The sequence below is a fragment of the Panthera onca genome, chromosome A1 (genome assembly GCF_046562875.1).
Source record: "Panthera onca isolate mPanOnc1 chromosome A1, mPanOnc1 haplotype 2, whole genome shotgun sequence".
NCBI lineage: Eukaryota > Metazoa > Chordata > Mammalia > Carnivora > Felidae > Panthera > Panthera onca.
This window is the reverse complement of record NC_138339.1, coordinates 154845167-154914971: the sequence shown is the minus strand read 5'-3', so window position 1 is coordinate 154914971 and position 69805 is coordinate 154845167. Positions and strand designations below refer to the sequence as shown.

The 69805-nt window shown below is 36.2% G+C and overlaps 2 pseudogenes; one reads left to right on the top strand and one right to left on the bottom strand.

The window, feature by feature from the left end:
• Positions 1-20883: 20883 nt before the first annotated feature.
• Positions 20884-22311, top strand: LOC132680517 (vomeronasal type-1 receptor 90-like; annotated as a pseudogene).
• Positions 22312-38367: 16056 nt separating this feature from the next.
• Positions 38368-39296, bottom strand: LOC132680516 (vomeronasal type-1 receptor 90-like; annotated as a pseudogene).
• Positions 39297-69805: the final 30509 nt, after the last annotated feature.

The window sequence follows — 69805 nt, the reverse complement described above, 5'->3', positions numbered from 1 at the left end:
TATGTCAAACAACAGTGGTGAGAGTGGACATCCCTGTTGTGTTCCTGATCTCAGGGGGAGAGCTCTCAGTTTTTCCTCATTGAGGATGATGTTAGCTGTGGGTTTTTTGTAAATGGCTTTTATAATGTTTAAGTATGTTCCTTCTATCCCGACTTTCTTGAGGATTTTTATTAAGAAATGCTGAATTTTGTCAAATGTTTTTCTGCATCGATTGACAGGACCGTAAGGTTCTTATCTTTTCTTTTATTAATGTGATATATCACATTGATTGATTTGCAAATATTGAAGTAGACCTGAAGCCCATGAATGAATCCCACTTGATCGTGGTGAATAATTCTTTTTATATGCTGTTGAATTTGATATGCTAGTATCTTGTTGAGAATTTTTGCATCCATATTCATCAGGGATATTGGCCTATAGTTCTCTTTTTTTGCTGGGTCTCTGTTTTGGAATCAAAGTAATGCTGATTTCATGGAATGAATCCAGAAGTTTTCCTTCCATTTCTATTTTTTGGCACAACTTGAGGATAGGTATTATCTCTGCTTTAAATGTCTGTAAGAATTCCTAGGGAATCCCTCTGGTCCTGGACTCTTATTTGTTGGGAGATTTTTGATAGCTGATTCAATATATTCAGTATATTCACTAGTTATGGGTCTGTTAAAAATTTCTATTTCTTCCCATTTGAGTTTTGGTAGGGTGTGGATGTTTAGGAATTTGTCCATTTCTTCCAGGTTGTCCAATTTGTTGGCATATAATTTTTCATAGTATTCCCTGATAATTGCTTGTATTTCTGAGGGATTGGTTGTAATAATTCAATTTTAATTTGTGATTTTGTCTGTTTGGGTCCTGTCTCTTTTCTTTTTTAGAAGCCTGGCTGGAGGTTTAACAATTTTGCTTATTTTTTCAAAAAAAAAAAAAAAAGAAAGAAAGAAAGAAAACAACTCTTGGGTTCATTGATATGTTCAACTGTTTTTTGTGTTTTTTTAATTCTTTATTGTTTATGCTCTGATATTTATTATTTACTTTTTTCTGCTGGGTTTTGAGTGTCTTTGCTGTTGTGCTTCTAGTTTCTTAGGTGTGCTGTTAGATTTTGTATTTGGGATTTTTCTTGTTTCTTGTGATAGTCCTCGATTGAAGACCTCTTAGGACTGCCTTTGCTGCATCCCAAAGGTTTTGGATTGTTTTATTTTAATTTTCATTTGTTTCCATATATTTTTTTAAATTTCTTCTCTAATTGCCTGGTTTACCCACTCTTTCTTTAGTATGATGTTCTTTAACCTCCATGCTTTTGGAGGTTTTCCAGATTTTTTCCTGTGGTTGATTTCAAGTTTCATAGCATTGTCATCTGAAAGTGTGCATGTTACCATACACAATTCTTTTATATTTAAATATCAATTCTTTTATATTTATTGAAGGCTGTTTTGTGACCCAGTATGTGATCTATCTTGGAAAATGTTCCATGTTCACTTGAGAATAAAGTACATTCTGCTGCTTTGGGATGTAGAATTCTAAATATATCTGTCAAGTCCATCTAGGACCAATGTTTCATTCAGGGCATTGTTTCTTTATTGATTCTCTGTCTAGATGATCTGTCCATTGTTGTAAGTGGAGTATTAAAGTCCCCTGCAATTACCACATTCTTTTCAATAAGATTTCTTATGTTTATGATTACTTGTTTTTTGTTATTTGGGGCCTCCCAAAATTGGTCAATAGACATTTTGTTAATGTCTAAAGCTAACATAATTGTTAGCTTTTCCTGATGGGTAGACCCTGTAATTATTATATAATGCCCTTGTTCATCTCTTGTTACAGCCTTTAATTTAAAGTCTAGTTTTCCTGAAAGAAGTATGGCTCCTCCAGCTTTTTGTTTTTTTGAACTTCCAGTAGCATGATAGATAATTCTCCATACCCTCACTTTCAATCTGAAGGTGTTCTCAGTTCTAAATGAGTCTCTTGTAGACAACAAATAGATGCGTCTTGGTTTTTTTTTTTTTTTTTTTTTTAATCTATTCTGATACCCTGTGTCTTTTGACTGGAACATTTAGTCCATATACATTCAGTGTTATTATTGAAAAATATGGGTTTAGAGCAGGAGCCAAGATGGAGGAACAGTGTGGAAGTTTTTTTGTGTCTCGCATCCATGACGTACAACCAGATCAACACTAAACCATCCTGCATACCTAGAAAACTGATATGAGGATTAACACAACAATCTGTACAAGCTGAACCACAGAACTCAGCAGGTACACAGCGTGGAAAGGTGAACTGGGGGAGAGAGAAGCCACAGAGGGCAGGTAGCTCTTTTTGCATGCAGAGAGAGGACAGAGATGGGGGTGGGAGGAATAAGGGAAAAGCACCCCTCCCAAAAGCAGCTGGAAAGTGGAAAAGTGGAAACAACCACAGGGACTGATAAAAAGGGAGGAAGGAGAGGGATGAAATTCCATTAAGACTTCATAAACAGGAGAAGTGCAGAGTCTGAAATGCTGGAGCTCGATACCTGGTGGCTCTGGTGAGAAGGGTGAATTCCCAGGAGCACAGTGAAGTCCAGGGGTCTTCAGGTCACATGGGGAGAGATGGCTCCCATGCTAGGTGGACACCTGGTAGAGGCTGTGTGGTTCCCCCAAAGGCAAAGGCCCCAGGTTTACCCAGGAGAACAACCACATTCACTTGTGCTGGAACATGGTCGTTAAGGATGAAGCTTGGTGCCAGATGTGTCTTGTGATTTTCCACAATCCCTGAAACCTACTGCTACATGATCGTGCAAACTTTTTATGGTGCAGGCTGGCACCCAGTCACAGTCTCTGAGCATTGGCCACAGAATGGTCCTGCAAACATTCCTTGATGTGGCTGGCACCTGGCCATTGCTTGGTGAGATCCTCCCATAGAGTGTCAGGGCCACAGTCCATCAGAAGTAAGGGGTTGAGAAAACAGCCGCATCTGAGACAAAACTTAGGAGGGAGGTGCTTCCTGGGGTTTGGTCACAGACACTGTAAAAGTGGGGAGTGTATGGAAGACACTTTGAATACAAAGGAGTTGTGTTCAATTGCTGATCAGGGAGACCAGAGTTCGGATACTAGAGATTGGGTTGCTGGGTAACGTCATTTCACCACTTTTGCACATGTGCATATGCACCTACAAGCGCCAAAACAATCACCCCAGGAAGCTAAGCAGCGCCATCTATTAGAGAATGGAGCCATTACACTAAGTCCCTCCCAACTGGACTAACCTTGCTCTTCAGGAGCACAAGTCTTTCTGCCTGCTTAGTTTATGGACTATAAAGTGCTTCACAGTTTGACTTCTAGGGAAAAAAGAAGTAATTTCAATCACATTTCAGTCTGTTCTCTGGTCTATGTATTAAATTTTCTGTTTTTTTCTTTTTTCTCCTTTTCATTTCTTTTATTTTTCTTGAATACAGAAAAAAAACTATTTTTGTTTTCAATTTTCAGTAAAATATTTTTCTTTAACTCTTTTTCTACTATTTTTTACTTTTGTGTAGGTTTTTCAAATTCTAGTTTAATTCCATCATTTCATTTTATTCTACTACAGGGTATTCATTTTTTTCAAATATTTTTATTCAAATGATTTTATTTTTTTCCTTTATTTCCCTTTTTATCTCTAATCTATGAAGCCCCTTTCAATACCCAGACCAAAACACACCTATGATCTAACATCACTGATTTGATTTGTGTGTGTGTGTTGTGTTTAATTTTTTAACTTAAATTTTTTTTAAATAAAAAAATTTAATATTAATATCTTTACCTCATCAATTCCTTTTCTTCTTTCAAAATGATGAAATGAAGGGATTCACCCCAAAAGAAAGAGCAGGAATAAATGACATCCAGGGACTTAACCAACACAGACAGAAGCAAGATGTCTGAACCAGAATTTAGAATCATGATAATAAGAATACTAGTTGGCATTGAAAATAGATTAGAATACTTTATGCAGAGATAAAAGAAGTAAACGCTAGTCAGGATGAAATAAAAAATGTTGTAACTGAGCTGTAATCTCAAACGGATGCCACGGCAGCATGGATGGATGAGGCAGAGCAGAGAATCAGCAATATAGAAAAGAAACTTATGGAGAATAATGTACAAAAAAAGGGGTAGACTAAGGCAAAAGAGCACGATTTAAGAATTAGAGAAATCAGTGACTCATTAACAAGGAACATCAGAATCATAGGGGTCCCAGGAGAAGAAGGGAGAGAAATAGGGGTAGAAGGGTTATGTGAGAAAATCATAGCAGAAAACAGACAACAAAATCCAGAAAGCACAGAGGACCCCCATTAGATTCAACAAAAACTGACTATCAACAAGGCATATCATAGTCAAATTCACAAAATACTCAGGCAAGGAAAGAATCATGAAAGCAGCAAGGGAGAAAAAGAGTCCTTAACCTACAAGGGAAGACAGATCATGTTTGTAGCAGATCTATCCACAGAAACTTGGCAGGCAAAAAAGAAGTTGCAGTATATATTCAATGTGGTGAATCAGAAAAATATGCAGCCAAGAATTCTTTATCCAGCAAAGCTGTCATTCAAAATAGAAGGAGAGATAAAAAGTTTCCCAGACAAACGAAAATTAAAGGAGTTTGTGAGCACTAAACCAGCCCTGAAAGAAATTTTAAGGGGGATTCTCTGAGGGGAGAAAAGATGAAATAATAAACAAACAAACAAACAAACAAGACAACAGAGACTAGAAAGGACCAGAGAACGCCACCAGAAACTCCAACTCTGCAACCAACATAATGGCAATAAGTTCATATCTTTCAGTTATCACTCTAAACATCAATGGACTCAATGCTCCAATCAAAAGACATAGGATAACAGAATGTATAAAAAAACAAGATCCATATATATTCTGTTTACAAGAGACCTACTTTAGACTTAAAGACACCTTCAGATTGAAAGTAAGGGGATGGAGAACAGTCTACCATGCTAATGGTCCACAAAAGAAAGCCAGAGTAGCCATATTTATATCAGACAATCTAGACTTTAAAATAAAGACTGTATCAAGAGATGCATAAGGGCATTATATCATAATTAAGGGGTCTACCCACCAAGAAGACCTAACCATTGTAAACATTTATGCTCCTAATGTGAAAGCACCCAAATATATAAATCAATTAATTACAAACATAAAGAAACTCATTGATAGTAATACCATATTAGTAGAAGATTCAACACCCCAGTCACAGCAATGAACAGATCATCTAATAAAAAAATCAACAAGAAAACAATGGCTTTGAATGACACACTGGAACAGATGGACTTAACAGATATATTCAGAACATTTCATCCTAAAACAGCAGAATATACATTCTTCTCCAGTGCACATGGAACATTCTCCAGAATAGACCATACAGTGGGAAACAAATCAACCCTAAGTATAAAAAGATTGAGATCGTACCGTGCATATTTTCAGACCACAACACTATGAAACTCAAAATCAACCATAAGAAAAAATTTGGAAAGGTAACAAATACTTGGAGACTGAAGAACGTCCTACTAAAGAATGAATGGGCTAACCAAGAAGTTAAAGAGGAAATTAAAAAGTTCATGGAAGCCAATGAAAATGATAACATCAGAACCCAAAAACCTCTGGGACTCAGCAAAGGCCGTCATAAAAGGAAAGTATATAGCAATCCAGGCTTTCCTAAAGAAGGAAGAAAGGTCTCAGATACAAAACCTAACTTTACGCCTTAAAGAGCTGGAAAAACAACAGCAAGTAAACCCAAAACCAGCAGAAAACAGGAAATAATAGAGATTAGAGCAGAAATCAATGCCATTGAAACCAAAATAACAGTAGAACAAATCAATGAAGCCAGAATCTGGGTCCTTGAAAGAATTAACAAAATTGATAAACCACTAGTCAGTTTGATCAAAAAGAAAAAGGTAAGGACTCAAATAAATAATATCAAGAATGAAAAAGGAGAGATCACAACCAACACAACAGATATAAAACCAATAATAAGGGAATATTATGAGCAACTATATGCCAATTAAATGGGCAATCTGGAAGAAATGGACAAATTCCTAGAAACATATACACGACCAAAACTGAAACAGGAAGAAATAGAAAATTTGAACAGACTTATAACCAGTAAATAAATCGAATTAGTAATAAAAAAAAAATCTCCCCCAAAACAAGAATCCAGGGCCAGGTGGCTTTCCAGGGAAATTCTACCAAACAATAAAGGAATAGCTAACACATATTCTCTTGAAGCTGTTCCAAAAAATAGAAATGGAAAGAAAACTTCCAAACTCTTTCTATGAAGCCAGCATGACCTTGATTCCAAAACCAGAAAAAGACCCCACTAAAAAGGAGAACTATAGACCAATTTCCCTGATGAATATGGATGAAAAATCCTCAACAAGATATTAGCCAACTGGATCCAAGAATACATTGAAAATATTATTCCCCACGACCAGTGGGATTTATACCTGAGATTCAGGGCTAGTTCAATATCCACAAAACAATCAATGTGATTCACCACATCAATAAAAGAAAGGATAACCATATGATCCTCTCAATAGATGCAGAGAAAGCATTTGACAAATACAGCATCCGTTCTTGATAAAAACTGTCAAGAAAATAGGGACAGAAGGAGCATACCTCGAGATCATAAAAGCCATATATGAACGACCCAATGCTAACATCATCCTCAATGGGGAAAAACCGAGAGCTTTCCCCCTAAGGTCAGGAACAAGACAGGGATGTCCACTCTTGCCACTGTTATTCAACATAGTATTGGAAGTCTTAGCCTCTGCAATCAGACAACACAAAGAAATAAAAGGCATCCAAATCAGCCAGGAGGAGGTCAAACTTTCACTCTTAGCAGATGACATGATACGGTATATGGAAAACCCAAAATGTGCCACCAAAAAACTGCTAGGGCTGACTCATGAATTCAGCAAAGTTGCAGGATATAAAATCAATGCATAGAACTCAGTTGCTTTCCTACCACCAAAAATGAAGCAACAGAAAGAGAAATCAAGGAATTGGTCTCATTGACAATTGTACCAAAAAACCATCAAATACCTAGGAATAAATCTAACCAAAGAGGTGAAAAATCTATACACTGAAAACTATAGAAAGCTTATGAAAGGAATTGAAGAATACACAAAAAATAATGTAAAAATATTCCATGCTCTTGGATAGGAAGTACAAATATTGTTAAAATGTTGATACTACTCAAATCAATTTACATATTCAATGAAGTAACTATCAAAATAACACCAGCATTCTTCAGAGCCAGAGTAAATGATTCTAAAATTTGTATGGAAAAATAAAAGATGCCAAATAGCAAAAATGTTGAAAAAGAAAACCAAGCAGGACGCATCCAATTCCAGACTTGAAGATGTATTACAAAGCTGTAATCATCAAGACAGTGGGCTACTGGTACAAAACAGACACTCAAATCAGTGGAACAGAATAGAGAACCCAGAAATGGACCCACAAATGTATGGCCAACTAACTGTTGAAATACCAGGAAAGAATATCCAATGAAATAAAGACAGTCTCTTCAGCAAGAGCAAGTGATGCTGGGAAAACTGGACAGCGACATGCAGAAGAATGAACCTGGACCACTTTCTTAGACCATACACAAAAATAAACTCAAAATGGATGAAAGACCTCAATGTAAGACAGGAAGCCATCAAAATCCTCGAGGAGAAAGCAGCAAAAGCCTCTTTGATCTTGGCCGCAGCAACTTCTTACTCAACATGTCTCCAGAGGCAAGGGAACCAAAAACAAAAATGAACTACTGGGACCTCATCCAAATAAAAAGCTTCTGCACAGAAAAAAAAAAAAACCAAAAAAACAAAAAAAAACAAAAAAAACGATCAGCAAAGCAAAAGGCAACCGACAGAATGGGAGAAGATACTTGCAAACGACATATCAGATAAAGGTTTAGTATCCAAAATCTATAACAATCTTTCCAATCTCAGCACCAAAACAAATAATCCATTGAAGAAATGTGCAAGAGACCTGAATAGACACTTCCCCAAAGAAGACATCCAGATGGCCAACTGACAGATGAAAAAATGCTCAACTTCACTCATCAAGGAAATAGAAAGCAAAACCACAATAAGATACCACCTCACCCCGTCAGAATGGCTAACATTAACAACTCAGCCAACAGATGTTGGTGAGGATGTGGAGAAAGAGGATATCTTTTGTACTGCTGTTGGGAATGCAAAGAGGTGCAGCCATTTTGGAAAACAGTATGGAGATTCCTCAAAAAATGTAAAATACAACTACCCTATGACCCAGAAATTGCGCTACTAGGTATTTATCCAAGGGATACAGGTATGCTGTTTTGAAGAGACACATGCACCCCAATGTTTATAGCAGCACTATCAACAATAGCCAAAGAATGGAAAGAGCCCAAGTGTCCACACACGGATGAGTGGATAAAGAATATGTGGTATATATATATATATATACAATGGAGTATTACTCGGCAATCAAAAGGAATGAAATCTTGCCATTTGCAACTATGTGGATGGAACTAGAGTGTATTATGCTAAGCGAAATTAGTCAGAGAAAGGCAAATATCATATCACTTCACTCATATGAGGACCTTAAGACACAGAACAGATGAACACAAGGGAAGGGAAGCAAAAATTATATAATAACAGGGAGGGGAACAAAACATAAAGAGACTCTTAAATATGGAGAACAAACAGAGGTTACTGGAGGAGTTGTGGGAGGGGCATGGGCTAAGTGGGTAAGGGGCATTAAGGAATCTATTCCTGAAATAATTGTTGCAGTATATGCTAACTAATTTGGATGTAAATTAAAAAAAAAAAATAAAATAAAAAGAACACAAATAAGTAGACAAAAAAATAAATAAATATTTATGCCCCCATTTTGAGAGAACCCAAATATGTAAATCAATTAATCGCAAACATAAAGAAACTCATTGATAATAATACCATAATAGATTGGGACTTTAACACCCCACTTACAACAATGGACTCACCATCTAAGCAGAAAATCAATAAGGAAACAATGTTTTTGAATTACACACTCGACTGGATGATCTGAACAGCTATATTCAGAACATTCCATCTTAAAGCAGCAGAATACACATTCTTTTAAAGTGCACATGGAACATTCTCCACTATAGATCACAATCTGGTCACAATTCTGCCCTCAACATGTACAAAAAGGATTGAGATCATAGAATATATATTTCATATCACAACACTCTGAGACTTGAAGTCAACCATAAGAAAGAAAAATTGGAAAGCCTCAAAAACTTGGAGGTTAGAGAACATCCTACTGAAGAATTATTGTGTTAACCAGGAAATGAAAGAATTTAAAATCTACATGGAAGCAATGAAAATGAAAATATGACAGTCCAAAGCCTTTGGGATGCAGCATAGGAAGTCCTAAGAGGGAAGTGTTTTACAACTCAGGCCTATTTCAAGAATAAAGAGAGATCCACAACACAACCTAACCTTATACCAAAATGAGCAATGGACAGATAACCAAAGCAGAAAATCAACAAGGAACAATGGTTCTGAGTGACACACTGGCAATATAGATTTAACAAATACATTCAGGACATTTCATCCTAAAGCAGCAGAACACACATTCTTTTCCAGTGCACATGTAACATTCTCCAGAAAAGATCACATACTGGGTCACAAATCAGTCTTCAGCACATACAAAAAGATTAACATTATACCATGCATATTTTTAGACAGAAACGTTATGAAACTTAAATTAACCACAAGAATAAAATTTGGAAAGGCCACAAATACTTGGAGATTAAAGAACACCTTACTAAAGAATGAGTGGGTTAACCAAGTAATTAAATAGGGAATTAGAAGGTACATGGAGGCCAATGAAATGAAAACACTACAGTCCAAAATCTCTGAGATGCAGCAAAGGTGGCCATAAGAGGGAAGTATAAAGCAATCCAGGCCTTCCTAAAGGAGGAAGAGATGGCTCAAGTACACCAACTAACCTTACACCTAATGGAAATGAAAAAAGAAAAAGAAATAAAGCCTCAAATCAGGAGACAAAGGGAAATAATAAAGATTTGAGCAGAAATCAATGATGTCAAAAAAAAAAAAAAAAAACACAGTAGAACAGGTCAACAAAACCAGGAGCTGGTTCTTTGAAAGAATTAACAAAATTGATAAACCCCTCTCCAGACTTATCAAAAAGAAAAAGTAAAGGACCCAAATACATACAATCATGAATGAAAGAGGAGAGATCACAACCAACACTGCAGAAATACAAACAATAATAAGAGAATATTATAAGCAATTATATGCCAGCAAATTGGGCAATCTGGAAAAAATGGACAAATTCCTAGAGACATATAAACTACCAAAACTGAAACAGGAAAAAATAGAAAATTTGAACAAACCCATAACAAATAGTAAATAAATTGAATCAGTAATCAAATATCGCTCAAAAAATAAGAGTTCAGGACTGGATGGATTCCCAGGGGAATTCTACCAAACATTTTAAAGAATATATACCTATTCTTTTGAAGCTGTTCCAAAAATAGAAATGGAAGAAAAACTTCCAAACTCATTCTATGAGGTCAGCATTACCTTGTTTCCAAAACCAGGCAAAGGCCCCAATAAAAGGAACATTACAGACCAGTTTTCCTGATGAACATGCATGCAAAAATTCTTAACAAGAGACTAGCAAACAAAATCCAACAGTCATTAAAGTTATTTATCATGATTAAGTGGGATTTATTCCTGAGCTGCAGTGGTGGTTTAATATCCACAAATCAATCAACATGATACATCACATTAATAAAAGAAAGGATGAGAACCACATGATCTTCTCAATATGTGTAAAAAAGCATGACAAATACACCATCCTTTCTTGAAAAAAGCACTATGGAAAGTAATGATAGAAGGAACATGCCTCAACATCATAAAGGCCATATGTGAAAGACCCACAGGTACTATCAACATCAATGGGGAAAACTGAGAGCTTTTCCCCTAGGGTCCGGAACACGACAAAGATGTCCATTCTCACCCCTGTTGTTCAACATAGTGTTGGAAGTCCTAACCTCAGCAGACAACAAAACAGAAGTAAAAGGCATCCAAATTGAGAAGCAAGAAGTCTTCACTCTTTGGAGATGACATGATATTCTTTGTGGAAAACCTGAAAGACCCCACCAAAACACTGCTAGAACTGATACATGAATTCAGCAAAGTCGCAGGATATAAAATTATTGTAAATAAATCAATTACATTTCTATACACCAATAATGAAGCAGCAGAAAGGGAAATCAAGGAATCAATACCATTTACAATTGCACCCATAAAATACCTATGAATAAACCTAACCAAAGAGGTAAAGGATCTGTACTCTGAAAACTGTAGGAAGATTTAAGAAAGAAATTGAAGAAGACACAAAGAAATTGAAAAATATTCCATGTTCATGAATTGGAAAAACAAATAATGTTAAAATGTTGATACTACCCATAGCAATCTATACATTCGATGCAATCCTATAAAAATAACACCAGCATTCTTTATAGAGCTAGAACAAACAATTCAATATTTGTATGGAACCAGAAAAGGCCTCATGGCGAGGATCCAGAAAAAGGGGAGGACTTTTGTACTGTTCAAACTGGTGCAGCCACTTTGGAAAACAGTATAGTGTTACATCAAAAAGTTAGAAATAGAGCTGCCCTACAAAAAGTAATTGCACTTCTTGGTATTTATCCAAAAGATACAAAAATGCTGATTCAAAGGTGCACATGCACCTCAATGTTTATAGTAGTACTATCAACATTAGACAAATTATGAAAAGAATACAAATGTCCATTGATTGATGACTGGATAAAGATGTTATACACACACACACACACACACACACACAATGGAATATTACTTGGTGATGAAAAAAAATTAAAATCTTTCCATTTGGAATAACGTGGATGGAACTAGAATGCATTAAGCTAAGTGAAATAAGTAGTCAGTGACACATAAATATCATATGATTTCTCTCATATGTGGAATTTAAGAAACAAAACAGATGAACATAGGGGAAGGAAAGGAAAATAAGATAAAAACAGAGAGTGAGGCAAACCATAGGAGACTATTAAATATGGAGAACAAACAGAATTGTTGGAGGGGTGTTGGGTGGGGGAATGGACTAAATGAGTGATGGGAATTATGGAGGGCACTTGTTGGGTTGAGCACTGGGTGTTATATGTAAGTGATGAATCACTAAATTCTACTCCTGAAACCATTATTACACTATATATTAACTAACTTGGATTTAAATAAAAATATAAAATTAAGTTAAATTAAATTAAATGAAAAAAATAACGAATATTATGAAACTGTCTATACCACCCAAAGAAATCTATGAATTCAATGCAAGCTTTATCAAAATAACACCTGCATTTTTCACAGAGCTAGAGAAAATAATTCTAAAATTTGCATGGAGTCAGAAAAGACCCCAAATAGCCAAAATAATGTTGAAAAAGAAAACCTAAGTTGAAAAAGAAAACAGAATTCCCAACTTTAATCTGTATTACAATGTTGTAATAATCAAGACAGTAAAATATTGGCACAGAAATAGTCACAATAGATCAATGGAGGAGAATAGAAAGCCCAGAGGTGGACCCACAACTATATGCTCAACTAATCTTTGACAAAGCAGGAAAGAATATGCAGTGGAAAAAAGACAGTCTTTTCAACAAATGGTGTTGGGAAAACTGGACAGCAACATGCCAAAGAATGAAACTGAACCACTTTTTTATATCATGAACAAAAATAAATTCAATATGGATGAAAGACCTAAATGTGAGGCAGGAAACCATCAAAATCCTGCAGGAGACACAGGCAGCAACCTCTCTGACCTTGGCCATACCAACTTCTTACTAGACACGTCTCTGGAGGTAAGGAAAACAAAAGCAAACATGAAGTATTGGGACTTCATCAGGATATAAAGCTTCTGCACTTAAAAGGAAACAAGGAAACTAAAATGCAGGCCCATAGAATGGGAGGAGATTTTCGCAAATGATATATCATATAAGGGCTAGTCTCCAAAATCTATAAAAATACTTATCACACTCAACACACAAAAAAATAAATAATCAAGTTAAGAAATGGGCAGACGACATGAATACACACTTCTCTAAAGAAGACATACAAATGACTAATAGATACATGAAATACACTCAACAGCACTCATCATCCATTTGCAACAGCGACGTGCATGGAACTGGAATGTATTGTGCTAAGTGAAATAAGTTAGTCAGAGAAAGACAGATACAATATGATTTCACTCATATGTGGAACTTTAGAAAGTAAACAGATGAACATAGGGGAAGGGAAGAAAAATAAGATAAAAACAAATTGAGCATGGCTGGAGGGGAGGTGGGTAGGGGGTGGTTTAAATGGGTATGAGGCATTAAGGAGGGCACTTTGGGGGATGATCACTGTATGTCATATGTAAGAGATGAATCACTTGGTTTTACTCCTGAAGCTAAGACTACACTGAATGTTTACTAACTTAGATTTAAGTTGAAACAAGACAGCAAACTCCAGGGATATATAGATTCAGGGGCGAATTCTACCAAGTAGTTAAAGAATAATTGATACCTATCATTGTCACTTCCCCCCAAAATGGCAGAGGAAATAAAACTTATAAATTAATTCTATGAGGCCAAGAGTACACAGGTACCAAAGCCAGACCAAAACACTGCAAAGAGAAAGAAAGAAAGAAAGAAAGAAAGAAAGAAAGAAAGAAAGAAAGAAAGAAGAAAGAAAGAAAGAGAGAGAGAGGGAGGGAGGGAGGAAGGAAAAAGAGAAGGAAATACAAGGGAAGGGAAAGGAAAGAAAAGCCAAAATTTCTGATGAACATAGATGCAAAACATCCTGACAAAAATAGTAGCAAACAAAATTCATCATTGCATTAAAACTGTAATTTACCACTATAAAGTAAGATTTAATTTAGAGACACAAGGGTAGTTAAATATTCAGAAATCAGTCTTATATATCACATTTATAAGAGGAAAGATAAAAATTATATGTTCATCTCAATAGACACAGATAAAGCATTATATAATGTATAATCTTTGTTTATTCCAAAAACTCTCAGAAAAGTGGGTTTAGAAGACGTATACCTCAATCTATAAAGGCCATAATGACAAACCCATGCTATCACTGTATTGACCATACATCTTCATCACTTATTTTGCAACTGACAGTTTGTATCTCTTGATCCACTTCATCTATTTAGCCCCTATTCCCACACCTTCCCATCTGGCAAGTACCAGTCTGTTCTCTGTAATTGTGAGTCTGTTTGGCTTGTCTCTGTCTGTTCATTCGTTTTGTTATTACTTATTTAGATTCCACATATAACTAAAATTATGTAGTATCTGTCTGTCTCTGACTGATTTCACTTAGTATAATAACCTCTAGGTCCCATGTTGATGCAAATGGTAGGATATAATTCTTTTTTATGACTCAGTAATATTCTGTTCTCTATATTAACACAAGTTTTCATCCATCCATCCATTGATAGACGTTAAGTTGCTTCCATATTTTAGTTATTGTAAATGACACAATAAACATAGGGATGCATATATATTTGAAATTGGGGATTTTGTTTTCTTTGTGTAAACCCTCAGAGTTGAATTATTATATAATATTATTTCTCTATTTTTAATTTTTGAGGTATCTCCATGCTGTTTTCTTCAGTGGTTGCACCAGTTTACATTTCCACCAACAGTGTGTGATAGTTTACCTTTTCTCCACATCTGTGCCATCACTTGATGTTTTTGATACCCACTATTCTGATTGGTGGGAAGTGATACTTCTTGGTGTATTTGATTTGTATTTTCTTGGTGATTCATGATGTTAAGCACTTTTTCATATGTCTGTTAATCATTTGCATATGTTCTCTTTAAAAAAAAGATCTATTCAGTTTCTCTATCCATATTTTAATCAATTTGCTTTTTTTGTGTCTTGCATACACTCTTTAAATATTTTGTATATTAACCCCTTATTGGAAATATCATTTGCAAATGTATTCTCACGTTTGTTAGTTTGGTAGGTGGCCTTTTTTTCCTGATTTTTTTTTTCAGAGCATACATGCTTTTGCATGTAACTGTCCAGTTTTCCCAACAAAATTCAATGAAAATGATATTTTTCCATTATCTCTTACTGCCTGCTTTGCTATAAATTAATTGATAATATAGGTGTCATTTTATTGCAGGTCTCTATCCTGTTCCATCGGTATGTCTATTTTTATCAGTACTATACTGTTTGAGATTCTATAGCTTTGTAAAGTATTTTTAAATCTGGAATTGTGATACCTCCAGCTTTTTTCTTCTTTTTCAAGATTGCTTTGGGTATTGGAGGTCTTTTGTGGTTCCATACAAATCTTAGATTTTTTTTTTTTAGTTAGTTGAAAAATGCTATCTGTGCTTTGATAAGGATTGCATTGAATCTGTAGGTTGCTTTGGGTAGTGTGTACATTTTAACTATATTTGTTCTCTCAATTAATAAGCATAGAATATATTTTTATTTGTGTCATCATCAATTTCTTTCATTAATGTCTCATAGTTTCCAGAGTATAGGTCATTTGTGTTCTTGGTTAAATGTATTCCTAAAATCTCTTTCTGCTACTTCATTATTTGTGTAGAGAAATACGATGGATTTATGTATATTAATTTTAAATTATACAACTTTATTGAATTTTTTCAATTCTAATATTTTTAGTGGATTCTTTAGGATTTTCTATATATAATATTGTGCCTTCTGCAAGCAATAATGGTTTTACTTATTCCTTACCAATTTGAATGGTAATTTTGTCTAATTGTTGTGTGTAGGACTTCCAGGGCTATTTTGAATAAATGTGATGAGAGTGGACAACCTTGTTTGGTTCCTAATTTAAACAAGATTTCACCTTTTCACCATTGAGTGTGATGTTATTGTAGATAATGCTGCTATAAACATAAGGGTGCACGTAGCCCTTACAATTGTATTCGTATTTTTGTATTCTTTGGGTAAATACCTAATAGTGCAATTGTTGGATCATAGGATAGTTCTGTGTGTAATTTTTTGAGGAACGTGCATACCATTTTCCAGAGTGGCTGCACCAGTTTGCATTTCCACCAACAGTGCAGGATGTTCCTCTTTCTCTCCTTTCTCCCTAACACCTGTTGTTTCTTGTGTTGTTTATTTTTGCCAATAAATAGTTACTTTAAATGTAAATAGATAAAGGGACCTTGGGAAGATGGAGGAGTGTGAGGACCCAGAGCCACATTTTCACCTAGGTATCAACCACATATATATCAATAAAGCAGAGCCATCCAAAGACTGGCAGAACAATCTTCACAACCATATATAGAAAAGAATCTGCTTCTGAAAGTTAGGAAAAATAATAAAGGCAGAGACAGGCTGCCTTCAGGATGGAGGGGGCTGCACACACAGAGAGGGTAAGGAAAGGAGACCTCACACCAGGGAGTTTATGTAGGGAACATTCTCATACTGTTTGGCTTTGAGAACTAGAGGGCCTGAATTCTGTGAGTTTATAAAACTGTTGGCACTTGGAACCTGGAGCTTTGAAGGTCAGAGGACTCAACACTGAGTGAGCTAGGAGGTCAAGTGATAAAGTCAATGCCCTTAAACAGACAGCATTCTGTGCAGAGGCAACATGAAAATGACAGTTTACACAACACAGAGGGCAACAAGAGACTGATCTCATCATATTGATTTTGGAGCATGTTGAAGGGCTTCTCTGAAAATGAGGAAACTGGCAGGTGTTATTTTCCATCCCCACCCCCATCATAAACACGGAGCCACCTGAGGGAGCCAGAGCTCCACAGATACTTGCTACCTAAGCTGCTAGTACTGAGCCACACCCACAAATTCCCCTGGGGACTTGCCCACACCAAACCTGCAAGCCTCAGCCTTTGGCTTAGGGCAAATTTTATTAAGGTCATGCATGCACCCTGACCAGGCACCATGTGGAATTTAATTAATTAATTAACTGGAATTAAAATAAAATGTTAAAAAGGGTAAGTGGTGATTGATTAGATGATTTTAGCTGCAGTGGACAATTTGTGCAGAAAGCACAGAGTGCTGTTGAGATAACTTCTGATCAATAACATTGAAGTGTGTAACAGAATTCACTTGGCACTTTACAGTAGAAAATGTTCCTCAGTATATGCTTTCAAAAAGTTACGAGTTTTAAAAACGTACATATTGTGGTGCCTGGGTGGCTCAGTCAGTTAAGCATCTGACTTTGGCTCAGGTCATGATCTCATGGGTCATGGGTTTGAGCCCCACATCGGGCTCTGTGATGACAGTTCAGAGCCTGGAGTCTGCTTCAGATTCTGTGTCTCCTTCTCTCTCTGCCCGTCTCCGCTCACGCTCTGTTTCCCTCTCAAAAGTAAATAAACATTATTTTTTTAAAATAAATAAAATAGAAACATACGTATCAATAACCAATCATATTATTAATCAATTAATAAAGCTATATAATTTTATTTGGAAAAATAACATATATAGAGATGAAAATATCACAGAGACACATATATGACATAGAAACAAAATAGAAAAACCCTAACCATAAAAAAGCTAAGAAATTTAGCAAATTATAAAATGGAGTGTTCCTTGAATAAAACCAATCACTAATGTAGCTTGGGTTTTATAAGATTTCATGCCCACCCACAATAGACAGACACATTATAGAACTGTCATGATTCTGTTTAGTTTTGGTGATCTTCAAAAGGGTTTCTGTGTCTTTCATGCCACCAGTGGTTCTTTATGTATCTGGTCAACATCAGCTTTGCTACTTAGAGTTTGTCAGATTCAACTGAATTATAAATATAAAATGCCTAGTACGCACTAGTCTTCCAAAGCCCATTGGTCTCAATGGTCCATTGGCAACGTTAAGAGACTCACCAATGTGACTATTCCATTTCAATCTACAGTCATTCAAATAGAAGGGATTTATTACCACTTCCAAAATTTTGTTACAAGAGTTCCAATTCCTGTATTGCCATATAATTCCCAAGTATCAATTAAAAGAGATATCAGCTTTTTTGTATATAATCCTATGTTGTTGTCAACACTAAGCACCTATAGATTGACATTTAAATAATCCACAATGAGGCTCTCCACCTAAGTCACCAGTTTTATTGGTACATCTTTTCCCTTATTTAACCTAGCCCAGGAAAATCGTGTTTGCTGTTTTTGCTTGTTTGTTTTCATAAATATATTCAATGAACGCATTATAATATTTCTGTTTCTAAAAAAGACTATAAGACAAAAACACTGAACCCCAAATCTTAAAGAACTCAACAAGGTGTAGACCCACACTTTTCCTCTGGAGCACTGAACCTTAGGCCTTTTTGTCCCAGAAAAGCAGTTTCATGCCTGCGCAGGTGCCTGGAGTTTATGTGATAGTTCCTCCTGATTCCCCAGTCAATGGTTTGTGGGGAGTGTTTTTGTGTTAACCCAATACATTGCTCTCTTCCTCCCTCTCTCTTTCTCCTCTCCACAAAAAGGGCTCCCTCCCCTCTGTGGCACCATGATTTTCCTCTCCCCTACTTCATGTATCCGCACTGTGTACCTGCCAGTTCTCTCCCTCACATTATGCAGATTGTTCTCTTAATCCTCAGTTCAATTTCCTAGGTATTCAAAATGATGTGATGTTGATCTGTGTACTGTGGAAAAGGGAGAAGACATGCCCAGGGTTTCCCTTCAACTCAAGCATCTTAACTCCTCTTGATATTACTCTATTTTGAGTTTATATTTCTATGTGTGGCAAAAGAAAGTGGTCCATTTTCATTATTTGCATCTAGCTGTCCAGGTTTTTTTTAACACAATGTATCAAAAATATTGCCTTTTCTCTACTCTTTAAGTGCTGCCTTCTTCATTATACATTAATTGACAATATAAGTGGGTTTATTTATGAGATCTGTCTCCTATTCCGTTGATATATGTGTCTAGTTTCTTTTCCACAACCATAATCTTTGGTATTCTGTAGCTCAGTAGCCAAACTTAAAGTCTGGTATAATGATAGTCAACCATTTTTCTTCATCTTCAGTATTGCTTTGGCTATCCATGGTCTTTTCTTTTTTACATACAAATTTTATAATTATTTGTTCTTATTCTGTGAAAAATATTATGGGTATTTTGATAGGAATTGCATTGAATCTGTAGATTGCTTTGTGTACTATGGACATTTTAACAATATAATTCTTCTAATGCATGAGCATGGAATACCTTTCTATTTGCTTGTATTTTCTTTTATTTCCCTCATCAATATCCTTGGTTTTGAGAGTATGTCTTTATTCCTAGGCATTTCAATATTTTGGTGCAATTGTAAGTGAATTATTCCTTGGTTTCTCTTTCTGCTACATCATTATTTGAGTATGGAAATTCAACAGGTTCCTAGTATTAATTTTGTATCCTACAACTTTCCTGAGTTATTTTGCAGTACTAATAGGGCTTTTTTTTTGGTGGATTCATTAGGGTTTTGTATATACATATAGTGTTTTCCCATCTGTAAATAGTAAGTGTTAGTTCTTCCTTTCCAATTTGGTTGATTTTATTTATTTTTCTTATTGCTGTGACTACCACTTTCAACACTATGTGTAATAAAAGTGGTGAAAGTGTAATTCCTGTCTCCCTCCTGATTGTAGAGAAAAATATTTCTCTTTTACCAATGAGTATGATGTTAACATGCTTTGTCCCACACATGGCCTTTTTCATGTAGAGATGTGTTCTTTCTAAACTCACTTTGTTGACAGTTATTATAATGAATAGATATTATATTTTGTCAAAAGCTTTTTAAGCATCATTATAGATGATTGTATGCTTTATATCCTTCATCTTGTTAATGCGATTTATCAAATTGGTTGATTTGTAAAGTAAATTAAAATCACACAATCATCACTAAAATAAATCACATTTGAGAAAAATCTGGTTAATTATTTTTAAATTTTAATATTGAATATGGTTTGGGAAATTTTTGAGGAGTTTTTCCATCTATATTCATCAAAGATATTTGCCTGTAGGTTTTTGTTATTGATTTGTTTTTACTTTATTCATGTAATTGTGGTGTCTGTGCAATATTGGACTTGTAAGATATACTTCAAAGTTTGCCTTTTCTTCTTCTTGTTCTTATTCTTGGTGGATTATTGTTTATATTTCATAACCAGAAAATGCTTGAACGGTTGTGCATGGTCTGGTGAATGCTCAGGTGTCAGGATTTCTGATGGAGAGATTCTTCTTCATGTGGTTATGTAATATAGTTTACATTTTTAATGTCTTATATTTGAAAAGTACTTTTATTCACAGAAAAACTGAGTGTAAAGTACAGAGAATTTCAGTACACTCTCTACTTCCACACATGCATAGCATTCTCCAGAGTCAACATACCCTATCAGAGTGGTACATTATGTACAATTAATAAACCTACACTGATGCATTATAATAAACCAAAGTCCAGTGTTTACATTATTGTTCATTCTTATTGTTGTACATCTTTTTGTGTATTTGGAGAAAAGTTTATTGGGTTGTAGCCATCTTAATAGAATTAAACAGAGAATTCTGAGTGTCCTAAAATTCCCCTATAGTCCAAATGTTCCTCCTTCTCTCTGTGTGCAACCACTGATATTTTTACTTTCTTTGTAGTTTCCCTTTATCTAGAATGTCTTATACTTGAAATCATATACATGCAGGCTTATTGTTAATTCACAAAAAAAAAGTCACTTCTCAATTGATGTTGTTTGATAAAGGAGTGCACTTGTGATTTGCACTGGGTGTTTTATGGAAGTGTTGAATAACTCAGTGTACACCTAAAACTAATATTGCACTGTATATTAACAAACTGGAATTTAAATAAAAACTATAAAAACTGGACCATGAACACAACAATCATGATAAAGATTAAAGTAAATCTTAATTGTAAAAAGATGTTCTTGACAGGTATCACAAAAGCAAACAATTTGTAAGTTTCTAGAGCTGTTTCCCTATTGCTGCATGTGTGAACTAAAAGAGCCCTATGAGAAGAAACAACTAAGGACTGACAGTTCTGGGTGATGGAATACACCACCACAGGAGCCTATAAGTCTAATCAAATAAGATGCCTTGAGAAGGGAGGGAGTGTATCTCAATCCCAAGTCCTGCTTAAATGGAGATGCACATTTAACGTTTACTAAGTGCACCTGACAGGTGAAGGATTAGATGCTGGAAAGCAGGATACAATTTTCTGACCATGCAGGTGCCCTGGCAGTGATGAGTCCCCTATAAAGAAGAATATTTCCCTTAAGTTATCTGGAGGAGACATTTTAATCATTCCCAAAAATGTGCTGTATCTCTAGTTATGCACCTGAAACCAACTTTGAACACGTGTGAAGTCTGCTGAAAGCTCTTAAACCATCAGGGGTACATTGGGAAATCTGACATGGTGTTCTATTAATCTGAGATTAGTGTTATTGAAAGACTTTTTATTTGTTGTTCTCTTCCACATCTTCACGCTCCTTCTGGATTACAGGCGTAAGCCCACTGATCTAGTCACCTGTCACTCGGCCTTTGTCCACATAATGAAGCTCTTCACTCTACTGTTTTTGTTATTTACAGACCTGTTAGAAACACTTAACTTTCTGAATGATTTCAAATGTAAGGCTTTATTCTGTATTAAGAGAGTAATACAGAAGGGCCTCTCCATGAGCATGTTCCGGGCCATCATCATCAGACCCAGGACCTCCTGGATGGCCAGGTTTAAACATCAATGCACAAGGAATATTTTTCAATTTTTTTTATCATCTTACATTTTCTCAGTTCGTCTATCAGTAGTAACTGCATCATCTGTGCTATTACTTCTTCTAATGAGATCCAGAGTGATCTACTGGATGTCAGTAAATAATACTCAATTTCCCCCATAAACTCCATCATCAGGAGACTGCTTTTCACTTTGACATTATATAGGGATATTTTCTTATAGGAGTCATGCTGCTCTCAAGTGCATATACGATGATTCTCTTGTCCAGACATCAGAGGTGTTGTCAACACCTTCACAGCACCAGCCTGTCCTCAAGAGTCTCCCCAGAGAGAAAGGCCACCCAGACTGTCCTTTTGTTTGTGAGTTCCTTTGTGTCATGTGCTGGGTGACTGTCATCATCTCCTACACAATTCTGTTATGGATATATGACCTAGTCATTCTGGATTTCCAGATGCTTGTTACCAATTTCTATGCCACTGTCAGTGTGTTGATGGTAATTTGTTCCGATAAAATGATAAAAATGTGTTTCAAGAGTGTGTCACCACACTTTGTTAAGGTTTTTATTTAAATTCCAGTTAGTTACCATACAATATATTATTAGTTTCAGGTGCCATTAAACACTTCCATATATCACCTGATATGAATCAGAACAGGTGCACTTATTAATCTCTATAGGTCACTTAACCAATTTCTCCACCTGTATTCCCTCTGGTAGCCATCAGCATGTTGTCAATAGTTAAGAATCTGTTTCTCTCTCTCCTTTTTCCTCTCTGCTTGTTTAGTTTAGTGAATTCCACATAAGAGTGAGATCATATGGCATTTATCTTTCTCTGCTGACTTACTTTGCTTAGCATAATACACTCTAGCCTCACCCACATCATTGCAAATGACAAGATTTCATTCTCTCTGATGGCTGAGTAATGTTCCATTGTATATATATACCACATCTATCTATCTATCTATCTATCTATCTATCTATCTAACCATTTCATCAGTTGATGGACATTTGGGCATTTTCCAGAATTTGGCTAGTGTAGATAATGCTGTTATAAACATCAGAGTACATGTATCCCTTTCAATTAGTATTTTTGTATTCTTTGGATATTTCCTTTTATTTTGTGTTACACAGCTTAACAAACACTTCTGGTTAGTATTTTTATTTATCTATTTTGGTTGCAATGCATTTCTGATGTGTAACATCCTTGTCTAGTTTTGAAATTAGAAACTTATGATTTCTTTTATTATTATTATTGTTATTATTATCATCATATACTCTAGTACAACAATTAAGTGTTTTTTTTCTTCTTATCCCAATCTTTGTATATCTGTAGTGACTACTGCATTTTCCATGAATGTCCAGTCTTTAATGTCTTTGGTTTCGATATTTCTGCTCAATATTCTATTTTATTTTTCCTTCCATCACCTCAGAATCATTCAATGTTTAGCTGAAATATTATATACCATATTATTTTATTTTATTTTTATTTTTATTATTATTTTATACCATTTTATACCATTTTATTATTATTTTATACCATTTTATTTTTCAATGGTTATTGAAAATTAATCTATCTAATAGTATTAGGCTCCTTTCCCAATATTCTTCACAAGGGTATAGATTCTCTTTCTGCTTCTTTTGATTTCCTTTTTGTACCATTGTCTTTACTTAAATATTTTGAACATATTACATAGATCTGTATTATGTGACATGTAATTTCTTTGGACTCCTTATTCATTAGCTTATGTATTTGTGTGTATCACTGTTTCTAATATGGTTGTAAAATTTGGGACATATCATGTTTTGGATGTCTCCAGTCTCTTTCTTTCTTTATTCCACTCACACTGGGGGCAAGTTGGACATTCCACACAGGTTCAATCTCCTTGTGGTCAGCTAGGATCTGGATAGAAAAATGGCTACTTACTCTTACTGCTTACTCTTCTAGAGCCTTCTCTTGACTTTCTTCAGACCCTGGAACGTTTTTATATTTACTTATTAACTTTGTTAGCTAACTTTAAGGATTAAGGATTTTAAGGATTATTTTAACTTTTGAGTACTTTTAGTTAGCTGCACTAATGGAATTTTGGAAATACCAAAATCACAACCCTCCAGATTGTAAACATAGAGAAAATATTTCATATAGATATTTTTGTGGCAAGCAGCAGTATCTTATAAAAAATTCTCCTTGAAGTATTTCAACCATGGCTTCCATCGTTTAAGTTAGCATATCACAATATAATTTTTAGAACGTATTTTAATAACATCTGAAAGTATTTTCACGTTTTGCACAAATTTGTGATGCGCTAATCATTCACTATTAATGTAGTGTGTCTTTGTGTCACAATGCATTACTGTTTTTCTGTATCATTAAGTTACTCTTGGTAGAGCTTGTTTTGTGTAATCAAGTTGTTTTGCTGCACTTAGTATGGTTTCTTAGTACATCTTTGTAGATGTAATTTCACTTTGGATTTTATATCTAGTAGTTATGCAGAAATATCTTATTTGAAATATGCATTTAGGGAGATGCTACTTTGTCACAGACAATGAGTCTGGAGTTCTTTCTTGTATAGTAAGAGAGTGGATGCAGAATTGAATACAAGAGAGGCTAATGTCTAGGAGGAGACAAGAGCCCCAAACATGAGTTTAGTCTATGTGTTTATTAAGCTCACAAGATATTACACACATGATGAACATGAAGAAAACAATCAGTAATCATTAACTTGTGTGAGTAAGGAACAAAGGGTCTGGGGGCAAGTGGTGTTTGTGATCAAGGTACATTAGCACCATGAAAAGTAGTTTCCTGTAGGTGATATAGCAAGTTACTTGTGATCTGATTACAATATCTTGCCCCTAGTCTCAGGCACTTTTGCCCCATGGTGGCAGCTTTCCATCCTAAGCTTTATTCTAACCCATTTATGTAAGTAGAACCTATTTCCCCACACTACTTGTTGATTTTACTTATAGTTTCTGTTGTCATTTCACAGAGCCCAAAGAATATGACATGTAAGATTTCTGCTTTCATATATTTTATGAATTTTAAGCCTTAATGTGTGCCATTTAAATTAATATTCTCTGGCTTGTGTTTCCCTGGCAACCTCTCTTTACTCATCAACAATGATTTCAATTTCTCTGTCTCCTGGGATACTCAAATTGTCTGATGATGGTATCTAACACTTGTAAAGAGTGTATTTGTTTGCTATAATTACTAAACACTTTATTACAATGATGGTTTTATTGTCATCAGCTATAATTGTAAGTGTCTTAGTGTCTGTCTTACATGATTTTATTTTATATATTAAACTCACTTGAATTATATCTATATGTGTATAAGGTTTGGATATTGCCTAACTTATGTGTGTAATTGTTAACCAATTGTTTCATTAACTTTTCACATCTCAATGACATTCTTCATTCATGTCATTTTATATGTCTTTATTCAAATTATCTTTGTCCTCTAATTATTGCTGCAAAAGAGAAGGTTGGGTTAGACTCTAGTGTTGATAACTCCAAAATCAAATGACACATTTCCTTATTTGTTTGGATTGTTTGGATTTGTCTCACACAATAAATATTAGTAGTAAATACAGCAGTGGTAGTGATACTTATTTTCTTAAATCAGAAGAACATGTGAGAGTGCTCTTCATAGTTTCCCTGAAATCTCATTCTTTTACATTATTATTCCTTATTTTTCCACCTCAATTGGTAAATACATAAAAAAAATAAATACTACAAACTCAGTTTAAATTCCTAAATATGTAAGTACATGTCATTTGACTAAACTCGAGAGGGCATATACTATATGAATACACCTCTAATAAGTAAAGAGATGAAAGAAATATTTCCACACACAAAAAATACCCAGATTCATATGCATTTCTTCTTAAATTTATGAAACATTTAATTAGAAGTTTAAAAAATACCAGTTCTTTACAAGCCCTTCCAAAATATAGAAGGAACTGGGAATTGACCATATCATTTACTAATTCATTTTATGAGACCTGTTATTACCCAGAAAAGAGAGCCAGATAAAACCACCATAAGTAAACTAAAGACCATGATCTATCATATACATAGACACAAATTATTAAAAAATGTGCAAATTGAATCCAAAAACTTAAAATTAATTACATACAGTAAGTAATGAATCACGGATTTCTACTCCTGTAACCAATATTGCATTGAATGTTAACTAAGTAAAATTTAAACAAAAGGATAATTACATACAATAAACAATTAGGATTATCTTTTAAACACAAATTTTCTTTAACAGTCCCATGTCAATCAATGTAATGCACCATATTGATAAATTATAAAATTAAGTTATTTCCATAAATATGAAAAACACTTGAAACAAAAACGCAATCATTATAAAGCCCTCAGAGGGAACTAAGATGGTGCATAGTAGGAGGACCCTAGGTTAGTCTTGTCCCTCAAATACAACTAGATAACCATCAAATAATTCTGAATACCCATACAATTTACCTGAGGATTGACATAAGAAAGAGCCCAACTGGAGGGACAGAAGATACCACATCAGGAAGTGCAGAGTTATGGCTTGGGGGAGAAACAGATCACAGGTGCTGCAGAAGAAAGGGAACCCTGGCATCAGAGAAAGGAGAAAGAGAGAGCGATGCAAAAAATTGCATGTTTCTCTGGGGACACAGGAACTAGCTGGCACAATTTTCCTCCTCTTCAGCATAAACACAGAGCCACTGACAGGAGTCAATTCAGCACACTCACTGGCTGCCTAATGTGCATACTCCAAGTTGCAAAACACAGCATTCTGGAGGTACTGCCCATCTCAACCAAGCTTGCCACAGTCCCATCATGGTGGGGCCCTCCCAGAAGCTGAAACCTCTACCCACACAACGTCTCCCAGAGAGTTCTGCAGGGATTCTAGTGGATATTCTGCAGCTCTACTGGAGGTAGTATCAGATCTTATTAAACAAGAAGACAAGAGCATAGCTTGTTAAAACTTCAAGTAAAAACTTGAAGTCAACCACAAACATATATGGAAATAACACAAATACACGGAAGTTAAACACCATGCTAATAAACAATGGCATGGTCTACCAGGAAATCAAATAAATAAGTAAATAAGTACAGGGAAACAAATGAAAATGAAAATTCAATGATCCAAAATCTTTGATATGCAGCAAAAGAAGTCCTATGAGGGAAGTAAATAGCAAAACAGTAGTACCTTAAGAAATAAGAAAACTCTCAAATAACCTAACTTTATACCTAAAAGAGTTAGGAAAAGAACAATACATGAGGGGCACCTGGGTGGCTCAGTCTGTTGTGTGTCTGACTTCAGCTCAGGTCATAATCTTGCGGTCCATGGGTTCGAGCCCCACATGGGACTCTGTGTTGACAGCTTGGAACCTGGAACCTGCTTCAGATTCTGTGTCTTCCTCTCTCTCCACCCCTCCCCTGCTCACACACACACACTCTCTCTCTCAAAAATAAAAATTAAGAACAAATGAAACCTAAAGAAAGCAGAAGGCAGGAAATAATGATGCTTAGACCAAAAATAAATGATACAGAAATTTTAAAAAATAGAACACATTAATGAAACCAAAAATGTGCTCTTTGAAAAAAATTGCTAAATTGATAAGCACCTATCCAGAATTATAAAAAATAAGAGACAAGACCCAAATAAGTAAAATAAAAAAATGAGAGAGGAGAAATAACAACAAACACCATCAAAATAGAAACAGAATATTACAAAAAATTATATTCCAGCAAATTGGATATTCTCAAAGAAATGGATCAATTCCTGGAAGTATGTAAACTACTGAAGCTGAAACAGGAGGAAATAGATAACTTGAAAAGACTAATAACCAGAAATGTAAGTGAATGAATAATTAAAAAAAAAAAAAAAACTACAGAAAACAAAACTACAGGGCCAAATGTTTTCAAAGAGGAATTCTACTAAACATTGAAAGAAGAGTTACTCCCTATTCTTCTAAAATTCTTCCAAAAACTAGAAAAGGGAGGAAAACTTCTAAATTAATTCTGAGTCCAGAATTACCCATGATACTAAAACCTGATAATGACTGCACTCAAAAAGAAAACTACAGGCCAACATCCTTGATGAACACGGATACAAAAATTCTCAACCAAATCCTAGCAATACTAATCCAACAGCACATTAAAAAAAGTCATTCACCATGATCAAGTAGGATTTTTTTCCCCCTGGGCTGTGAATGTGATTCAATATTCAGAAATCAATCAACGTGATGACACACCATATTCTAAAAGAAAGGATAAGAACCATTTGATCCTCTAAATAGATGTAGAAAAAGCATTTAACAAAGTAGAATATGCATTCATGATAAAAACCCTCCACAAAGTAAGGTTAGAGGGAATATACTTCAACATCATGAAGGTCATATATGATAAGCTCACAACTATTTTCATCCTCAATAGGGTAAAACTGAGAGCTTTTCCTCTATGGTCAAAAACAAGATAAGGATGTCCACTTTTAATACTGCAATTTCCTGAAATTCCTAGCTACAGCAATCAGAAAACACATAGAAGTAAGTGGCATCCAAATCGACAAAGAAGTCACACTTTCCCTATTTGAAAATCACATGGTACTCTACATAGAAAACCCAAAAGACTCTACCAAACAATTGCTAAAATGGATACACGAATTCAGCAAACTTGCAAGTTACAAAATCATTGTTTAGAACTCTGTTGCATTTCTATACACCAATAATGAAGCAGCAGAAAGAGACATCAAGGAATTGATCCTATTTACAAATGCACCAAAAACCATAAGATACCTAGGAAGAAACCTAACCAAAGAAGTAAAAGATCTGTACCCTGAAAAGTATAATACATTGTTGAAAAAAATTGATGGACACAAAGAAATGGACAAACATTCCATGCTCATGGATTGGAAGAACAAACATTTTTAAAATGTCAATATTACCCAAAGCAATCTACACTTTAATACAACCCTTACCAAAATACCAAAAATATCTTTCACAGAGCTAGAACAAACAATTCTAAAATTTGCATGGAACTGCAAGACCACAAATAGCAAACACAATCTTGAAAAAACAAAGCAAAGCCAAAGGCATCACAATTCTGGACTTACAGTTACAGTACAAAGGTGTAGTAGGGAGGAGTTAAGATGGCGTGGGAGTAGGGGGTCCCTGGGCTTTCTTTGTCACTCATACTCAGATATATTGAGGTCAGATCACTTGAAACACCCAGGAAATTGATCTGTGGAGTGGCAGAAGGATCTCCACAGTTGGAGAGAGGGTGAGGTAGAGTAGTGTAGAGACTTCCAAGGATCCCTGGAAGATAACATGCCACTTCCTAAAGTACTTTTGGAAGAGGGTTCATTGCGTCTCAAAGGACAAAAGACCCTTCAGGTGCTAGCCAAAGACCTTTCATCAGCAAGGGGACAAATGTGCACCCAGAGAGAATATAACCTTTTTTTGATTTTTATAGTGTTACACCATAGATTCTATGCTCTGTGCAGTCCTGGAACTATTTTTCTGGGACAGGGGGATTCAGACACGGCATGGAAAGAGGCTCGACTACACAGGAAAGGATCAGATCTATGTAGTGCTGGGTCCTTTAAGGCCTCATGTTATGAATAGCTGGCATGTGTTGAAGAAAAAACACAGTACAGTTGTGGCACAGAGTGAGCCGACTGCCCTTGGTATCCTGTGAGGGCTTCCTGAACAATACAGGGTGGAAGATCACGGGTCTCTCAATATATATAGGAGAGGAGCCATTTTTGTCCCAACACCAACAAGATGGAATTTCAGAGAGCAACACAGCAGCTCCCAGGGGAGGCAAGACTAGCTTACACCAAACCCTGACACCCTATGCCTATCAAGTGCTTATTCACTGGGTCAATACTGACTCTGAGCCAGTGCAGCAAACCTGTCCTGCAGACCAGCACAGCCAGTACCTCCCATTTACCATGTGCACTGAAAATAGGGTGCTTCCAAATAACACCTGCAGTTTTCTCTTTCTTTTTTCTTTTGGAATCAGGTATATAGTTTCAATTTTGTTTGTTTGCTTGTTTTACTTCCATTTCTCTCTCCTCCTTTCTCTCTTTATTTTTTTATTTTTGTAATAAGGCTTTTTTTATTTTCCCCTTTACTTTCTCTAAGAATCAGCCATATTTTTTTAGATATTCTGTATGTGTGTGTGTGTTTCTTTGTTGTTGTTCCCTTTCCTTTTCTCTCCCTCCCCCTCTTTTGGATCAAGCATTTTAAAGTTTATTTATTTTGAGAGAAAAAGAGAAAGAGTGAGGGAGGGTGAGGATCCCAAACAGGATTTTCACTGTCGGTACAGAGCCTGACATGAGGTTTGATCTCACAAACCTTGAGATCATGACCTGAGGCAAAATCAAAAGTCACATGCTTAACTGACTGAGTCACACCAGCACCTTCGGATCAGAAAATTCCCCCCTTTTTCCTGGCCTACTTCACAAAAAAATAAAAGCACACCTAGTTAAAAGTCAAAAAGCCTCACTGCACCAAGGAGGATCAGCAGAGAAGTGACCAGTGGGAAAGTAAAGCCAAAATAAAACAGCCAGTTGCACAAAGCATACACCAGAAACACTTTCTGAAATGCCAGGTCCTAGACAGTTTACAACCCCTTTTTAATATAGTATTTCTCTCAGGTGTAAGAAACATAATAGGTTTCAAAACATGCAAAATACAGAAATTTAGCCAAAATTACAAGACAGAGGAAGTCTCCACAACAGAAAGGCCAAGAAGAAATCACAGCCAGAAACTTGCTTAATACAGATATAAGCCATATATTTGACCATGAATTTAGAATACCAGTCATAAGATGACTAGCTGAGTTTGAAAAAAAAGCACAGAAGAAACCAGAGAAATCCTTGCTGCAGGGATCAAAGACCTGAAAACTAAGAGTGAAATAAAAAATTCTGTAACTCAGATTCAAAACTAACTGTATACAGTCCCAACAAGGTTTGAAGAAGCTGAGGAGAGAATAGGTGATATAGAAGATAAAATTATGGAAAATAATGAAGCTGAAAAAAAGAGGGAGAGAAAACTTTTAGATCACTAAAGGAGACTTAGAGATCTTAGTGTTTCCATAAAACAAAACAGAATCTGTACCATAAGAATCACCAGTGAATGGAGGGAAGCCAGAAGATTTCTTTGAGCAAATTATAGCTGAGAATTTCCTTATATGGTGAAGGAAACAGGCACTCAAGTCCAAGAGGCACAGATAACTCCCCCTCAAATCAATAAAAACAGGGCAACACCATGTCACACCATCATAAAACTTATAAAATATAAAGGTACACAGAGAAATCTGAAAGCAGCCAGGGACAAAGTATCCTTAACCTACTACGATAGACACATAAGGTTAACAGCATGCCTGTCCACTGAAACTTAGAAGTCCAGAAGGGAGTGGCAGGAGGAATTGGCAAGAAATATTCAATATGCTGTATAGGAGATACATAATCAAGAATTCTTTATCCAGCAAAGTTGTCATTCAGAATAGGAGAGATAAAGATTTTCCCAGACAAAAGACAATAACAAAAAAGAAATAAAGAAAGAAAGAAAGAGAAAGAAAAAAGGAAGAGGAAAGGAAAGAAAAGGAAAAGAAAAGAAAAGAAAAGAAAAGGAGAAAAGAACAGAAAAGAAAAGAAAAGAAAAGAAAAAGAAAAAAAGAAAACCTAAGAGTTTGTGATCACTAAACCAGCCCTGCAAGAAATTTAAAGGAGGTCTCTTGGACTGGAGAAAGAAACAAGATCAACAATGAAATTTAGAAAGGACCAGAGAACATCATCAGATACACCAACTCCACAGGTAACAAAAAGGCACTAAATTTAAATAAACACTCTGAATATAAATGGGTTAAGTGCACCAATGAAAATACATAGGGTTTCAATGGTATTAAAAACAAACAAACAAAAACAAGAGCCCTTTATATGCGGCCTACAACAGATTCATTTTAGAGATAAATGCACCTCGAATTTGAAAGAGGGGGGATGGAAAACCACCTATCATGATAATCAACATCAAAAGAAAGTCAAAGTATCAATACTTAGACAAACCAGATTTTAAAACAAAGTCTGTAGAGGTGCCTGGGTGGCTCTTTGTTAAGAGTCCGATTTTGGCTCAGGTCATGATCTCACCATTTGTGAATTCAGGCCCCATGTCAGGCTCTGTGCAGACACCTCAGAGTCTTGAGCTTACTTCAGATTTTGTGCTTCCCTCTATCTCTGCCACTCTCCCATTCAGTCTCTGTGTCTCTCTCAAAAATAAATAAATATTTTTAAAAAAGTAAAACAAAGACTGTAACAAGAGATAAAGAATGGCATTGTATCATAAGTAAGGGGCCTCTCTATTAAGAAGATCTACCAAATGTAAATATATATGCCCCCAACTTATAGGAATGCAAATATATGAATCAATTAACAACAAACATAAAGAAACTCACTGAAAATGATACCAAAATAGTAGGATAATTTAATGCACCACTTATAGCAATGGACAGATCATCTAAGCAGAAAGCCAACAAGCAAAAATGCCTTCGAAAGACACACTGGAACAGATGGACTTAACAGATACATTCATAACATTTCATTCTAAAATAGCAGAATACATTTTTCTTTAATGCACCTGGAACATACTCCAGAATACATCCCATGTTGGTTCACAAATCAGCCCTCAATAGGCACAAAAAGGTGAGATCATATCATGGATATTTTAGGATCACAGCACTATGAAACTTGAAATCAATCACACACAAAAATTTGGAAAGCCCTCAAACTCATGGAGGTTAAAAAATATACTACCAGACCATAAATAGTTTAATGTGGAAATTAAAGAAGAAATTAAAGAAAAAAACTTCATGGAAACAAATGAAAATGCAAACACGATATTACAAACCCTCTGGGATGTAGTAAACACAGTCCTAAGGTAAAAGAAATTGCATTCAGGCCTATCTAAAGAAACAAGAAATTTCCCAATTACACAAACTTACCTTACACCTATTGGATCAAGAAAAGGAAAGGTAAATAAAGCCTAAAGCCAGTAGAGTTATGGAAATAATAAATATTAGAGCAGAAATAAATGATATGGAAACAGACAAAAAATAGTAGAACAGATAAATGAAACTAAATGCTGGTTGAAAGAAAAAACAAAAATGATAAACCCTAGCCAGACTTATCAAAAAGAAAAAAGAGAGGACCCAAATAAATAAAAGCACAAATTAAAGAGGAGAGATCACAACCAACACCACAGAAATACAAACAATTATAAGAAAATACCCAGAAAATTACATGCCATCAAACTGTGCCACCTGGAAGAAATTTACAAATTCCTACAAACACACATATTGCTAATACTGAAACAGGAAGAAATAAAAAAATTAAAAGAGACCCATGACCAGCAAAAGTGAACTAGTTATCAAAATTTCCCAAAAAACAACAGTCCTGGGCCAGATAGATACTCAGGGGAATTCTACCTGACATTTAAAGAAGAATTAATACCAACTCTTCTCAAACTGTTCCAAAAATAAAATGGAAGGAAACCTTCCAAACTCATTCTATGGAGTGAGCGTTACCTTGAATCCAAAAGCAGACGAAGACCCCACTAAAAAAGAGAATTACAGGTCAATATCTCTGATGAACATGGATGCAAAAATTCTCAACAAGATACTAGCAAATAACATTCAATATTACATTAAAATACTTATCCACCATAATCAAGTGGGATTTATTTTTGGACTGCAAGACTAGTTCCATATTCACAAATGAATCAATGTGATACACCACATTAATAAAAGAAAAGATAAGAAACATATGATCCTCTCAAAAGTTGCAGAAAATACATTTGACAAAATACAGCATCATTCCTTGATAAAAACTGTCAGAAAATAGGGATAGAAGGATAATACTTCATCATAAAAAAGGCTATATATGAAAGACCCATAGGTAGATCATCATCAATGGAAAAAAAAAAAAAAAAACTGAGATCTTCCCCCACTAAGGTCAGGAACATGACAGGATGTCCACTCTTACCACTGTTGTTCAATATAATACTGGAAACTGTAGCATTAGCAATTAGACAACACAAAGAACTAAAATTTGTACGAATTGACAAAGAAGAACTCAAACTTCTATTCTCCAAAGATGACATGATACATCACATGGAAAACCCGAAAGCCTCCAACAAAAAACCTAGACCTGATACATGAGTTCAACAAAGCTGCAAGATATAAAGTCAATGCATGGAATTTGGTTGCATTTCATTACACCAATAATGAGGCAGCAGAAAGATAAATCAAAGAATTCCATTTACAAATGCACCAAAACCAATAAGGAACCTAGGAATAATCTTAACAAAAAAGGAAAAAAAAATTCTTTATGCTTAAAACTATAGAAAGTTTATGAAAGAAATTGAAATAGAAGCAAAGAAATGGAAAAACATTCTATTCTCATGGATTGGAAGAACAAATATTGTTAAAATGTCGATAGTGCCCAAAGCAATCTACCCATTAAATACAATACTCCTCAAAATACACCAGCATCTTTGCAGAGCTAGAGGAAACAATTCTTTTTGTTTTGTTTTGTTTTTGAATACTTCATTTATCTTTAGTCGAATAAGATGATGCCTTTTTTCTTTTTTGTTAAACTAATTTTATTTATTTATTTATTTATTTATTTATTTATTTATTTTTCATTCTAATTAATAATTTTAAAATTTAAATCCAAGTTAGTTAGTATATAGTGCAACAATGATTTCAGGAGTAGATTCCTTAACGTCCCTTACCCATTTAGCCCATTCCCCATCCCACCACTCCTCCAGCAACCCTCTGTTCCTTCTCTATATTTAAGAGTCTCTTATGTTTTTGTCTCCCTCCCTGATTTTATATTGTTTTTATATTTTTCCCTTCCCTATGTTCATCTGTTTTGTATCTTAAATTCTCCATATGAGTGAAGTCATGATATTTGTCTTTCTGTATTTTCACTTAGCATAATACCCTCTAGTTCTATCCATATAGTTGCAAATGGCAAGATTTAATTTGTTTTGATTGCTAAGTAATACTCCATTGTATATATACCACATCTTCTTTATCCATTCATCCATCTATGGACATTTGGACTATTTCCATACTTTGGGTATTGTTGATAGTGCTTCTATAACATTGGGGTGCATGTGTCCCTTCAAAACAGCATACCTGTATCCCTTGGATAAATACCTAGTGGTGCAATTGCTGGGTCATAGGGTAGTTTCATTTTTAGGTTTTTGAGGAATCCCCATACTGTTTTCCAGAGTGACTACAACAGTTTTACAGTCCCACCAGCAGTGGAAAAGAGATCCTCTTTCTCTGCATCCTCACAAACATCTGTAGCCTGGGTTGCTAATGTTAGCCATTCTGACAGGTGTAAGGTGGTATCTCATTGTGGTTTTGATTTGTATTTCTCTGATGACTGATGTTGAGCATTTTTTCATGTGTCGGTTGGCCACCTGTATGTCTTCTTTGGAGAAGTCTTTATTCATGTCTTCTTCCCATTTCTTCACTAGATTATTTGCTGTTTGGGTGTTGAGTTTGAGAAGTTCCTTACAGATATTGGATACTAACACTTTCTCTGATATGTCATTTGCAAATATCTTCTCCCATTCCATCGGTTGCCTTTTAGTTTTTCTGATCATTACTTTTGCTTTGCAGAAGCTTTTTATTTTGATGATGTCCCCATAATTCATTTAGCTTTTGATTCCCTTGCCTCTGGAGACGTGTTGAGTAAGAAGTTGCTGTGGCTAAGATCAAAGTGTTTTTTGCCTGCTTTGTCCTCTAATATTTTGGTGGCTTTCTGCCTTCTATTTAGGTCTTTAATCCATTTTGAGTTTATTTTTGTGTATGGTGTGAGAAAGTGGTCCAGGTTTTTTTTTTTTTTTTTTTTCATGCTGCTCTCCAGTTTTCCCAGCACCATTTGCTGGAGAGACTATCTTTATTCTACTGGATATTCTTTCCTGCTTTGTCAGCGATTAGTGGGCCATACGTTTGTGGGTCCATTTCTGGGTTCTGAATTCTGTTAAATTGACCTATGTGTCTGTTTTTGTTCCAGTACCATACTGCCTTGATGATTACAGGTTTGTAATACATCTTGAAATTCGGGATTGTGATGCCTCTAGCTTTGTTTTTCTTTTTCAAGATTGCTTTGGCTATTTGGGGTCTTTTCTGGTTCCATAAAAATTTTAAAATTGTTTGTTATAGCTCTGTGAAGAATGCTGGTGTTATTTTGATAGGTATTGCATTCAATATGTAGATTGCTTTGAGTAGTATCAATATTTTCACAATATTTGTTTTCCCAATCCAGGAGCATGAAATATGTTTCCATTGTTATGTGTCTTGTTCCATTTCTTTCATAAGTTTTCTGTAGTTTTCAGTGTATAGATTTTTCACCCTTTTAGTTAGGTTCATTCCCAGGTATTTTATGGGTTTTGGTGCAATTGTAAATGGGACCCATTCCTTGATTTATATTTTTGTTGCTTCATTATTGGTGTATTGGAATGCAACCAATTTCTGTGTATTGATTTTATGTCCTGCAACTTTGCTGAATTCATGGATCAGTTCTAGCAGTTTTTTGGTGGAATCCTTTGGGTTTTCCATGTAAAGTATCATGTCATCTGTGTAGAGTAAAAATTTGACTTCCTCCTGAGTGATTGGATGTCTTTTATTCCTTTGAGTTTTCTGGTTGCAGAGGCTAAGACTTCCAATACTATTTTGAATACCAGTGGCAAGAGTTGACATCACTGTCATGTTCATAGCCTTAGAGGAAAAGCTTTCAATTTTTCCCCATTGAGAATGATATTAGAGTGGGTCTTTCATATATGGCTTTTATGATCCTGAGGTGTTATCCTTCTATCCCTACTTTCTTGAAGGTTTTTATAAAGAAAGGATGCTGTATTTTGTCAAATATGTTCTCTTCATCCATTGAGAGGATCATGTGGTTCTTGTCCTTTCTTTTATTGTTGTGATGTATCACATTGTTTTGTGGATATTGAGCCAGCCCTGCATCCCAGGTATAAATACCACTTCATCGTGGTGAATAATTCTTTTAATGTATTGTTGGATCCAAGTAGCTAGTATCTTGCTGAGGATTTTTGCATCCATGCTCATCAAGGAAATTGGTCTATTCTCTTTTTTAGTGAGGTCTTTGTCTGGTTTTGGAATCAATGTAATGCTGGCTTCACAGAATGACTTTGGATGTTTTCCTTCCATTTCAATTTTTTGAAACAGCTTCAAAAGAATAGGTGTTAACTCTTCTTTAAATGTTTGGTAGAATTCCCCTGGAAAGCCATCTGGCCCTGGACTCTTGTTTTTTGGCAGATTTTTGATTACTAATTCGATTTCTTTACTGGTTATGGGTCTGTTCAAATTTTCTATTTCTTCCTGTTTCAGTTTTGGTAGTGCATATGTTTCTAGGAATTTTCCCATTTCTTCCAGGTTGCCCATTTTATTGGCATATACCTGCTCATAATATTCTCTTATTATTGTTTTTATTTCTGCTGTGTTGGTTGTGTGCATTTATCCTCTTTCATTCTTGATTGTATTTATTTGGGTCCATTCCTTTTTCTTTTTGATCAAACTGGCTAGTGGTTTATCAATTTTGTTAATTCTTTCAAAGAACCAGCTCCTGGTTTCATTCATCTTTTCTACTGTATTTTTTTTATTTCAATAGCATTTATTTATGTTCTAATCTTTAATATTTCCTGTCTTCTGCTGGTTTTGAGTTTTAATTTCTGTTTTTTTGTTCCAGCTAGTTAACATGTAAGTTTAGGTGTGCATCTGAGACATTTCTTCCTTCTTTGGGAAGGCCTGCATTGCTATATACTTTCCTCTTGTGACTGACTGCCTTTGCTGGTCCCAGAAGTTTTGGGCTGTGTTGTTATCTTTTTCATTGGCTTACGTGTACTTTTTAATTTCCTCTTTAACTTCTTGTTTACCCATTCATTCTTTAGTAGGATGTTCTTTATTCTCTAATTATTTATCTTTCCAAATTTTTTTCTTGTGGTTGATTTCGAGTTTCATAGTGTTGTGGTCTGAAAATGTGTACAGTATGATCTCCATGGTTTTGTACTTGTTGAGGGCTGATTTGTGTCCCAGTATGTGATATATCCTGGAGAATGTTCCATGTACACTGAAGAAGAATGTGTATTTCACTGCTTTAGAATGAAATGTTCAGAATATATCTGTTAAATCCATTTGTTCCAGTGTGTCATTCACTGCCATTGTTTCCTTGTTGATTTTCTGTTTAGATGATCTGTCCATTGCTGGAAGTGGGGTTGTTGAAGTCCCCTATTATTATAGTATTATTATCAATGAATGTCTTTATATTTGTGATTAATTGATTTATATATTTGGGTGCTGTCACATTTGGAACATAAACGTTTACAATCGTAAATATCAAATCTTCCTGAATACTAAACTATTGAACCTGGAGTGTCCTTGGCATCATAGATTTCAAATATATTTAGATAAAGTAAGATATAATTTGAAGTTACATGTAAGTTAAATTATACTTGTTTGTGACATAAGTAAATATTCTGTCATATGAATTAAAGCAAAAATATCCAGTTTTGGTATAAATATTTCATGAATAAGTAGTTATAAATTGATTGTAATGTATTCACACTTTTGAAACACATTTCTATCCTTTTATCAGAACAAATTACCACCAACACACTGACAGTGGCATAGACATTAGACACAAGCTTCTGGAAATCTAGGATGACTGGATCATATGTCCATAACAGAGTTGCAGAGAAAGAGATGATGGCATCCACCCAGTACATGGCCACAAAGAAACTCAGCCAAAACAGTACATTCTGGGTGGTCTTTCTCACTGGGGAGACTCTTGAGGAGAGGCTGGTGCTGTGATGGTGGTGGCACCACCTCTGATGCCTGGACAAGGGAATCATCATGTATGCACTAGAGAGTAGCATGACTCCTATGAAGAAACATCCCTGGATAATGTCAGTGTGAGAAGTAGAACCCTGATGATGGACCTTATGGGGAAAATGAGCAGTATTTACTAACATTCAGTAGATTATTCTAGGTCACATTAGAAGAAGAAGCAGCAATATACAAGATACAGTTACTATTGAGAGACAAACCGAGAAACCATAAGATGATAAATGAATGGAAGATGTACTTTGTGTATTTAGGTTTAAAACTGGCCAACCGGGAGGTACTGAGGCTGATGATAATGGCCTGGAGGAAGCTCAGAAGGCAGATGGTCCTCATGCAGGGGCCCCCCATTACTCTGATCATGCAGAATAAAGTCTTATATTTTAAATCATTCAGAAAGTTCAGTGATTCCAACACGGTTGTACACAATAAAAACAATGCAATGGAGAGTTTCATTATGCGGCCAAAGGCCAAATGACAAGTGATTAGGTCAGTGGGCTTAGACCTGTGATCCAGAGGATCATGAAAACGTGGAAGAGAAAGAGGAAGGTGTTGGTGGAAATTCCAATGCCTACTGGTAAAAATTGGCATATTTTAATAGTCAAATGAATGGAAGATGGGATCATGATAGGTGCAAAAACATATTTATCTGGAAAAAATAGACCTCACATGATCATTGTAATTAACTTTGTTGCCATACTCATCACCACATCACAGTTTTCATTTTAACCAAATCTATTTTACAAAATCAATGTAAAACCTATGTTGTATGAAGTCTTAAAATAGTCTCAACATAATTTGCACACCAATTTGAGTGTGAATGTATTTTATAGTCATACATATCTATCTGACATCTATCTATCTATCATCTATATATCTATCTAAAATCTATCATCATATGTATTATCTAACAAGGGAGAGAGGGGGAAAGATGAAAAAGAGAGGGTGGGAAAGAGAGATAATACACACAACATAACCAAAATCATGGCAGGACAATGTACCCATTTCTCTTGCTCCAATGTACATGCATTTCTTTTGCTTTCTGTTCTGCATTACCCTGACTCATATTCAGCATGAAGAATACTAATAGCCATATAAAGAATGCATAGGTATTTTTTCTTTATAATTGAACTGTTGTAAATTTTATGCTAATGGGGAAAGAATTACCAAACAATTGAGAAAAAAAAATATCCAAGTGTGTTTTCCATCACATACTATCACTTTCTATTCTTCATCCTTAAATATTTAGAGACCGTTGTGAAACATTTGTCATAACCTGACAATTCATCATAATCTCACTTTAAAATCAGATAATTATTAAACGTCCTTCTATCTAAAACTGTAATTCTCATTGTCATACAAGCTAATGTATTCATAGCATGGATGTGAATATTTGGTTGTAGACACACAATTGGGGTGAGAATTACAAAATTGATTCAACTTGAACATGGCTCACTCCCCTTTATTGTCAATTAAAGAGATTCATTTTGTAATCTCTTTTTATATCGGTAAGGAATTGCCAAAGACTAGATATCAATTTTCTAGAAAAGAAGAGGACAAACACACGATTCTCCACTTTGTGACATTCACAAATTTGTATTAAATGTTTATATGAAGATCATTTCATGGGACTCCATTAATAAAAGGATATATTCCCATGCTTTTAATGCTGCTACATTTGGGGGAAGATGGCAGCGTAGGAGGATGCTGGGCTTACCACGTCCTGCTGATGATTTAAATTCCACCTACACCTGCCTAACCCCAGAAAACCGCCAGAAGACTAGCAGAATGGAGTCTCCAGAGCCAAGCACAGACAAAAGGCCCATGGAAGAGGGTAGGAAGGGCAGAGTCGGGGTGCGCGATACACGGACTGGCGGGAGGGAGCTGGGGCAGAGGGGCAGCCCACTGGCAAAGCAGAGCCCCTGAGTCTGGCTTGCAAAAGTGGAGGGGCTGGATGGAGTGTGTTTTGACAACAAGCGGGACTTAACATCTGGAAGCTTATAAGCTACCAGCTCTGCTCGGAGAACGGGAGGGCTGGAAGACAACAGGAGAGAGAGTTGTTGAGCCCTGAACAGAGAGCAGCTTGGCGGGGAACAAAGGCGCTTGCCAGTGCCATCTCCCTTGCCCATCCCCCAACCAAAATCCCAAAGGGAACCAGTTCCTGCAAGGGAACTTGCTTAAATTGCGTAAACACCCAATGCAGTGATTCTGCACATCCATCCCTCCAGGGGGTCAGACTCCCGGTGCCTCAGGGCCCCTCCCAAAGTGGATCTCCGAAAGAAAAGCGAGCTAAGCCTGCACTTCCCTCCCCTGTGCACCTTGCCAATCTACACCAATTAATACGCCAGATCCCCAGCACCACAAGCCTGGCAGTGTGCAAGTAGCCCAGACAGGCCACGCCACCCCACAGTGAATCCCGCCCCGAGGAGAGGGAAAGAGAAGGCACACACCAGTCTGACTGTGGCCCCAGTGGTGGGCTGGGGGCAGACATCAGGTCTGACTGCGGCACTGCCCACCAACGCAAGTTATTCAAGACAGCACAGGGGAAGTGCCCCGCAGTTCCACACCACTCTAGGGACTATCCAAAATGATGAAACGGAAGAATTCCCCTCAAAAAAAAATCCAGGAAATAATGACAGCTAATGAACTGATAAAAGACGATTTGAACAATATAACAGAAAGTGAATTGAGAAGAATAGTCATAAAATTAATCACTGGGCTTGAAAACATTACAGAGGAGAGCAGAGAATCCATTGTTACAGAGATCAAGGGACTAAGGAACAGCCAGGAGGAGGTAAAAAAATGCTATTAATGAGCTGCAGAATAAAATGGAGATGACCACAGCTCGGACTGAAGAGGCAGAGGAGAAAATAGGTGAATTAGAAGATAAAATTATAGAAAAAGAAGAAACTGAGAAAAAGAGAGATAAAAAAATCCTGGAGTAAGAGGGGAAAATTAGAGAAAAAAGTGATGCACTAATGAGAAATAATATATGCATATTTGGTATTCCGGAGGAGGAAGAGAGAGGGAAAGGTGCTGAGGTGTACTTGAAGAACTAATAGCTGAGAACTTCCCTGATCTGGGGAAGGAAAAAGGCATTGAAATCCAAGAGGCACAGAGAACTCCTTTCAGATGTAATTTGAATCAATCTTCTGCATGACATATCATAGTGAAACTGGCAAAATACAAGGATAAAGAGAAAATTCTGAGAGCAGCTAGGGATAAACATGCTCTAACATATAAAGGGAGACCTATAAGACTCATGACCAATCTCTCTACTGAAACTTGGCAGGTCAGAAAGGAATGGCAGGAGATTTTCAATGTGTTGAACAGAAAAAAATATGCAGCTGAGAACCCTTTATCCAGCAAGTCTGTCATTTAGAATAGAAGGAGAGATAAAGGTTTTCCCAAACAAACAAAAACTGAAGGAATTCGTCACCACTAAACCAGCCCTACGGGGGATCCTGTGAGACAAAGTATTAGAGACATCGCTACAAGCATGAAACCTATGGACATCACAATGACTCTAAACCCATATCTTTCTATAATAACACTGAATGTAAATGGACTAAATGTGCCAACCAAAAGAAATAGGGTATCAGAATGGATAAAAAAATAAGACCCATTCTATTTGCTGTCTACAAGAGACTCATTTTAGATCTCAGGACACAGTCAGATTGAGAATGAGGGGATGGAGAACTATTTATCATGCTACTGGAAGTCAAAAGAAAGCTGGAGTAGCCCTACTTATATCAGACAAACTAGACTTTAAATTAAAGGCTGTAACAAGAGAGAAGAAGGGCATTATATAATAATCACAGGGTCTATCCATCAGGAAGAGCTAACAATTATAAATGTCTATGCGCCGAATATGGGAGCCCCCAAATATATAAAACAATTACTCACAAATATAAACAACTTATTGATAAGAATGTGGTAATTGCAGGGGTCTTTAATACCCCACTTACAAAAATGGATAGATCATCTAGACACACTGTCAATAAAGAAGCAAGGGCCCTGAATGATACATTGGATCAGATGGGCTTGACAGATATATTTAGAACTCTGCATCACAAAGCAACAGAATATACTTTCTTCTCGAGTGCACATGGAACATTCTCCAAGACAGATCACATTCTGGGTCACAAAACAGCCCTTCATAAGTATAAAAGAATTGAAATCATACCATGCATACTTTCAGACCACAATGCTATGAAGCTTGAAATCAACCACAGGAAAAAGTCTGGAAAACCTCCAAAAGCATGGAGGTTAAAGAACACCCTACTAAAGAATGAGTGGGTCAACCAGGCAATTAGAGAAGAAATTAAAAAATATATGGAAACAAACGAAAATGAAAATACAACAATCCAAACGCTTTGGGATGCAGCGAAGGCAGTCCTGAGAGGAAAATACATTGCAATCCAGACCTATGTCAAGAAACAAGAAAAATCCCAAATACAAAATCTAACAGCACACCTAAAGGAAATAGAAGCAGAACAGCAAAGACACCCTAAACCCAGCAGAAGAAGAGAAATAATAAAGATCAGAGCAAAAAAGAACAATATAAAATCTAAAAAAAACTATAGAGCAGATCAATGAAACCAAGAGTTGGTTTTTTTGAAAAAAATAAACAAAATTGACAAACCTCTAGCCAGGCTTCTCAAAAAGGAAAGTGAGATGACACAAATAGATAAAATCATGAATGAAAATGGAATTATTACAACCAATCCCTCAGAGATACAAGCAATTATCAGGGAATACTATGAAAAATTATATGCCAACAAATTGGACAACCTGGAAGAAATGGACAAATTCCTAAACACCCACACACTTCCAAAACTCAATCATGAGGAAATTGAAAGCTTGAACAGACCCATAACCAGCGAAGAAATTGAATCAGTCATCAAAAATCTCCCAACAAATCAGAGTCCAGGACCAGATGGCTTCCCAGGGGAGTTCTACCAGACATTTAAAGCAGAGATAACACCTATTCTTCTCAAGCTATTCCAAAAAATAGAAAAGGAAGGAAAACTTCCAGACTCATTCTATGAAGCCAGTATTACTTGGATTCCTAAACCAGACAGAGACCCAGTAATAAAAGAGAACTACAGGCCAATATCCCTGATGAATATGGATGCAAAAATTATCCATAAGATACTAGCAATTCGAATTCAACAGCATATAAAAAGAATTATTCACCATGATCAAGTGGGATTCATTTCTGTGATGCAGGGCTGGTTCAACATTCGCAAATCAATCAATGTGATACATCACATTAATACAAGAAAAGGTAAGAACCATATGATCCTGTCAATCGATGCAGAAAAGGCCTTTGACAAAATTCAGCAACCTTTCTTAATAAAAACCCTCGAGAAACTCGGGATAGAAGGAACATACTTAAACATCATAAAAGCCATTTATGTAAAGCCCACAGCTAACATCATCCTCAATGGGGAAAAACTGAGAGTTTCCCCCTGAGATCAGGAACATGACAGGGATGTCCACTCTCACCGCTGTTGTTTAACATAGTGTTGGAAGTCCTAGCATCACCAATCAGACAACAAAAGGAAATCAAAGGGATCAAAATTGGCAAAGATGAAGTCAAGCTTTCACTTTTTGCAGATGACATGATATTATACATGGAAAATCCGATAGACTCCACCAAAAGTCTGCTAGAACTGATACATGAATTTAGCAAGGTTGCAGGATACAAAATCAATGCACAGAAATCAGTTGCAGTCTTATACACTAATAAAGAAGCAACAGAAAGACAAATAAAGAAACTGATCCCATTCACAATTGCACCAAGAAACATAAAATACCTAGGAATAAATCTAACCAAAGATGTACAAGATCTGTATGCTGAAAACTATAGAAAGCTTATGAAGGAAATTGAAGAAGATATAAAGAAATGGAAAAACATTCCATGCTCATGGATTGGAAGAATAAATATTGTCAAAATGTCAATACTACCCAAAGCTATCTACACATTCAATGCAATCCCATCAAAATTGCACCAGCATTCTTCTCAAAACTAGAACAAGCAATCCTAAAATTCATATGGAACCACAAAAGGCCCCAAAGAGCCAAAGTAATTTTGAAGAAGAAGGCCAAAGAAGGAGGCATCACAATCGCAGATTTTAGCCTCTACTACAAAGCTGTAATCATCAAGACAGCATGGTATTGGCACAAAAATAGACACATAGACCAATGGAATAGAATAGAAACCCAGAACTAAACCCACAAAAGTATGGCCAATTCATCTTTGACAAAGCAGGAAAGAACATCCAACGGAAAAAAGAGAGTCTCTTTAAAAAATGGCGCTTGGGGAACTGGACAGCAACATGCAGAAGATTGAAACTAGACCACTTTCTTACACCATTCACAAAAATAAACTCAAAATGGATAAAGGACCTGAATGTGAGACAGGAAACCATCAAAACCCTAGAGAAGAAAGTAGGAAAAGACCTCTCTGACCTCAGCCGTAGCAATTTCTTACTTGACACAACCCCAAAGGCAAGAGAATTAAAAGCAAAAATGAACTACTGGGACCTTATGAAGATAAAAAGCTTCTGCACAGCAAAGGAAACAATCAACAAAACTAAAAGTCAACCAACGGAATGGAAAGATATTTGCAAATGACATATCGGACAAAGGGCTAGTATCCAAAATGTATAAAGAGCTCATCAAACTCCACACCAAAAAAACAAATAACCCAGTGAAAAAATGGGCAGAAAACATGAACAGACACTTCTCTAAAGAAGACATCTGGATTGCCCACAGGCCATGAAATGATGCTCAACGTCACTTCTCATCAGGGAAATACAAATCAAAACCACACTCAGATATCACCTCATGCCAGTCCGAGTGGCCAAAATTAACAAATCAGGAGACTATAGATGCTGGAGAGGATGTGGAGAAATGGGAACCGTCTTGAACTGTTAGTGGGAATGCAAGTTGGTGCAGCCACTCTGGAAAACAGTGTGGAGGTTCCTCAAAAAATTAAAAATAGACCTACCCTATGACCCAGCAGTAGCACTGCTAGAAATTTACCCAAGGGATACAGGAGTACTGATGCATAGGGGCACTTGTACCCCAATGTTTATAGCAGCATTCTCAACAATAGCCAAATTATGGAAAGAGCCTAAATGTCCATCAACTGATGAATGTATAAAGAAATTGTGGTTTATATACATAATGGAGTACTACATGGCAATGAGAAAGAACGAAATATGGCCCTTTGTAGCAACGTGGATGGAACTGGAGAGTGTGATGCTAAGTGAAATAAACCATACAGAGAAAGATACCATATGTTTTCACTCTTATGTGGATCCTGAGAAACTTAACAGAAACCCATGGAGGAGAGGAAGGAAAAAAAAAGAGGTTAGAGTGGGAGAGAGCCAAAGCATAAGAAACTCTTAAAAATGGAGAACAAACTGATGGTTGATGGGGGGTGGGAGGGAGGGGAGGGTGGGTGATGGGTATTGAGTAGGGCTTCTTTTGGGATTAGCCCTGGGTGTTGTATGGAAACCAATTTGACAATAAATTTCATGTATTGAAAAAATAATAAAAAAAAAAACACTATTAGCAAGGGGAAAAAATGCTCCTACAAAAACCTACTCATTATCATATCTGATCAGGATATTAGACCACTCTGTGAAATATACATGAATACTTTTGCAATAATTTTATCATGGTATTTGCCATGTATACATGCGTAATTATTTATCTAATTAATGTGATCCAGGGCTTAAATTTTTTAACTGTATTACTCATTTTGTTTATTTTTCTCCTGAAAGAGTGCTTACTTTTGTTTGCAGTGAAGAAATTTTGAGAGTCAGTGTTCTTGGCTGAGACTTAGAATGTCATTGCTGAGGTAAAGCATTGCTTTATAATTGCCTGATATATGTGATTTTATAAAATAATAATTTATAAAACAAATCTTTGATTAAATGGCTATAACTATTTTTCCAAATGTTTAATCTATGATATGACAAATTTATCTTCAATTCTCTTAATCACTATTAGCAGCCACAAATATATATCTCTATTCACAGAACACTTGGGTTCTGCTGTCATGTTGGACCCCAGAGAGTAGGATAATATTGGCTTAGAGGCACAATGATATCCAAAGCTTAGGGTCAGCAATCCAGTATGATAAAACATCATTTGGTGTTGGCCACTAATATATGTGTAATTATTCAATAACTGTATATGTAAATCATTTTAAAGATACAAAGTATGTATTCAAAATCATATACCAAAATAGATAATAGAATACATTCAATAAAATGACATAGATAAAAATTATAATGTTAAAATTTACCAGATCATGGCATATGTGGTTGGCCATGTCTAGTTCATGCCTGCTTTGTATAAATGGTTATAAATTGAAAAAGTGTATTCCTGAATTTTTTTCCACTGACAATCTTGAGGGCTTGAGTGCTGAGCCTGGACAGGAAAATGCCATGCTTCCCATAGATTCAAGGTGAGCAATAAAATGTAAGTTAAATTCGATTATCAAGCATATGATACGTACTTTTTTAGTATATGTATGTCCCAACTATCACATACACATATTACATGTAAGTAAGTAAACATAGTAGAGTGGTACAACAAGTTGTTGGATTTCTGAATTTCAAACTACTCTATATTTTATGTTTATATTTGGTAAATCTGGCAACATTACCATGGAAAAATTATGGTATTTTTTAAAACATTGATTGTATCAGTAGAAATGAAATATTAAAATCTAAAGAATTGATAGGCTGGTGATAGTGCAAACGGAAACTTGGTCCCAGCTTAAATCTTGACAACTTATAAGTCTAAAAGTACATCTCAGCCAGTCACTCTGAGAAAAGGGAGCTGGATTTTCCTGGGTTGAGGATGAAATCCCTGAGCAGTCTCAGTAGGCAGTTACTACAGCTGAAGTTCCTCCTCATTTTTATATTCTCATTTCAGGCTATTCTCAATATTATTTTTAATATTTAAACCCCAATTATGCACTTAGTCATAGATGATAGTGGGCAAATATCACCATTAAATAAACCTGAGACAAACATTCATCTTAAATTATTTGGAATGACATCAAATGTCTGAAATACTAAGGTGTAATGAAAGGAAGAAATAATTTATAAGAATCCAAGTGATATAACTCAGTAGATTATATGTTATTTAGAAGAAAGTAAAGTTTAATACAATGTATTTCCTCATATTTATAAAATATTTTGCATTTAGAATTATATTTTAATACATTATAAAATATGTACTTCCCAGTCTGAAACACAGACATACACACATTCACATACACACCATCTATATAATCTATATGACAAAATCACATCTTATCTTTGTTTTATTATTGCATTAGTAAATAACATCATTATCCCCATTAATTTTACCATATTCTATAAAAAAATTTCAAATCCCATAACTAGTTATTGATAGCATAAAGTCATTATGTGAATTGGAAGTGACAAGGTGCAGGTAAGTTGATTTGTTCAGTGGTGATAGTGACACCATGAGAAACGGAGCTAGCAATTTCAAAAAGAAAAAAAAAAACTTTTTGAATAGATGAGTTCTATGCAAATGTTTTTGTAAAATGTAAAAATGCCAAAATAACAAGTATGTTAATCATCAGATACCACTGAATAACTGAAAAGCATCTACTGTTTTTTGGCAATTGTACACTGGAGATGAAAACAATGCTGACTGATGAAGACATCATTCTTTTAAAGCATTTACTTTTCAGCAATATTGGAAGAAAAGCCTAAGCAATGAAAGTGAGAAAAACTAAAAAGCATTCAAATTCAAATTGAACATCACAAAAATAAAAATATCATTCCAGAATCTATAAATTTCTAAATTTATGTAATAAATAAATGTAAATTTAAATAAACAAACATAAATTTAACTTTATAAATTTATATAATTTAATAACTTTAACTAAATTTACCTTTAATCTGGTTATATCAACTGGTGATAGTTATAATTCAATAACATATACAACCAAAATATGAGTATTGAATTCTATGACTTTAACAAAGAAATTCTCCCTTAATTCACCTCCCATATGACTCTTGACCACTCACTGGTAATGAAGCTGAGAAAAACTCAACTGAGACTTTAGAGTGAGTCTGATTGTATGAGATGGGACTACAAGAAGTGGTTATTGGGAAGGGATGTCCTCAGCTCATCTCTATACCCATAAGTGTCATATTGCCAATAGAAGCAGGACAGCCCTATCTTTGGGATATTATATGAAGGAGAGACACCACAGAGAAAACTGAAATTACCTAATTCCTGGATAATAGTAGATGAGAAACACCTGGCTTCCAACATTTTGTTTATGTAAAATATTTTTCATAGATAACCCTTCTGGTGAGTTGTATGGAACCTGTCATCCAACCAAAAGTCTTTCGGTAACGCTAATTTTGAATGAGTAAAACACCATGTCAGATTTCCCAAGGTATCTCAGATGGTGCAAGAGCTTTGACAGTCTTCACTTGTGTTCTAAATTGGTTTCAGGTGCATAGCTAGATGACACAGAACATTTGTGGGACTGAGTAAAATTTCTCCTCCACTTCACTTAGGTGAAGTAATCTTCATAGGGGACTCAGCAATGTGCCCAGTCACATGTATGGTTAGAAAATTGTAGCTTGCCTTCTAGCATTGAATCCCACACCTGTTTGGCCAGGTGCACTTAGTAAATGTTAAAAGTGAATCCCCATTCAAGCAGGTTTAGGATTAATATATACATCCCCTTGCCAAGGTATTTTATTTGACTTACAAGCTCCTGTAGTGGTGTATTCCATCTCCCCTGACCCTCCATCTCCTCAGTTGTTTCTTCTCAGGGCTTTTTTATTTCACACATACAGCAAAACGGAAACAACTCTAGAAACCTACAAATTATTCACTTTTGTGACACCTGTCAACAGCAGCATTTTATAGCTAAGCTTTACCTTAATCATTATCATGATTGCTGTAGTCATGGTCCATTTTTAAAAATTATTTAAATCCCAATTTTTTAAATATACAGTGTAATATTAATTTTAAGTATACAATTTTGTCATCCAACACTTCCATACCTCACCCAGTTCTCATCACAAATGCACTCCTTTATCAAACAACATCTAGTATTCGAGTAGCAAATTTTGTAAACTAGTAATAAGGCTGTGTCTATATGATTTCTACTATAAGACATTTTGGATAAAGAAAAACTACAAAGAAAGTAAAAAGTCCAGTGGTTTCAAAAAAAAGAGAGGGAGGAATATTTGGAACATAGAGAACTTTTAGAACAATCAGAATATTCGGTTTAATTCTATAATTATGCATACAACTCAATATAATTTTCTCCAAACACTCCAAAAATGTGCAGCACTAAGAATGAGCAATAATGTAAACTCTGGACTTTGGTTGATTAAAATGCATCAATATAGGCTTATCAATTGTAAATAATGTATCACTCTGGTAGGGTATGTTGATTCTGGAGGATGCTTTGTATGTGTGGAAGCAGAGAGTATGCTGAAATTCTCTATAATTTGCTCTCAGTTTATGTGTGAATAAAATTACTTTTGGAATATAAGATCTTAAACATGTAAGCTGCATTACATAATCACATGAGGAAGGGTCTCTCCATCAGCAACACATGCTATCTGAGTATGCATCAGGCCATCAACAACACCCCCAGCATTTTCTTGTTATGAAATTTAAACAATAATCCACAGTTTTAAAATATAAACTAAAAGAAATAGAAAATAGCAATGAAATCAAGATGTATTTCTTTAAGGGGGTAAACACAACTGAAAAAAATCAGCCAGACTTATAAAAAAAGAGAACTCAAATAAATAAAATCAGAAATAAAGGAGATGAAATAATAACAGAAACATAGAAATGCAAAGAATTATAAAATAATGTAGAGAAAAATTATGTGCCAACAAATGGAAAAACTTGAAGAAGAAATGTATAATTGTTCCAAACAGAATCAGAAAGAAGTGCAATATTTTAACAGAGTGGTTATTAGTAATGAAATTGAATAAGTAATAATAAAAGAAAAACAGAGCAAATTCCAGGATCATATAGCTTGACAGGTGAATTCCATCAATATTAAAGCAGAATTAATAATATTCTCAAGGTATTCAAAAAAAATAGAAGAGAAAGGAAAACTTTCAAATGTAGTTCACAAGTCCAATATTACACACAAAACTAAACCAGATGAAGACACTAAAAACAAAACAATAACAAACTGCAAATCAATATCTTTTATGTATATAGATGCAAACATTCCTTAACGAGTTTTCCAAAACCATATTCAAATTTATATTTCAAAATCATTAACAACTATCAACTATGATTTATTCTGGTGAGGCATGGGTGATTTTAATTTGCTTTACAAATCAATCAATTTGATAAATCATATTATCAAGATGAAGGATAAAAACCATATGATCATCTTTACAGATGATCAAAAGCATTTGACAAAATATAATGTCTTATAATAACTCTTAATTAGTTATTGTTACATAATAATATAATATATAATTATATAATAATATAATAACTGTTAATTAGAATTAGAAAGTACTCACTGCAACCTGGAAAAGGCCATATGTGGGGAAAAAATGCTGACATAATAATGCTGAAAAAGAGAAAAATTTTTCTTTAAGATCAGGAAGGAGACAAGAATATCCATTTTCACTTTATTTCACAGTATTGAAAGTGGTAGTCACAGCAATAAGATAGGGAAAAAAAATTAAAAATCCAAATTGGTAAGAAAGAACTAAAAATTATTATTTGAAGATGAAATGGCACTATATATACAAAACCCTAATGAAGTCACCAAAAAATAGTATTACAACTGCGAATTAATTCAGGAATTTCTAGGACACAAAATTAATATAAGAAATCTTTTGCATTTCCATACACTTATAATGTTGCAGAAAGAGAAACCAACAAATAATCCACTCACAGTTGCACCAGAGGACTAAAATGCCTAGGAAGGAATTTAGCAAAGACAATGAAAGACATACTCTCTAGACTAAGGACAATGATGAGGGAAGTCAAGGAAAAAACAAACAAATAGAAAGATACTCCATGGTCATGCACTGGAAGAATCAATATTGTTAGAATCTCCATACTACATAAAGAAATCTATAGGTTTTCAACATGCCAAAAGCACTTTTCACAGAACAAGAACAAATATTTACATAATATATATATGAAAAAAAAGACCATGAATAGCCAAAACAATACTGAAGATGAAGAAAAATGATTACCATTATCCCAGATTTTAAGATATGCTACAGAGCTATAGAATACCAAAGTCTATGGTTGTGGAAAAGAAAATAGACACATAGATCAATGGGACAGGAGAGAGATCCCAGAAATAAACCCACACCTGTATTGTCAATTGAAGTATAATGAAGAAGGCAACACTATACAATGGAGACAAGACAATATTTTCAATACATTGTGTTAAGAAACCTGAACAGGTAGGAGGAGAGAGCCAAGATGGCAGAACAGCATGGAAGTTTTATGTGTGTCTCACGTCCATGAAATACAGCCAGACCAACACTAAACCATTCTGCACACTTACAAAACTGATCTGAGAATTAACACAACAATCTGCACAACCTGAACCACAGAATTCAGCAGGTACACAGCGTGGAGAGGTGAACTTGGGAACAGAGAAGCCAAAGAGTGTAGGGAACCGCTTTTGCATGTGGAGAGCGGTTGAACCGCTTTTGCATGTGGAGGCGGGGGGGTGGGGGAGAGAGGGTGGGGAGAATATGGGAAAAGCATCCCTCCCCAAAAGCAGCTGGAGAAGAAGTGGAAAATTGGAAAGAGCCGCAGGGACTAAACTAAAAAGGGAGAAAGGACAAAAGAGAGGGTTTAAATTTCATTAAGACTGTAAACAGGCAGAGTGCAGAGTCTGCAACTCTGCAGTTTGATACTTGGCAGTGCTCTGGTGGGAAGGGCAAATTCCCAGGAACAGACTGGGGTCCACTAGGTTCTCAGGCCACATGGGGAGAAGCGGTTCCACTGTTGGAAGGACATTTGGTAGAGGCTGTGAGGCAACCTGGGACCAGCAGACCCCAGAGAACAGCCACATTCACTGGTACTGGAACAATGTTGTTAAGGGTGAAGTCTGGTGCCAGATGTGTGTTGTGATTTTCCATAATACCTGAAACTCTCCTGCTACACTATCTCTTGAACTTTTCCTGGGCGGGCTGGCACCTGGCTGCAGTCTCTGGGCATCAGCAGCAGCATGGTCCTGCGAACTTTCCTGGGAGAGGCCAGCATTTGGCCATTCCACAGAGGGGAAGAATGGGTCAAAACTGCATTCCCTCATAAATAAGGGGCCAGGGAAAACAGCCACATATGAGACAAAACTCGGGAGAGAGGTACTACCTGGATCTTGGTCATGGACAGTGTAAAGGGGGGAGTGGACAAAAGCTGAGGATGAAGGACGGTGCATGATTGTTGATTGGGGAGAGCAGAGTTCCAATACTCGAGAGTGGGTGGCTGGGTGACACCATTTTCACTGATCCATACATGAACATATGCACCTAGGAGCACCACAACAATCCACCCCAGTAAGCTAGAAGTGCCATCTAGTGGAGAACGGAGCCGTTACACTGAGCCCCGTCCAACTGGGCCAACCTCCCTCTTCAAGAACAGAAGTCTCACCACCTGCTTAGTCTCTGGACTATAAAGAGCTTCATAGTCTGACTTCTAGGGGAAAACAAAATAATTTCAGTCATATTTCAGTCTGTTAGCAGGTCCATCTATTCAGTTTTCTTTCTTTCTTTCTTTTGTCCTCTTTTTTATTTTTCTTTTTCTTGAATACAGAAAGAGAAACAATTCACTTTTATTTTCAATTATTACTAAAAATATCTTTCTTTAATTTTTTTACTTTTGTGTAAATTTTTTCAATTGTATTTTACTTCAATCACTCTATTTTAGTACTTCAGTGTATTCACTTTTTCAAATTTTCAAACGTTTCCTATTTTTTTTCTTCTTTCTCTCTTTTTTGTTTCTTTTCATTTTCTTGAATACAGAAAGAGAAAAATAATTTTTATTTTCAATTTTTATTAAAAATATTATTACTTAAATTTTTACAATATTTTTTACTTCTGTGTAAATTTTTTCAAATTCTATTTTACTTCCACCATTTTATTTTAGTCTATTACAGTGTATTCACTTTTTCAATTTTCAAATCATTTCCTTTATTTATTATTTTTATTTTTTCTCTTTTTCTGTTCTTTAATACAGAAAGAGAACAAATTCATTTTTATTTTTAACTTTTATTAAAAATATTTTCTTTGTTTTATTTCTACTATATGCTTTAGTTTTGTGTAATTTTTTAAAATTCTATTTTACTTCTATCATTTCATTTTAGTCTACCTCAGTGTATTCATTATTTCAAATTTTCAAAAAATTTCCTTTTTTAAATTTTTTTAATTTTTTTATTTAAAAAAAATTTTTTTTAATGTTTATTTATTTTTGGGACAGAGAGAGACAGAGCATGAATGGGGGATGGGCAGAGAGAGAGGAAGACACAGAATCAGAAGCAGGCTCCAGGCTCTGAGCCATCAGCCCAGAGCCTGACGCAGGGCTCGAACTCACGGACCGCAAGATCGTGACCTGAGCTGAAGTCGGACGCTTAACCGACTGAGCCACCCAGGCGCCCCAAAATTTCCTTTTTTTTAATCCCCCCCCTTTTTCTCTCTAATCTATCAAGCCACTTTCAACACCCAGACCTAAACACACCTAGGATCAAGCATCATTTTATTTGATTTTTTTTTTGTAGGTGTGTATTTAGTTTTTTTTAATGTTAATATTTTTATTTTAATTTTTTCTACCTTATTAATTCCTTTTCTCCCTTCAAAATGATGAAACTGAGGAATTAACCCCAAAAGGAAGAGCAGGAAGAAACGACAGTCGGGGACTTAACCAACACAGATATAACCAAGATGTCTGAACCAGAATTTAGAATCACAATAATAAGAATACAAGCTGGAGTTGAAAATAGAATAGAATCTCTTTCTGCAGGGATAAAAGAAGTAAAAGCTAGTCAGGATGAAATAAAAAATGCAATAACTGAGCTGCAATTTCAAATGGATACCATGGCGGCAAGGATGGATGAGGGAGAACAGAGTCAGCAATATAGAGGACAGACTTATGGAGAATAATGAAGCAGAAACAAAGAGGGAGATTAAGGCAAAAGAGCATGATTTAAGAATTAGAGAAATCAGTGACTCATTAAAAAGGAACAACATCAGAATCATAGGGGTCCCAGAAGAGGAAGAGAGAGAAATAGGGGTAGAAAGGTTATGTGAGAAAATCATAGTGGAAAAAAAGCTTTCCTAACCTGGGGAAAGACACAGACTTCAAAATCCAGGAAGCACAGAGGACTCCCATTAGATTCAACAAAAAACGACCATCAACAAGGCATATCATAGTCAAATTCACAAAATACTCGGGCAAGGAGAGAATCATGAAAGCAGCAAGGGAAAAAAAGTCCCTAACCTATAAGGGAAGACATATCAGGTTTGCAGGAGACCTATACACAGAAATTTGGCAGGCAAGAAATGAGTGGCAGGATATATCCAATGTGCTGATTCAGAAAAATATGCAGCCAAGAATTCTTTATCCAGCAAGGCTGTCATTCAAAATAGAAGGAGAGATAAAAAGTTTCCCAGACAAACAAAAATTAAAGGAGTTTGTGACCACAGAACCAGCCCTGCAATAAATTTTAAGGGGGACTCTTTGAGGGGAGAAACGATGAAATAATCAATTAATCAATAAACCAACCAACAAACAAAAAAGGCAACAAAGACTAGAAAGGACCAGAGAACGCCACCAGAAACTCCAACTCTACAAGCATCATAATGGCAATGAATTCATATCTTTCAGTACTCACTCTAAACGTCAATGACTCAACGCTCCAATCAAAAGACACAGGGTAACAGAATGGATAAGAAAACAAGATCCATCTATATGCTGTTTACAAGAGACCCACTTTAGACTTAAAGACACCTTCAGATTGAAAGTAAGAGGATGGAGAACCATCTATCATGCTAATGGTCCACAAAAGAAAGCCGGAGTAGCCATACTTACATTAGACAATCTAGACTTTAAAATAAAGACTGTATCAAGAGATGAAGAAGGGCATTATATCATAATTAAGGGGTCTATCCACCAAGAAGACCTAACCATTGTAAACATTTATGCTACAAACGTGAAAGCGCCCAAATATATAAATCAATTAATCACAAACATAAAGAAACTCATTGATAGTAATACCATAATAGAAGGAGACTTCAACACCCCACTCACAGCAATGGACAGTTCATCTAATTAAAAAATCAACAAGGAAACAGTGGCTTTGAATGACACACTGGACCAGATGGACTTAACAGATACATTCAGAACATTTCATCTTAAAGCAACAGAATATACATTCATCTCCAGTGCACATGGAACGTTCTCCAGAATAGAGCATATACTCGGACACAAATTAGCCATAAGTAAGTACAAAAAGATCGAGATCATACCGTGCATTTTTCAGACCACAACGCTATGAAACTCGAAATCAACCACAAGAAAACATTTGGAAAGGTAACAAATATTTGGAGACTGAAGAACATCCTACTCAAGAATGAATGGGGTAACTAAGCAGTTAAAGAGGAAATTAAAAAGTATATGGAAGTCAATGAAAATAAGACCACAACCCAAAACCTCTGATATGTGGCAAAGGTGGTCATAAGAGGAAAGTATATAGCAATCCAGGCCTTCCTAAAGAAAGAAGAAATATCTCAGATACACAACCTAACCTTATGCCTTAAAGACCTGGAAAAAGAACAGCAAATAAAAACAAAAACCAGCAGAAAACAGAAAATGATAAATTTTAGAGCAGAATTTAATGCTATCGAAATGAAAATAACAGTAGAACAGATTAATGAAGCCAGAATCTGGTTCTTTGAAAGAATTAACAAAATTGATAAACCACCAGCTGATTTGATCAAAAAGAAAAAGGAAAGGACCCAAATAAATAAAATCAAAAATGAAAGAGGAGCGATCACAACCAACACAGCAAAAATAAAAACATACTAAGAGAATATTGTGAGCAATTATATGCCAATAAAATGGGCATTCTGGAAGAAATGGACAAATTCCTAGAAACATATACACGACCAAAACACGACTGAAACAGGAAGAAATAAAAAATTTGAACAGACCCATAACCAATAAGGAAATCGAATGAGTAATCAAAAATCTGCCAAAAAAAAAGAGTCCAGGTCCAGATGACTTCCAGGGGAATTCTACCAAACATTTAAGGAAGCATTAACACCTATTCTCTTGTAGCTGTTCCAAAAAATAGAAATGGAAGGAAAACTTCCAAACTCTTTCTATGAAGCCAGCATGACCTTGATTCCAAAACCAGACAAAGACCCCACCAAAAATGAGAAGTATAGACCAATTTCCCTGATGAACATGGATGCAAAAATCCTCAGCAAGATATTAGCCAACCAGATCCAACAATACATTAAAAAATTATTCACCACGACCAAGTAGGATTTATACATGGGATGCAGGGCTGATTCAATATATGCAAAACAATTAACATGATTCATCACATCAATAAAACAAAGGAAAAGAACCATATGATCCTCTCAATAGATGCAGAGAAAGCATTTGACAAAAAACAGCATCCTTTCTTGATAAAAACCCTTAAGAAACTAGGGATAGAAGGAACATACCTCGAGATCCTAAAAGCCATATATGAACGACCCAATGCTAATATCATCCTCAATGGGGTAAAACTGAGAGCTTTCCCTGTAAGGTCAGGAACAAGACAGGGATGGCCACTCTTGCCACTGTTATTCAACATAGTATTTGAAGTCATAGCCTCTGCAATCAGACAACACAGTGAAATAAAAGCCATCCAAATCGGTCAGGGGGTGGTCAAACTTTCACTCTTCGCAGATGATATGATACTCTACGTGGAAAACACAAAATATTCCACCAAAAACCTGCTAGAACTAATTCATGAATTCAGCAAAGTTGCAGGGTGTAAAATCAATGCACAGAAATCGGTTGCATTTCTATACACCAACAATGAAGCTACAGAAAGGGAACGAAGGAATTGATCCCATTTACAGTTGCACAAAAAACTATAAAATACCTAGGAAGAAATCTAACCAAAGAGGGGAAAAATCTATACACTGAAAACTATAGAAAACTTATGAAATAAATTGAAGACATACACACAAAAAATGGAAAAAGTTTCCATGTTCCTGGATAGGAAGAACAAATGTTGTTAAAATGCCGATACTACCCAAAGCAATCTACATATTCAATGCAATCCCTTTCAAAATAACACCACCATTCTTCACAGAGCTAGAACAAATAATCCTAAAATTTGTATGGAACCAGAAAAGACCCTGAATAGCCAAAGCAATCTTGAAAAAGAAAACCAAAGCAAGACGCATCACAATCCCAGACTTCAAGGTATACTACAAAGCTGTAATCATAAAGACAGTATGGTACTGGCTCGAGAACAGACACTCAGATCAATGGAACAGAATAGAGAACCCAGAAATGAACCCACAAATGTATGGCCAACTAATCTTTGACAAAGCAGGAAAGAATATCCAATGGAATAAAGACAGCCTCTTCAGCAAGTGGTTCTTGGAAAACTGGACAGCAACATGTACAAGAATGAACCTGGACCACTTTCTTGCACCATACACAAAAATAAACTCAAAATGGATGAAAGACCTCAATGTAAGACAGGAAGCCATCAAAATCCTCGAGGAGAAAGCAGGTAAAAACCTCTTTGATCTTGGCCCAAGCAACTTCTTACTCAACACGTCTCTGGAAGCAAGGGAAACAAAAGCAACAATGAACTACTTGGACTTCATCAAAGTAAAAAGCTTCTGCCCAGCAAAGGAAATAATCAGCAAAACTAAAAGGCAACAGACAGAACGAGAGAAGATTTTTGCATATGAAAAATCAGATAAAGGGGTTGTATACAAAATTTATAAAGAAGTTATCAACCTCAACACCCTGAAAACAAATAAACCATTGAAGAAATGGGCAAAAGACATGAATAGACACTTCTCTAAAGAAGACATTCAGATGGCCAACCGACAAATGAAAAAATGGTCAACATCACTCATCATCAGGGAAATACAAATCAAAACCACAATGAGATACCACCTCACACCTGTCAGAATGGCTAACATTAACAACTCAGGCAACAACAGATGTTGGTGAGGATGTGGAGAAAAAGGATCCCTTTTGCACTGTTGGTGGGAATTCAAGCTGGTACAGCCACTCTGGAAAACAGTATGGAGGTTCCTCAAAAAACTAAAAATAGAACTACCCTAGGGCCCAACAATTGCACTACTAGGTATTTATCCACGGGATACAGGTGTGCTGTTTTGAAGGGACACATGCACCCCAATGTTCATAGCACTTTATCAACAATAGCTAAAGTATGGAAAGAGCCCAAATGTCCATTGATGGATGAATGGATAAAGAAGATGTGGTATATATATATATATATATATATATATATATATATACACATATACACACAATGGAGTATTACTAGGAAATAAAAATGAAATCTTGCCATTTGCAACTACGTGGATGGAACTGGAGGGTATTAGTCAGAGAAAGACAAATATCATATGACTTCACTCATATGAGGACCTTAAGAGACAAAACCGATGAACATAAGAGAAGGGAAACAAAAATAATATAAAAACAGGGAGGGCATAAAACATAAGAGACTCATAAATATGGAGAACAAACTGAGGGTTACTGGAGGGGTTGTGGGAAGGCGGATGGTCTAAATGGGTAAGGAACACTAAGGAATCTACTCCTGAAATCATTGTTGCACTATATGCTACCTAATTTGGATGTAAATTAAAACTAATACAATTTAAGAAACCTGAACAGGTAGATGCAAAATAATGAAAACGGAAAATTTTTCTTTGCCACTTATAGAAATATAAACTCCTAAGAGATTAAATATTAAGAGGAGTTACAATGGTGGAGTATTAGGGGAACCCTGGGCGTGTCTTCTCCCTCTCACACAGTACACAGATACATCAGTATCAAATCATTTTGTTTTATGTTTGGTTTTAAATTTTTCAATGTTTATTTACTTTTGAAAGAGAAAGAGAGACAGAGCATGGGTGGGGTACAGAAGAGAAAGGGAGACACAGAATCCGAAGCAGGCTCCAGGCTCTGAACTGGTAGCACAGAGCCCAAAATGGGGCTCAACCTAATGAACCCTAAGGTCATGACCTGAGATGAAGTTGGATGCTTAACCAACTGAGCCACCCAGTTGCCCCAAAATCAAATCATTTTGAATATTTAGGAAATATGTCTGATAATTAGAACAATCTTCATAATTTGAGGGAGAGAAGCAGCAGGTACACAGTATGAAGACATGAACTGACGGGGAGAAAAGCCTCAGTGCCACAGAGGTGAGGGAGCACTTTATGCAAAGTGGAGCAAGAGAGGGGGAGAAAGATAAGTGAATTTTCTTCACACAACCAAAGGGGAAAGCACTTCCCCAAACCATTGACTGGGGAATTGGGATGAACTATATCAAGTTTTTGCAAAAGGTAGAGCTCATATTTTAAGTCTTTGGAAGTCTGTGCCATTTTCCAGAGTCAATCTGGATGGGCTGTGATGCTTCTGGGGACTGGGTGGAGATCTGGTGTGGAAAAAATAGTGTGGGGATATGCTGGGTCACACTGGAAGAATATGTTCACCTTCCAGGAGTGCATTTGAAGGAGGGTATATTGCCTCTCCAAGAACAAAAGACTGGCTGGCACCTTAGAGTGATTGTTCAACATCAGGGACAGAGTCATATAAAGGGTGGATAACGTGGTCACAGCTTTTCCCTGTGCTTCACTATAAACTCCAGGCACATGCACAGGCATGCAGCTGCTTTTATGGGAGAGAAGGATGTCAGGTGCAGCACTGAGTGGCTCTCCTACAGAGGAGGGGAGCTGGTCTACACCTTGCCAAATCCTTTAAGATTTGGAGTTTTGAATACCATACATGCAGCAGAGATGAAACACAGGAGAGCTGTGATGCCAGGCAGGTCAAGGGCCCAGGCACAGATGGCTTGGGGGGAGGGATCTGTTGGAAGCCTGGGTCACAGGAGAGATTATTTGCATTTTTTTTTCAGGCTCCCTGAACAGTGGTGGGTGTGATATCTCTTACCTGGGACAAGAGAGGAGGGTGATGCCATCTTATCTACCCAACCTCCATATATCAGCAAGGTGGTACTTCAGAGAGCAACAGAGCTCTCCCTAGTGGAGGCTGGGCTGCTTACATCAATCCCCCCTCCACCACCACCACTCCCTGCGGGACATATTTACCAGGGCTCCCCCAGAGCACCAACACAGAAGCTCCATGCATGCACCAAGTATACTGATCACACATTGCTCCAAAGCATCTGCTCCAATTCTGGTGGAAATGGTAACAAGCTTTCTTTTCTTTTCTTTTCTTTTCTTTTCTTTTCTTTTCTTTTCTTTTCTTCTTTCCTTTCCTTTCCTTTTCTTTCCTTTCCTTTTCTTTTTTCTTTTCTTTTCCTTGCCTTTTTCCTTTGCATTTTCCTTTCCTTTTTATTCCCTTTCTTTTTCACTTTCCCTTTCTTTTTTCCCTTTCTTTTCTCCTTTTTTTTCTTCTTTATTTTCCTTTATGCACTTATTAATTTAATATTTAGGAATCAGAATTATAATACTTTGTTCATTTTTTGTTTATTTGTTTCCATTTCTCATTTTTTGAATCAAGCTGCTTCTTCTTTTTTTGTCTTTCAGTGAAGCTTATAGCTTTTGTTTTGTTTTGTGTATTTTTTTGGGGCGGTTTCTTTTATTCAATTTACTTCTCTCTCTCTTTTTTGGATCAGGATTTTTTTAAATGTGACTTATTTTAACAAAAAGTCAAAGCACACCTACTTAAAGTTCCAAATACTGCCCACTGCAAGCAAGGAAGAACTCTGCAAGGAATGACCAATGAGAAAGAGCAGCCAAATTGCAACAGGAGAGTACACACAGCATATGCCAGAAACACATCCTGAAGCACCAGGCCCTAAATAGAGTATGAACCCTTCTTAATATAGCATTACCCTCAGTAGCAGGAATCATAACATGTTTTCATAACATGCAAAAGACAGAAACATAGACAAAAAGACATGATGGAAGAGTTCTCCATCAAAGAAAGATCAAGAAGATGCCACAGCTAGGGGATTGCCCAAAACAGATTCAATACATAAATGTGAAATATAAAATTACAAATCTCCTAAAAAAATAAAGGACAGGAAGTAACTTCCTGGACACTGACATCAACAGCATATTTATAAGTACCTCTCGTGAGGCAATGAAAAAAAATGAACTATTGTGACTATATAAAAAATAAAAAATATTTTGCACAACTACAAAAATGACAACAACAGCAGCAACAAAAAAGCAATTTAACAAGAAGACAACTTCATGAATGGGAGAAGCTATTTTCAAAAGATATTTCCATAAAGGTATTAATATTCAAAATACATAAAGAACTGACACAACTTAATAGCACACACACACACACACACACACACACACACACTGATTAAAAAATGGGCAGAGGACCTGAGTAGACATTTCTCCAAAAAAATATGCACAACCAACAGGCAAATGAAAAGATGCTCAACAGGATTAATAACGCAAGAAATTAAAATTAAAATTAGTTTGGGACACCACCTCATGCCTGTTCTAAAATAAAGAAGACAAGAAGTAAGAAATGTGGGCAAGGATGTGGAAAAAAGGTAAATTATTATACACTGTTGGTGGCAATGTAAATGGATTCCACCACTGTAGAAAACAGTATGGAGGTCCCTCAGAAAGTTAATAAATGAAATACAAAATGACCCTGTTACTCTACTATGAGTATTTACACAAAGAAAATGAAAACCTAATTCAAATATATATGTGCATACTTTACTGTTATTGAAGAATGATTTACATAGGCAAAATATGAAAGAAATCCAAGTGCCCATCCAAATATGAATGAACAAAGATGTAGTATATATGTACAGTGGAATATTAGTGAGTCATAAAATTAATGAGATCCTGACATTTGCAAAACCATGGATGGACCTTCAGGGTAATTATGTGAATACATCAGAGAAAGACAAATACCGTATTAGTTCACTATATCAAGTTTAACACAAAGAAAAAAACAAACAAAAAATTAAACCAAATAGTCTTATAAATACACAGAACAAACTGGTGGCTGTCACATAGGTGGAAGTGGTGGGATGGGTGAATGAGACAAAAGGGATTAAGAGATACAAACTTCAAATTATAATACAAATGTCACAGAGGTTAAAAAAAAATACAGCATAGGGAATATAATTAACAATGCTATAAGAAAACTTTATGGTGATAGATGGTGACTACATTTACATTAGTGAGCACTGAACAATGAATAGAATTGTTAAATCAATATGTTGTCAACTTGAAATTGATATAATATTGTATGTCAATTATACTTCAGTAATATAATAAAATTTACATGTAACAATCCCTCATAAGTAAGACAGAAGATTTTTTATTAGAAACTTTAAGGAAAGAGGAGAATGAAATGATAAATGGAAAATACTAGAAAAAACAAACGACACTACCAAACAAGAATAGTATTACCAGAATAATTTTCCATCAAACATAGGATAAAATTGTCATTTAAAGAAGGAGATATAATAATTGTTTTCATTAAACAAAATCTGATTCAATTTATCACTACTAGACCTTGTTTGAAGATGCAATAAAAGCAGTTTTAACTGAAATAACTGGACAGGAAAACAACAAAATATCTTATTAAAGTACAAATGTCACTGGTTACAGTAAATATATAGATAAACAGAATGTTGGAATAGTGTGATGGTGGTGGGTAAATGAATTATAACACTAGTACAGAAGAACATGTGCAAATGTATCAGTAATAGTAATAATATACACTCTTTAATATATACAGAACATAAATAAATTCTGGTATCAAAACTTAATAATGTAAAGCAATAGTTGTGCATAGAATTTTAAATATTTATGTTAACATGTTAGCAGATTAAAGAGACATTTATATCTATAATAGCTTTATATCAAGTCTCAATAAAAGTATAGTAGATACACAAAAGTTAAATAGAAAAGAATCAAATTGTATCAGCAAAAGATGATCAAACCAGTAGGAAAGACAGGATGAAAAAATATGGGAATAAGAGAACTACATACTATAAAAAAAATTATTTACAAAATGGAAATAATAAGTTCTTGCATAAGGATAGCCTCCTGTCCAGGTGACTCCTTGGTCTAGTACAGAGGTGGGTTGGAGCAATCATGGTTCTGGGGGATTTGTCTACTACTGAGCTGGATCAGACAGCTCATGGCCTGTGGGCTGTGTTCCAAGGAATCCTACTGTGTGCAGTGTTGTGATGAGTACTTCTTCCAGTACAGTCAAAAAATTTCCTCTCTGCCAGGTGTCTGTGGAAATTGTCCACATAGTGTACATCTGGGTCAGCTTGATGTTCAGGACATTCATTTGCCCTCCTGAGCTGGGTTGGAGGACTCCAGGGTATCAGGGTGTGGAGGGATCCCTCAGGTCATGGTCTTGGGTTCCTGTGTTGAGCCTGGTTATAACCACAGAGTTTTGGGAGGGGCTTTCTCCAGATGACTGAGAATCCACTGTACTCTGATTCCCTATACCCCACTCCCACCTCCTAATGGAAAAAACATACCTGAGTGGTCTGCCCAGCCTCACAGTGGGAAGCAAGTCCAGAAGTCACTGGGTGCGGGTACATGGACTCTCAGGACCACAGAGGGGCAGAGAGGTAGGCCCAAGCAGAAATCTGGAGTGTAGAGTGTCAGCCAGAGGCCCCAGGGCAAGAGTAGTGGGCAGCAGGTTTGTCATTAGCAGGGTAAAGGAACAGGGCAGAGAACAGGAGGAAAAGCAGGAGGAGCTGTGGCTGAAGTGCTATTTCTCTCCTCAGTGCCACCTGGTCCTTGATTGGCTTTTATAAGAGCCCTGGTCATCACAGTGCCTCCTTGTGATGTAACCACCATGCCCAGAAAATCACCAGGGCTCTCTCAGGTTGGCCTTGTTCAGGTGGCCAATCATGAGGCAGCTCAGCTGGACAAACACCAATGGCTTTCTCATTGGCCCTCCTGACATCATCACCTGGAAACCATGTTTTAAATGAACGTTAACTTTCCTTCATTATGAAATAATAATATTTGGGATGTATTTATTTCAGTCATGGTGAGGCTGAAAGAGTAAACCAATACAAAGCCAAATGTGTCACTCAGAGTCACTATAACACACCAATATCAATCAATACATGTGTCATGAGACCCCATGAAAATTCACATCAGTATAAAATCTGACAACATAGCTCTAGAGCAAATGCTAATCTCAACTCATCCATCAGAGCTTAAAAATAAGTCTAGAAAATGGTAAATATTATGTGTTGTACATCTTACCACAATAAAAATATTAAACCTAGAGAAGATAAAGCTGAATCAGAAGTTATTAACTAATTGCCAAAATGTCATTGAACACTCATAAGAAGGGGATAACAAAATCCAGATGTTCAACATGTTCACAGTCTCATGTCCAGCATCCAATAAAAAATTAGTCAATATCCAAAGAAGCAGGATCCAAAGTTCCAAATTACAGGTGACAATGTGAAAAGAGACATTATAAATATGATCAGGAATTAAAGGAAAACTTATGTGATGGGAGGAGAAAAGGAAATCATAAAGAAGAATCAAATCAAATTTGTAGACTGAAACTAGGATATGTGAAATGAAAAACTATACCAAATGTTCTTTAAGAACAATGGATGAGGGGCACCAGGGTGGCTCAGAAGGTTAAGCGTCTGACTTTTGCTCAGGTCATGATCTCATGGTTTGTGGGTTTGAACCCAAGGTCATGCTCTGTAATGACAGCTCAGAGCATGGAGCATGTTTCAGATTCTGTATTACCCTCTCTCTATGACCCTCCCCTACTTGTGCTCTGTCTCTTTCTCAAAAATAAATAAACATTAAAAATCTATGATGGTATAATGCAGACAAAAACAATTTGAACTATTTGCAATAGGAACTATGCAAACCAAAGCCTAGAGAGAAAAGGAGATGGGCGATAAATGTAAAGGGCATCAGTGACTCATGGGACAACACCTGAAATGGTGGGACACAACAATAATTGTCTTAAATTTCCAAACAGGATAAAAACCATAAACCCACCCATGCAAGAAGTTCTGTGAGCCCCAAGCAGAAAAACACAAACACCAAATCAGACAGTGGTCTATAACAATGAAATTGTGGAAATGAATGAGAAAGGGAAAATCTGAAAACTGTCAGAAAACACACATGGTACACATGGGGAAAAAAGGTAAATTGGCTGCCAACACTTTATTAGAAGAAAATGCAAACCAATAATATTGAATGGCATCTTTAAATTCTGAAAGAAGAAAAATGACAATGCCAACCTCATATTCTACGTCTAGCAAAATATGCTTAAATAAATGAAGAAAAATAAATCCATTTGAGGCATATCAACACTGAGACTGCCTGTGAAAAAAACTCACACTACAAGAAATACAAATCAGAGTTCTTCAGGGAAATAGACAATGGTACCATAGAGACACTGGTATCAAGGAAAGAATGAAGAAGGTAAAAATAGTAACTGGAGGGGCGCCTGAGTGGCTCAGTCGGTTAAGCAACTGACTTCGGCTCAGGTCATGATCTCACAGTTCATGGGTTTGAGTCCCGCATCAGGCTCTGTGCTGACAGCTCGGAGCCTGGAGCCTGTTTCGGATTCTGTGTCTCCCTCTCTCAGCCCCTCCCGCACTTCTGCTCTGTTTCTCTCTCTCTCTCAAAAATAAGTAAAATGTAAAAAAAAATTAAATAAAAAAAGTAAGTGGAAATATATCAGACTTTGATGATCTCATTTAAAATTTTCTTCTACAAGATACTGAACGTTTAAGAAAATATAAAAGCAATATACTGTTGTGGTTATAGCAAATGTCAAGTAAAACAGGATAATAATGGCACAATGCTCAAAAAGGGGGAATGGAAGTTTATTATTGTGTTGTGTTGTGTGTTGTACATATAGTGAAAAACACATATATGTGAAGAAATATTATTTGATGGCAGATGGTGACAGATTAGAGACTCAAGTTTTAATACTCAACCACATACAACCCAATGTTTATAGCTGCACTATCAATAATAGAAAAACTATGGAAAGAGTCCAAATGGCCATAAAATGATGAGTGGATAAAAAAAGATATATATATATATATATATATATATATATATATATATATACACACACATATATACACACAATGGACTATTACTCATCCATAAAAAGGAATTAAATCTTTCTATTTGCAACAACATGGATGGGAGTAGAGTGTATTATGCTAGGTGAAATAAGTCAGTCAGAGAAAAACAGATATCATATGCTATCCATATGTAGGATTTAAGAAACACAACAGGAGGAGGGGAGGGAAGATGGCGGCGTAGGAGGAGGCTGGGCTCACCGCGCATCCTGCTGATCACTTAGATTCCACCTACACCTGCCTAAATAACACAGAAAACCGCCAGAGGATTAGCAGAACGGAGTCTCCGGAGCCAAGCGCAGACGAGAGGCCCATGGAAGAGGGTAGGAAGGGCGGCTAGGCGGTGCGCGCTATACGGACTGGCGGGAGGGAGCCAGGGCGGAGGGGCGGCTCGCCGGCCAAGCAGAACCCGAGTCTGGCTGGCAAAAGTGGAGGGGCCTGACGGACTGTGTTCCGACATCAAGCGCAACTTAGCGTCTGGGAGGTCATAAGTTAACAGCTCTGCTCAGAAAGCGGGAAGGCTGGAGGACAAAGGGAGGGAGAGCTGCGGAGCCCCCGGACGACAGAGCTCAGCTTGGTGGGGAACAAAGGCGCTCGCCAGCGCCATCTCCTCCGCCCATCCCACAGCCAAAATCCCAAAGAGAACCAGTTCCTGCCAGGGAACTTGCTCGCTCCGCTCAAACACCCAACTCTGCTTCTGAGAAGCCAAACCTCTGGCAGCGGATATGACTCCCTCCCGCTGCCACAGGGCCCCTCCTGAAGTGGATCATCTAAGGAGAAGCGAGCTAAGCCTGCCCCTCCTGCCCCCATGCACCTTGCCTACCCACCCCAGCTAATACGCCAGATCCCCAGCACCACAAGCCTGGCAGTGTGCAAGTAGCCCAGATGGGCCACGCCACCCCACAGTGAATCCCGCCTCTAGGAGAGGGGAAGAGAAGGCACACACCAGTCTGACTGTGGCCCCAGCGGTGGGCTGGGGTCAGACATCAGGTTGGACTGCGGCCCCGCCCACCAACTCCAGTTATACACCACAGCACAGGGGAAGTGCCCTGCAGGTCCTCACTACTCCAGGGACTATCCAAAATGACCAAATGGAAGAATTCCCCTCAGAAGAATCTCCAGGAAAAAACAACAGCTAATGAACTGATCAAAAAGGATTTAAATAATATAACAGAAAGTGAATTTAGAATAATAGTCATAAAATTAATTGCTGGGCTTGAAAACAGTATAGAGGACAGCAGAGAATCTTTTGCCACAGAGATCAAGGGACTAAGGAACAGTCACGAGGAACTGAAAAGTGCTTTAAACGAATTGCAAAACAAAATGGAAATGACGACAGCTCGGATTGAAGAGGCAGAGGAGAGAATAGGTGAACTAGAAGATAAAGTTATGGAAAAAGAGGAAGCTGAGAGAAAGAGAGATAAAAAAATCCAGGAGTAAGAGGGGAAAATTAGAGAACTAAGTGATACACTAAAAAGAAATAATATACGCATAATTGGTATCCCAGAGGAGAAAGAGAGAGGGAAAGGTGCTGAAGGGGTACTTGAAGAAATTATAGCTGAGAACTTCCCTGAACTGGGGAAGGAAAAAGGCATTGAAATCCAAGAGGCACAGAGAACTCCCTTCAGACGTAACTTGAATCGATCTTCTGCACGACATATCATAGTGAAACTGGCAAAATACAAGGATAAAGAGAAAATTCTGAAAGCAGCAAGGGATAAACGTGCCCTCACATATAAAGGGAGACCTATAAGACTCGTGACTGATCTCTCCTTTGAAACTTGGCAGGCCAGAAAGGCTTGGCACGATATCTTCAGTGTGTGTGCTAAACAGAAAAAATATGCAGCCGAGAATCCTTTATCCAGCAAGTCTGTCATTTAGAATAGAAGGAGAGATAAAGGTCTTCCCAAACAAACAAAAACTGAAGGAATTCATCACCACTAAACCAGCCCTACAAGACGCTCTGGAAAGCAGTGTGGAGGTTCCTCAGAAAATTAAAAATAGACCTACCCTATGACCCAGCAATAGCACTGCTAGGAATTTATCCAAGGGATACAGGAGTACTGATGCATAGGGGCACCTGTACCCCAATGTTTATAGCGGCACTCTCAACAATAGCCAAATTATGGAAAGAGCCTAAATGTCCATCAACTGATGAATGGATAAAGAAATTGTGGTTTATATACACAATGGAATACTACGTGGCAATGAGAAAAAATGAAATATGGCCTTTTGTAGCAACATGGATGGAACTGGAGAGTGTGATGCTAAGTGAAATAAGCCATACAGAGAAAGACAGATACCATATGGTTTCACTCTTATGTGGATCCTGAGAAACATAACAGAAACCCATGGGGGAGGGGAAGGAAAAAAAAAAAAAAAGAGGTTAGAGTGGGAGAGAGCCAAAGCATAAGAGACTGTTAAAAACTGAGAACAAACTGAGGGTTGATGGGGGGTGGGAGGGAGGGCAGGGTGGGTGATGGGTATTGAGGAGGGCACCTTTTGGGATGAGCACTGGGTGTTGTATGGAAACCAATTTGACAGTAAATTTCATATATTAAAAAATAAAAAAAAAATAAATAAATAAACCAGCCCTACAAGTGATCCTAAGGGGGATCCTGTGAGACAAAGTACCAGAGACATCACTACAAGCATGAAACCTACAGACATCACAAATACACTAAACGCATATCTTTCTATAATAACACTGAATGTAAA